This window comes from Tubulanus polymorphus, chromosome 8 (assembly GCF_964204645.1).
Source record: "Tubulanus polymorphus chromosome 8, tnTubPoly1.2, whole genome shotgun sequence".
Classification (NCBI taxonomy): Eukaryota; Metazoa; Nemertea; class Palaeonemertea; order Tubulaniformes; family Tubulanidae; genus Tubulanus; species Tubulanus polymorphus.
Genome location: NC_134032.1, coordinates 3,564,234 through 3,624,188, shown reverse-complemented (window position 1 = coordinate 3,624,188; position 59,955 = coordinate 3,564,234). Strand labels below are relative to the sequence as shown.

At 37.8% G+C, this 59,955-nt stretch overlaps 3 protein-coding genes across 8 annotated transcripts; all 3 read right to left on the bottom strand.

Moving 5' to 3' along the window:
• Positions 1-15,371: 15,371 nt before the first annotated feature.
• On the bottom strand, positions 15,372-16,277 carry LOC141910042 (uncharacterized). Its single transcript, XM_074800740.1, has one exon. It carries the CDS (start codon positions 16,275-16,277, stop codon positions 15,372-15,374), a length of 906 nt encoding a protein of 301 aa, XP_074656841.1.
• A 2,590-nt stretch (positions 16,278-18,867) lies between these two features.
• On the bottom strand, positions 18,868-35,726 carry LOC141909698 (uncharacterized). Of its 6 annotated transcripts, none has more exons than XR_012619770.1 (5): positions 35,405-35,579; positions 34,165-34,303; positions 28,140-28,331; positions 26,556-26,744; positions 18,868-19,164 (listed from the first exon to the last, which is right to left on the bottom strand). XR_012619770.1 is itself a non-coding variant. In XM_074800276.1 (5 exons), the coding sequence occupies exons 3-5, from the start codon at positions 34,283-34,285 to the stop codon at positions 26,689-26,691; spliced, it is 369 nt and encodes a 122-aa protein (XP_074656377.1). In that variant the 5' UTR covers positions 34,286-34,295; positions 34,357-34,441; positions 35,405-35,579; the 3' UTR covers positions 25,746-26,688. The 6 variants fall into 6 exon arrangements, 4 of the variants coding, with proteins under 4 accessions (XP_074656378.1, XP_074656377.1, XP_074656375.1 ...); XR_012619769.1 differs by lacking the exon at positions 18,868-19,164 and adding an exon at positions 25,745-26,440; XM_074800276.1 differs by lacking the exon at positions 18,868-19,164 and adding an exon at positions 34,357-34,441 and having other exon boundaries at positions 25,746-26,744; positions 34,165-34,295.
• A 10,969-nt stretch (positions 35,727-46,695) lies between these two features.
• Positions 46,696-50,595, bottom strand: LOC141910041 (uncharacterized). Its single transcript, XM_074800739.1, has 5 exons — positions 50,307-50,595; positions 48,035-50,046; positions 47,271-47,953; positions 46,999-47,054; positions 46,696-46,817 (listed from the first exon to the last, which is right to left on the bottom strand). The coding sequence occupies exons 1-5, from the start codon at positions 50,593-50,595 to the stop codon at positions 46,696-46,698; spliced, it is 3,162 nt and encodes a 1,053-aa protein (XP_074656840.1).
• Positions 50,596-59,955: the final 9,360 nt, after the last annotated feature.

Below are 59,955 nucleotides of genomic sequence, written 5' to 3'. Positions count from 1 at the left end.
TACATCTCCAACAATTCCGGCTCCAATGACTCCAGCTCCAACGACTCTCGTTCCAACATCAACAACGACTCATAATTCGAAGATAACTTCGACTCCAAGTACCAGGACTCCAGCTCCAAGTGCGCCACATCCAGACGAGTCAAACGGTAGATATATCTTTAGCAGCCAGTGAAGATAGTCACTGAAATTTGTCAAATGCCTCGTGAAAAAATGCGCTCAACACAACCATTCAGCCGGAGACAGGGTCTCTAGTCGACTTTCCTAAGTGAACATTCAATAAAAAATGTTTTTTCGATATGTTTTTAGGACGACAGAAATTTGTTATCTGCAAGATACGTTTTACGAAGAAAAATGGCCGCTCTCGGGCGCGTCGCCGCAAGAAGAGGAGATACATGTGTAGGCGGCCTACAAACTCCAGAATATTGAAACATGTATTCGGGCGATTGACAAATAACACCACACAGGTGAGTATAGCGCCATCTAGTGGACGACTCCGTGACTAAACAGACGAAATCATATGTCGTAGATTTATTGATGTAGGCGTATGTATATATATATATATAAATATATATATATATATATATATATATATATATATATATATATATATATATATATATATATATATATATATATATATATATATATATATATATATATATATATGTATGTAAAATATAGCAAAAAATACATGAACTGCAGCGTGCACAAACTATATTAGTTTGATTTCTTACAATGCGAGACTCGTAATCAGAGAGGGTTAAGGGCTGATAAGGTACTGCAGTAACCATAGAATGAGCGGACCATAGAAACGGCCAACAGTCACCATGCACCAAGTCACTTCACCTGACTGGTCACCAGTCACTTTAATCGCCAGACAAACTTACAAACTTCGTCAGTCAATCCTGGTCTATGGTCGAGTGATTAGCGTGCTCGTCTGGCGCGCTGGAGGTCGCAGGTTCGAGTTCAGCTAAAGGCGTATCTTAAGGTTATCAGCATTTTTTGTCGTTTATTTTATTCTCGTGTTCCAACCTAGTCACTCTGGGAGGTCTAGGATTTTTTTAGGAGAATACCCCTCATGAAATAAAGAACCGCCTTTAACCATTTCTGGCCGTTGATTTTACAACTTATGGCGTCATTCAATGAAAAAGTTACGCGCATTATTGCTCTGATTTTGTTCAGCTGCGATGTGTGCGCGGGACTCAATTATGCTATTTGCTAGTTGTATTCAATGAGGCACGTAACAGCACTCAACAACCTTAATCGATGCTATTGTCAAGGTCATGATTTCTGGACTCGACGATCTCATTCGACTCGATTATGTAATTAACGCGACCTTCGGCGGGAGGCAAACAAGCCCTGGCAAGCGAGGGAGCATGCGAAATATTAAAACCTTATTAAATCGCGTTTTGATTTTTATCGAGTAACGAAGACATTTTTAGTAAACAATACAATCGAATCGGAAACAATGTCGAGCACTTGCCGCGTTACTGTTACCGAATCGTTCAGGCTGTAATGGTCTGCCGATGAGGACAATACCGGTACCGGTTAATTGCTAATTTCACGCATCGATTCCGGCGCCCAATTAGCGACAACGGGACGGAAACAAAACAGAGAGTTGGAAACACAGGAATCAATTCTAATTCGATCGCAGCAGCAGCAGCAGTAACCTCTTGTCATCGTCGCTTTAGTTAGATCTTCGGCGCGACAACGCAATTTATTATCGGGAGCGTTTGATTGGCGGCAGCTCGTCCAGTTATATAAAATTGCTGCGAGGTGACATTAGTGCAGATAATTGAAAAGAAAAATTTGCAACTCGGTTTGTTTGTTGTCTAGCGATCTGGAGCAGGTTCTTCACTTGTACCACTGAAATACTATTCGTTCAGAATCGTCGGTGATTTCCTAGTCAAACTCTCTGAAGTCTTTATCGGATGAGTCACGTCGATTGAAATCGTTCGTCTCATTGCTCTTAACTAACTGTAAGTTGTATTTTCTATTCTCGATACACTCAAAATCACAACTTCTTCCAATTCAATTTACTAAGTGTACGTTATACGAATTTAGATTAGTAGTCACATTACTGAAGTCATCTCTATTTTGAATCCCAATTTGCATTTTAATTCAATTTATCAAGTGTTAGTCTTCATTTGAAGTCTGGATTTCTGATCCTAAATTCATATCCATAATTCTATTACTAATATCATTCATTATTTGGATATTTTGAGTCGTCACATTACTGAAGTCGTCTCGATATTTTTAGTCCCGATTTGTATAATACAATTTACTAAGTGTAACAATTTTATTATGAATGTAAGTCATATTAATTGGAATAGTCGTCACTTAACTGAAGTCGTCTTTATTTCTGAGTCTAGATTCATATTTCATAATTCAGTTTACTAATGTAAGCCATTATCTGGATATAAGACTTCACACCACTGAAATCATTTCTATTTTTAAGTCCTTCTAATCAGTATTTCCAATAGGGATGTTTCCAGTAACCAGGTGCCATTTTGAGGCGGTCCCAAAGGTCGGACAGATTTTAACATATTTTAAACTAAAACCTAATTGTCGTCCATCCCTCTTTTGGCACAAAGTTCAAACATACGAATCGTTAGAAAGGTGACAATTTCTATTTTCTGATGGTGTTTATTTCATTATTCTCGGCTGCAACAATCGAACACAGTTACATGTTAAAAAGATACGTCACTTTTAGGTAGGCGACTCAAATAAATTGGTGATTTTGTATCATTGGCAGTATCTCTTTTCATTTTTTGAGATACAATTTAGAATTTTTCACTGAAGATGAAGTTTTATCTGAGGATATTTTTGATACTGCGTAAAAATATCATCTTAGAAACGCGCGTGGACACCGGTTGAGACAACCGGTAACTGGAAACTTCCCTATTCCCGAAATATAACTAAATAACTAACTAAACAAACATTTCAATTTATTGGCTCTAAGAAATCATTTGGGAAAGTCATTTCATTTCAGAAGTCATCTCAATTCTTTGGTCTCAATCTATATTTCCAATTCAATTTACTCTAAAGTGTTAGTCGTCATTTTGACAAGTCGTCAACATGATCATCACAGCTACGATGACTTAAGCTAAGTGTATTCGAAACATAAATATATCCAATTTGTCAGTGAGAATATGGATATTAAGTGACCACCCATCCCATCCTCAGCACCGCAGCTAATTAAACAACAATGTTTGTTTATTGAATTAAAAGGACGACTGTGCAGGGGCCGCAGTTGTACAAAAGTTATTTAAAGTTAACTAGTGCGTAGTCGAAATAGTATGGCATGGAAATACTGTCAGAATTAAAATAGCATTTTTGACGCGTCAATCGACGCGTCAAATTCACTTTATTCACAATTTTATCACATTTTCAAATGAAAAAAAAATCATGCATTTAATCATAATGCATTTAATAAAGATCTATATGGTCCAGAGGGTTGAGTTAAGGTTAGATTGAGGGCTACGTGTAGGTAAAACATTCCAACTTTATTTGGCTGCCTCGGTCAAGCAGTGTCGCTGTGCTAGTGCTTGCAGGCCAGAGTTCGAATACTGTTCTTCTCTCTCTGTTGTATTTTCTCTACAGATTTTTTGAGTCGTGGGATTAGTGTGGGATTCTAATCCGAGCCAATTACTATGGGCAAAATAGCGCCCATATATAACAGGAATAATGCCCCGTCAGTGATCCTTTACCCAAAAACTGACCGGTTTGAATGAATATGGCTGACTGCCAAAATCAGCACTTTTTACACATTTTTACAAATTTTGACATGCTTTGATCAATCAGTCATTCTTATATGTGTATCTACCAAGTGCCTTTCAGCTTACGAAATGGGTCAGCCGAAAACTGAGTCCACTGTGTGTTACCTTTTTCGTTCCTAAAAAGGTCGACTGATTTTGGCTTCACCTTTTCGCTCTATGATCCTTATCAGAAACTAAGGTTAGCGGTGTAATTCATGCCTGAATTCAGAGACTTTCATCCTTTCCTTGCAAGGGTTCGATTCCCTACCGCCAACATAAACCCTTCAATGGTCTATTATTGCCCAAGGTTCCTTTGAACAGGTTGCTGCTACAAAGCGGCCACCAGTCTGTATTGTATGTTATGTAGCAACAATACATTGAATTCTAACTGCTGCCGCGAAACGAAGAGCTTTCGGAGCAGCGGCGGGTCTAGGGACGGTGCATCCTGCCTCTGCAGGGACTCGGACCTGATGGCATCGCTACACTCAGCCACGGCACGAACCCCTGCATCAGTAGACCGGGTGCGCAGGTACATGCGCAGCTTTCTGAACGAAAACTGGCGGCACCAATCAGATTGCTCGTTGTATAATCGTTGAGGCAAATTTCAAGGAAGAACTATAAATGGGAAAACCCGGGCTAAAATAAAACGGGATTTCTGATTGGCTAAAAAAACACATCAACTGAACTGCGCATGTATCTGCGCACACGGTCGATTATGGCAGGGCTTCGTGCCGTGGCAATCTCGATGCCATCAGGTTCGAATCCCTGCCGGGGGATGGGGACGGTGGATCCCGAGAGACCAGGGTCCCCCTCGAAGTTCCGAGCATGTATTTCTTATTTTCTTAAATATTGTCGAGCCGCGGCTTGAGAGTTGTGTTGCAATTATCTTCTCATGTGCTCTCGAATTAGTGCACACGGATGACCGTATTATGAGAAATGATTTGATTTTGAATCAAGTGAATTTGAAGCGTCGTTTGACGTTATCTTTAACCAAGTTTTGAGCAACTGACCCCTGATTTACTGTCTGAAGCGAGTCTGAAAGTAGGTCGCCTCTTTGTTGGTTTCTAGATTCATTTCCTACTCGGCGAAAGGATCTATTCTCCTATGATATCCTATATGGTGTAGTTTGAACTGTTTGTGATCTCAAGACGTGAGTGGAGCGTCTGCCCGCACTATATCCACGGTTGAAAATGCTCGACAGCGGTTTCATGTGGTTGAGATTGAAACATGTTCTGCTGGTTCTTCAACTGATTCTCGAAGGTTAGTTTCTATTGGTAAGATACAATACAACACTTGAAAAATAATGGTTTCTATGGCGCTATAACTTTCTTGTAGTTCATGTATACAACTCTTAAGACATATATAAACGACTTACCGAAACTCGCAATGACTCGTAGCAGTTATGCAGCAATAAAATGGGGAATAGGCGAGATATCTTTTAATTTCAATAATTTCAATGAAAGGGGCATACATGCAGTTTCTGAAATGTTTGTGAATTTTTTTCGAAAACTATTTCTTGAAAATAACGAACTTCGAAGTTGGGTACCCTGAATCTTATACAGGCAAAAACTGACCACAGTTTTTTGTTTGTTATATATCGCTCCCATTTCGCATTGTTGTAAATTTGAGAAATTAATTTAACAAACCTGGAAACTAGACATTCATACGGTTAAAATGTTGCCATAAACTGTCAAAATGCATTCATGGTCGAACGAAATGTAGTAAAAATGCATCACAAATAGCTTTAATCGTTGTTAAAATTGTTTGAATATTCACTTTACCAAGTGTCAGTTGTCATTTTTATAAGTCGTCACATTACTGAAGCCATCTCTATTTTTGAGTCCCAATTTGTATTTGTAATGCAATTCTCCAAGTGTAATTCGCTATAAATTGTCAAAAATGTTCATCTCAACTAAAACGACTTGGCCTAGGTAAATCGCCATTTGGATTAGTCACCTCACTGAAGTCATCTTTATTTTTTAGTCTCAATTTGCATTTGTATATGAATCAATTCACCAAGTTTATGTCGTCAAAAAACGATTCGAGTTTCATTAATGTAAACTAAAGCCGAGTTTCATTAGTGTAAACCTCTTATACCACTCTAGTTAAACTGCTTGCCTTCTATAATGAAATGTCTATTATTTACCTGCCTGCCACCTCCATCGTCAAAATCTATCGGGACATTTAACAATAAATGGTGATAATCAAGGACTCGAACCGCCAATTCCGCGCACGTGGGACTTGCTACCAGGCCAACAATTACATAAATATTTAGCGTATACATTGGATTTTCGCAGGTGGCTCAAGCGCGGTCGAAGTTGAGGAATCTGTGTTGAGAAAAGGTGGTCACTGCGGTGGTGATCTGAAAGGAACGATGTCATTAGAAAACTGCGCGCATAGATGCTAAGATGAAACGGCCGATAATTGTGGTCAATTTAGCTACAATACAATATATCGGAAGTGTTACCATCGCCAGCATCAGTGCGCCACATTGAAACATTCTGAGTCAGCCGCGAATACATACACCCGCATAACTACAGGCGGTAAGTAATACAATTCAATTCAATTCAATAACATTTTTATTGTGCCGTAACGTTTTATATACACTACTATACAATAAAGAAAAGAAAACAACATTATCAAAATATAATATGAAATGTATCATACAAAAACAGTTAATATTATATAAATTGTCAGGTGTTCTATATTTAGGTAGTTTCGTGAATAAACTTTCCTAGACTCTGAGCCATTTTTTCATGTCATAATCATGATGAATTTTATTTCGTTCGTTGCATATTTATATTCTGAAATGATCTAGGTTTTCCATTAATTGTTCCGATCGTACTGTGTTTGGTACAGTTGATAATGAGATGAAATTCATCGTCGATTGTTTGACATATAGTGCACAGACGTTCTTCCCTAGGCATTCCTGTATACCTGCCCGTTTCAACTTTTAAGCGGTGTGCACTAATTCGTAATTTTGAAATAGCTAATTTTTTACTGGGCATATATTTAATAAAAGGTATGCTCCATGCAGAAATTTATTTTGATTTTACGGTAACATTCCAATTTATTGAATTTGTTGATTTTCTCTTTCCAAAATACTTCAAATCTCTCTCTCAGGATATGCTTGACCGATGATGAGAGTTCATCCGGAACCTTATTTACATTTACACTGATATTTAATTGCGTAACTGTAAGGATAGCTTTGAGGAAAGCGTTCCAGTCACTTCTACCTGAATGAATATCTTTAAGAGTAATATTAAAGTGCTGGTTTCGCTACATTTACATGTGATTCCAAAAATGTATGATTATGACACAGGCATTTATATACAGTGGGTACCTGCCTAACACCCCAGCTACGGCCAAATTAGTGGCCCTCCTATTTACATGAAGTATAAATTTACAGAATTTGTTTATTTAAGTGATCAGCTGTTTCGCCTTTTCATTGATTTCTTTAAATATTCCTGTTCTAGTTATCTTTTTAGCCGCTGTGTGGTTTGTAGCCAGACTTCACATCCGTACAGTAAAATTGGTGTCACTAAATTATCAAATAGCCTGAGGGCCACATCCGGTGCACAATTTTGAGTTCCGGTCAATTTTAATAAAGCAGACATGGCTCTATTGGCAGAATTGAAAAATTTCTTCTTTTGCTCTTTGATATGAGCCTGATGCAGTAATAATTAAATCGAGATATTTAAATTTCCTAACGATCCCAACAGTCCGGCCATCTTTATAGAAGTCAACATTAAATGGTACCTGGCCTTTTTTGTTAAAGACGATTGCTTCGCTCTTTTTTTTTGTTGACACGCAGCTTCCATTTTTTACAGTAGTTACCGAACTTGTCTAAGCATTTCTGCAAACCTTCTTTGCTGTTTGACACAATGACTAGGTCATTGGCATACAGAAGATATTTAGGAAGGTATCCCCGAGTGAGACTGGATCACAACTTTCATCGGAATGATGTTATGTCATTGACATATATTTTAAATAGAAGAGGGCTCAAAATAGTCCCTTGTTGTACCCCTGTGGAGCATTTGAAGGCGGTGGATATCTGGGAATGATTTATCTTAACACAGGAAGATAGTTTCGAGTACATGTTATCGATTATCCCAGTCAACCTTTCTCCGAATTGTAGATCTTTTATCTTGTTCATTAGTCCTTCATGCCACACAGAATCAAATGCATACATACACATTTTTCAATGTTGACAATTTCATTTCTATTAGTCTTTTAAGAGTGAACAGGTGACCTTTCCTCCGACCTTTTGGCATAAATCTGATTGTTTGCAATTATGTTCCAATGTTGTAGGAATGCAAGTATCCTTGCATTGAGAACTGCAGAGAATAGTCTGCTTAAACATCTATTTAACGTTTTGCCACTGAAATTATCTGGGTTGTTTTTATCTCAATTTTTATGAATTGGGAAAATTATTCCTTTTGCCCACTTTTCCTGGAAATGGCCGCCTGAGGAGATAAGATTGAATAGCTTAGTTACAGGGCCGATTAGATATTTAATACCATACTACAGAATTTCAAGGCCCGGAGACTTGTTATTTTTTTTATTTCAGGGCTGCCTTAGTTATTTCATCCTCACTAATTCAGTAAACACGCTATAACGAAGGGCTATCGTCGTTTACTAGATCGTTTTGGATGGGGCAGTTTTTATCGGAATAGATATTCTTAAAATGATCAAAAAAGGCTCCGGGTCTAGTATGGGATATGTATATACTTTAAAATTGTTGGGTCTACAGATGGTTACTCCCGCGTCGTGAGATGCAATTGATTTAATGGTGGCATTGAAGAGATGACATTGCATATTCAGATGACGGTTATCAAAGCGGGGCGGTATGAGGGATAGCACCTATTTCGAGTTACTAAATTTACTCTTGATAATATTCACCAGTCTTATCATTGCGGCCACACATCGGTCGGCGTTGCCTGTATTCCTGATGCCATTGGTTCCGATATGTAGAATTATACATTCCGGGTATACACGTATGTTGTCTATTGTTCCGTTTGCTTCATTTATAGTGAAGGCAGTAACTTTATCCACGACGGCACTATCCCTTACGAATCGCTCCTCGTTAATGTATTTCAGATTTGAGTCGCCGACGATTATCACACGACTACGATGTTTTGCGTTCCCGCGATAGTTGTTTCGATTGTAGCGATCTGATTCGCAGTTGGTTTTCGGACGGCAATAATAATATCGATCGTAACTATCCAGGGAACATTCGCGTGTTAATTTCGAACTGGGATCGAAAAGCTACAAAATGTAGTTCGAGCAAGCGATACAAAACGAAAATGGACAAACGCCATCGAAACAATAATAGGAATAGTTCACGCAGGTCTTTCGTATTGCACTTACTGGGCGCCGCCATCTTGTTTTTTTTTGTTAGGAAGTTATATCCTTCCTTTGATCACAGATTGCAGATTCAATTCAGTAACATACAGCGATTTTTAACGTTCCGAGATGGTGTCGGCATTTGACGGTCAGCATATCATATTATTTACGTTGATATTTTGAGCGGTTCTTCTGCATTTCGACAATTTTGATGGATAGATTTTACTTCTGCCGCCGCTTATGTAGGTGGCGCCACATACCGTCATATATTAATCCACATACATAAATCATTTGGTCTGTTCTCCTCCGGCTCGGGGATGGGGGGATTGTAGAAAAATCGCGAAGCAAGGTTAGAGAAGAGAAAAGACGGAGATTTCTCGGCTGAAACAGCCGTGTCGAAGGCCTCTATCGGAGCTCCGCGTGGTTCAGCGCTCAGTGTAACGAACATAGTTTTGATGAAATACACCTGAAAGGTTGAAATATCCGAGAGGATACAGGTTTGAACGATCGCTTCCCGGACCTCCTAGACCACACCCCTTAAATCCATCATTCGTAATGTTCACAGTTTCGTCTGCTGGATGTTTCAGGCGACCCTGTTCGAAGGTCGTATTCACGTTGCTATATTGCTTACTCTAAAGCCTGGTGTCTGCACTCTGTACATTGTAGGTGACAGCCACATCCAGCATCGTACGAAAACCGTTTGTCCCGATGATCTGGACGCCTTATCAAAACAACCAGGAGGAAAGAAGGTACCTAAACAGTGTCTCCAAGAAGTGCGAAATCTCCATGACACGCATGTTATATGGGCTGACAATAAAGATCTGATGTGTTCAAGAGCTCTGCTCAGTACTGTTAGTGAAAGGCGTGATTGTGATGGTTCAGCTCAACCAGTGACTGTTCACTTCTTACAGTATAAAACTCACAGTAGCAGCTCTAAACCTGACGGTAGGTGTCTCCACCGGTCCAGTAGCACAAACGTTGGTGAAAGCGATCAAGCTCCACAGTTTGTCATTGGACGGAGTTCCACACTTTGTCAGTGGACTCAGTTTCGATGATTGTCAACGCATCTAGTTCCACAGTTTTCATTGGAAAGAGTTCCAAAGTTTGTCATCACGATCCAGTTCCACAGCGAGTCAGTTGAGTTTGAATCGAGCGTTAATCCATTTTCGATGTTTTTGACTCAATCTCAACCATATGTAGAACCGAACCCGGTGTGGTTAGGCGTGATTGGGAACAACATTAAATCAACTGACTATAAGCAACTGTCTTCAAAAATGACATCATCGAACCAAAGATTTTTCATGGGTAGTGTCGAAACTCCATTTTAGAAATATTGTCCGTCATGACATGATATCGACTATTATCATAAATATCTTTTTGTATTCACAAATCAAATGATATTTGAAAATTAGTAGAAAACAAGATTAGCATAAATTTAAGAATGGAATCCAGGCGATTTCGACGTTTTAATATTTATAAAAATGATAAGGTAGGTACTTTCACTTTTCTCCTTTCGATGCCGCCAAGTTATCGTGGTGCGTTTGGATATGTCTACGGTAAGTTAGATCCCCTTCCTCGAGTTTTGACTTCCTCGAAAGTATTTTGAATGTCGTCAACAGTACTGACAGAGATGATGAGCTAAACATTTGTTTGTTTGTTTGTTTTTTTGTTTTGAGTTTACGTCGCTTGGATCTTGGTTTCTTAAGACTAACCCTTTATTGGATTACTCATTTAACCTCACGATGCGACCATGACCTTTGAAGTGTTGTCCGCAAACTGTAAGCAACCAACAGGACTCGAACTCACTTGTCAATCAGCACTGATAATTGATACAACAGCATCACGCCTTATCTCACTGAACTACCGCGATATTGTGTTTCTGGGGCTCGCCATCTATCGGAATTTTTCTGAACTATAGGATTTCCTTATCGTCGACAAGGGAAAGGTTCTACAATAAATTACCCTTAGGATTACGATTACGATTACAGTTATGATTTTATCTACACTTCATACATATGGAGGAAAAAATATTACACATACATATTTACAAAAATGGTTTCCTTTCGATCAGTTTTGTGTGAGTTTTCATGCGTGTATTGGTTAAATTCCGATTACATGTAGAATTATCCGAACGTGGAAGAAGGGAAGGATTTTCTTTTCATGCGTCCTTATCTACGAAGTTTCTGCGCTGTAGGAGGCCCGAGATCGCAGTGTTGTCATATCTCGGAATGACGATATCGCGGAATTTTTTAAAAACATGGAATTTATTCACTTTCACTATAAATAGTAACTGGGTTTTCCAGTTGGGATACCCGGTTTCGGACAAGGCACCAGACCAATCGATGCACTGAGTTAGCTTCGAATCACACTATAAGTACGCGATTTTATCTGACATTATTTTATGTCACCGTTAACTGGCTGCCAGTTACCAGCAGCAACAGCAGTCAGAATGTATATATAGTCGGGCAAAGAGATCGGCACCAGGGCAAACATCGGTTATCGCAGTTAATCGACTTTTAGCGATCTTAGTACTAGATTTGAGCACAGTCGCTCTAGGTTGAGCCGTAGTATCAGATGGCTGAAAATCTGAAATGTGCTACGACCAAACATGTACCGCGGTTCCTTGAAAATTATATTGATAGATACCTTGTACCCATAATACGTTTTTTAGATCCGTCATTTAAACTGTGATCGTCCTGGTTTTTTTTATCGAAAATGAACTTATTTGAACTATCAAATTCCTAAAATATGCAAAAACGAGATCTATCAGACTTATCATTATCTGTTTTAATAGAATTGTTGTCCTACATTAGAAGAATAATAGTCTATTCAAAAACGGTTATCATAGTTATTGCCTGTTGAATATATTCGGGTTTATTGAAAATGGATTTCATTTGAAAGTATGACCTAAAGATAATAGACCTAAATAACTAGTTTGTCAAATATCTAATTTCAGCAATTGTCTGTGTAAATACAAGTAGATAGACCCTTCAAAAGAGCGTTGTACATGCACACATATAAAAGATGAAGATTTTAAACAAAATGATATATGTGATGTGTCATTTTGTATTCGCGTCAATGTCAAAATAAAATCAAGAGATTTGATCGTAGTTGAAATAAGCGTTTGTGCAGTTTGGTTTTGGTGTAAACATCGTGTCAAATACCGAGCACAAGTCTCTTTACCCAGCATCTTTAAACATGTTGTCGTAGGTTTTGTGATTTCTAGAGATCATATTTTGCCAAAGTCAGGCCTAGAATATCACAAACATAGCGTGGAAACAGCATGTACGCAGTCCCCTGCTTACTCGTACACATAATACCGGTTTTATAGACTGGTATCAGGTAACTCTAACCCGGGGGGTAACTCTATTTATTTTCAATTTCCCGGGTAAAAGAAAATGCTTATTTATAAAACCGGCCATTGAATTTTTAACATAAGAGAAGATTTGTGGGTCAACTAGTCTCAGTGCAATAACTGGCCTCGTCATAGGGGTTATATCAAGGTTCCTACGATTACGATTACGATTACGATTCTATTTACACTCCAACCATTTCCATGGTATTTTGAGTAAAAACTATTACACATGTGTATACGAATATTTACAAAACAACGCTGAAGTGATTAGAATTTAGAGAATGAAGGATAAGAAAATATATGTAGATCGACTATTTACAATACTATAAATACTATTGGAGGGATCTATATACATCTAAGCCGGTCTTAATGAATTTAGCTAATTTGTCCTATGGCCCCTCAGATAGCGCCATCTAGTGCATTGAAAATAGCTGCTGAAAAACGTATTGGTTACTAAAACTAAGTGTCCTAGATTTTCAGACTTGGCTGTTTTCGCCAAGACAGTGACTTACGGTTACCTGATTTGACGGTCATCCTATCATCTTTTAGGACAAATTTTAGAAATTGGATAGATTTTAGGTGAATCTGAGAAGAATTCCCGGAGATTTTGTCTGAATGCGCACTAGCGAACCTGGTGGGTCTTCGGTTGCCAAAAGTGGAATCCTTGCCACAGTTGAACGTAGAGTCCTCATTGAACTGGTAGCATGATACTGCCCCTCTATTACTGCAGCATCTCCCGATACTGCAGCCATCGTGCAGTCATGTTTAATTAAAGGTCATTGGCAAATTAATTTTTTAAATTTGTATTTCACAATTAAACACATTCCTAATAACCGAGCTAAACATGTCTAATCAACTTTTTACCAAATATACAAAGATAAAGAGCCTATATAAAGATTTAGAGCACATTGAACCTCCCTGTACGTAGCTAAAGGATTATAACATAGCTGTAGGATTATAACATTATATAATTGTTACAACACGTTTGCTCATTTTTGTGTTTTACCCATCGGCCATATAAGATTTGTAAATGAAATGAGGTAAGTGACGAGGTAAATGAAAGTTAAACCTTCACACAAACAAGAGGACTTCAAAGTCCTGGGGTTCGAAGAAGCAAAGTCCGATGTACAAATTATAAATCACATAAAAGAAAGGCAAAATATGAAAAGAAATTGATATTCCATTAGAGAAATTCAATTTGTTTTCCGTTGCATTGCGCACGTGGTAATGTTGCAATGTTATTGTTTACATCTGATGTCGACGATAAAATGAGGCGCGCAGCTGAGGCTGCCTGTCAATCAACATAATTGGTTTACACTAAAAATGCGCTTACTTGAAAAACTACGTAGTGTATCAATCTAGAATTTTCGGCACAATATCCGATGCTAAGTACCTTACTTTAAAGGTTTATTTGGTGTAAATCGGATCACAAATATTTCTAATATTTTTGTTCTTAACTTTTGAAGTGGAAGCCGGTGTCGGCATCAACGTGTGTATGGCTGAACGTACGGGTACTGGCGCTTTTTAACAGGCTCGCCATTGATGGTGTATTTATGCGCGAGTAGATGTAATGATGGCTGGGTGGCTGTATAACCAATATTCAGCCACCCTCTTTAGAAAATGATATTATTCAGAGTAAGTGTATTTGAATATATCAATCATGATAATTATAATATTCTTTAGACAAGCGAATTACATATGTGGACCTATTTCATTATGGCGTATCACTCAATCTGAAAAAAAATCTTGTCACGTGACTTCATGACAGAAACTTGACGATAGCTTAGGTTCTCATTCTTCGAACCAAAAACTAACAAATGAAAACTCTCAATACGAACCCATTTCCAACTAAATCATCACCGATTCAGCCTCCCGGGCGAAAAAGTAGACCACCCTGTTTTACACTTAGAAAATACACGAGCATAATAGAGAATTTCGTTATCTCTAACGCCATTTTTCTCGGGGTTGCCAATGACCACTAGATGGCGCTTAACAATCACCTAGTAAAAGACGATTGAATCTTCATCTACGACTTAATGATCATTTGAGGTAAGTATCGAGCAACTGATTTATAATCAGTGTGTTATTATCATTCTTAGGGTGCTATAGACTTACCTTATCGCATCCGTAGGCCTGAGAAATATCCTATTGTTTCGCGAAATGTGCGTATATTTCGAGCGGCTGCCAACCATTTTAGTTCAAAGTTCAAATGCAGTGGCGCTCCTAGGAGAGTGACTATGGGAAGCCGTAAAGGCCAAAATATATTCAATTCAATTTAACTTTAGTGTTATGAGTGATCTAAGTGCACCGCTGGCCCGAATGTCTATTTCATTTAGCTAAATCTAACGTCCCAGCGGGGTCAGTTTTAACTGCCGGGTACCGGTACCACAGTTCTATTTTACGATGCCGTCACTGGGTATTCAACCAGCCATTTCCAAGAGAGAGAATTAGGAACTTTTGAATCATGACTGATTTTAGATTAATCTGAACTTATAGTTGGAGCAAGGCAATACGAGCCGGATCCGGGATAGACATACGTGTACGGTACATGTATCAAACATGGGATTTTTTATGGCCATAAAACCAAACAAATGTGTTGAAAATAAAAATGTTTTATTATTTAATTAAGGTTAAGGAAACCAAATCCTTTGAAAACCAATTTCAACGCTAAAATTTATAATTCGATATACAATTCACAGCTAATAAATATTTACAGTAGGGCCTAACAGTTAATAGGCCAGGCCTAATTAATAAGCCTATTCGAAATAAAGTTATTATTTATTATTAAATAACTTTATTTTTAGGTAGAATTAAATTAACACAGTTTATCATAAAATTATTCATAGTAATTATTGAATTAGTACAAACAGATATTGTTTCAAAAATTAATTAATAACAACATGATCCTTAATTTAAGAGCAAAGTGCGCGCTTGAGATTTGATATTGCCGCGCAAACAATAACTACATCATCCATTAAAGGAACGGTTTTGACCTCCAGCGTATTCTTTAAAATTCTGAAATTCTTCATCCGCCCTATAGCTTGCTCAACATATATCCGGACGTTTGCAATTCGGGATGTAGTTTTCACTGAATCGTTGGTCATCTGTGCATTATGATAAACGCTCGGGGGGATTGCTAACGTTGCGTGTCTTGACATTAAAATTTCCTGAACTTTGAAACCTCGGTCGGCCATTATTTCGTTGTGTGGTTCAATGAAGTCGAGAATACCGCAATCAGTGAATATATATTTATCACTAGCACGACCTCCGTAGCAAGGCGAAACGTACGATATCAATCCATTTGGAGTAATGGCAATCAAAAACTGTATCGTATTAGAATGTTTGTAGTCGCTCCAAGTAGCTGCTTGTAGGTCGAGCGCTGTTGGCGTTTCAATAGAAATTTCAGTGCGGTCCACGATACACCTTGTATGCGGATAAAACTGAACAAATGCAGCTGGTAGAAGAGCTTTGGTTTGATTCTTTGAAGGCCAGATAATGATACATGATAATTCAAGCCTCATTAGACGTATCCACGTTGAAAATATCGAGCTAACGGCAGAAATTGATACGTTGAAGCGGTGCGATAAATCACGAACCAATAACCCCAGACGTAAACGCATCAAAACCATGAAATATTCATCTTCGAGGATTAGTTTTCTCCTTCTACCCATCTTATTGTTCGACAGAGTTTCTCTTGTTTGACCACCTTTCCAATAAACCATACAGGCAGCTTTTTCAGACAAGAAATTAAAAATAGTTTTCAAAGTTGCCCGATTATCGAAACCGGTAAAAAACTTTACGTCAACATCCCGCGTCATCTGCGTCAAATGCGACGCACGATGTCAGGCTCATCGTGTTCCCATCACCTGAACCGTCTACCGCAACACCCGTATATATCGGCTGCGTTGTCGTCGTCTTACTAATCACCGAACGTGAACAATCTCTATTTTTTCGCTTCTTTGGCATATTTTGTTCCTCGTTTGTAACGTATGGATAAGGGTTGATATCGGTCGGCCTCCCATCGATGAAATGATTTGAGCAGACCTTCGACGTCACTGTTAGCTGCTTACCCATTTTTTCTAGTGCGGTTTTACAGTGATTCACAAATGTTGGATCATTGCGTCGAACAATGTCGTAATATATCAATTTTCCATCTACATGAGGTTTTTTTATCTCTGAGAACGGATAATTTCTTGCGTTTTCACAAAAACAGCAATTGTCATATTTCCCCATCTGTAAATAAACGTAATACACATGTTAGTTATGAAAGCTTCTTAATTTGAAAAATTGATTTTATTTTCATTTCAGAATGGCTGAGATCCAGGGATACGATGATTTTGTCAAATTGACTGTAGACAAATTAAAATCGTATTTATGCGCTCGCGGTTTAAGGACGACGGGCACGAAAGCTGAATTGGTCGCAAGATGCTTTTGTGCATGGGAAAATAAAACTCCATTTAAAATAAGCGACGTCCAAATCGAGAAAAAACTAATCGATGATTACAACCTTACGCTAATATAATGTTCCGAAAGCGCATCTTCAATTAGATGGTTCGTTCTGGTTCTGTTATAGTAAGCAGCCAAAAGGTAAACGTACCCCACCTGGTTAGTGTGTATTGATTGGCATTTCGAGCAATGAAAATGACTTTCGATCTAACTGTACATGTTTTCTGAGTCGTCATCCCGAAATCCACCACAGGCTGCTCGTCACTGCGATTATCAATTCAAGTATAGATAAACAAATTTATTGCCGCATGACTTCACACTCAGCCGCGGTCTTCAAAGAATGATTTTAACAATTACCCATCTTCTTCATCTGTACACTTCATCATCCACGGGATATTTACTGCTCTAAATATTATAAGCACTGTCGAGCTGTAGCTGTAAAGATCGATGAATCTACGTGTGTCTTTACATCGTCGTTCCGCGGATCCGCTGTGCATTCTCCTCGCCATGAAAATCAAATCAAGTACAAATAAATGTATTACTCCCAGTGATTTGGCTACGGGCTTCAGGCAGTTAGTTTAACAATATTCTATTTTCCTTTACAAAATGGTTTCGGATATTTAGTACGATATATCATTTAAGTACCATTAAAGTACCGGCGAGTCGCAGGCCTAAACTAAACACGCCGGAAAGATGCAGCAGAGAAAAGCTGTAGTGTTGACGAGGTACCAAAATAAATGAATTTATTACTACCAGTGATTCGGCCACGGGCTTCAACCATGTATCGTTTTCAGTATACACCGATCTTTACCAAATCGACAGGATATTTGATAAATAACTGTATATAACACATGATTATCCGTAAGCTGAAATCACGCTTGTTATTCGGATTCAGTATTTCCGATACCGCTGGTGATCTGAGACCGTTTGGCCGCTTGAAGTGTTTATTGAGTTGTGCTACTTTGAGGCCTACGTGCTTTACTGTTTCAAACAAACACAATATAATTGTTGTGTTTATTTACGGACACATGGATTGAAATTCAAACAAAATTTGCAATAGAAAATCCGACAACATTGCTATGACACGTAGCGCAAGTGATTTGTTTCTTCGTCCGAAAATGAAATTGATATTACAAATGGAATACACCATGAAATCTAACCCTGTTAAATAGAGGTGTAGTAATACGATGTTTACGAGGGTTAAACCGCAATCGGTCTAAGCCTCATTTGTCTGGAAGCTAGACCTACGTGCATATACTTAGGCCTGCATCAGCTAATATGAAGATTTTTTTGATAAGCTGTTATCATTCGTCTGAGCAGGCAGCTTTATAAACATGGGTTTCATTTGAGTTTTTCATCATTAATGAAACTTGTATTTTATTAATTCCCGATGAGTTACGACGGAGCCCCGGATGATAAGATCTTTTTTTCGTCTGAGAATCTTTTCGTTCAAAATAATTTTTTTGTCAGAACAAAATGATTTTGTTCGAACCGAAAATGTTTTTTTCGATCGAACAAAATTGATTTCGTTCGAACAAAACTTTAAATAAAAATTCGAAAATGTTCGATCGAACAGAATTCTTTTTATTCAAACTATTATTCGAACAAAATTGTTTTCGTTCACCAATTTTTTTTTGTCGGGACAAACAATTTTTCGTCCAAACAATAACATAGCTTTTTATTCGAACAACTTTTCATTTGTATAGAAAGTATATTGTTCGATTGAGCAAAATTGTTTTCATTCGAACAAAATTTTCTTGTCGGAACATTAAGTTTTTCGTTTAAACAAGTATATTGATCCATTGAAAGTTTTTCATTCCAAAGAAAAAGATTTTCGTGGAACTAAATAGTCTTTTCATTACGGAGTAAACTTTTTTCGAACAAAGTAATCTTCACACCCGAACACAATAGGTATAATACGAACCTGGATTTTCTTTGTATCCGATATCCATATTATGCCTTTTCAGGATGATGCTTATCATACGTGTTTCTGACCATGTACGGGACACAACTTGATTAGGTCGTTTTGGAAATTTACTCGGTCCTGTACCTTTGCGATTACTCTGCCTCTCAGGACAGTGAAGAGAAGACGACTGAGGATACTACCTTGCGTGACTCCACTAGTTAGATCAACTTATTTCCAAGATGAGACAGTTCCGTTAATTTCGGCCACCTGTTTTCGATCGGAGAAAACTTCTTGATCTTGTCTGGATACTGTGTCGACCACGATCGCATGTATGCCGAAGCAGCTACACCATGCTTAAGAAAATGAAGGGAATTTAATAGAATCCTGTTCAACGGTCAACACGGTTTTATACAACGAAGCTCAACAAACAGTCAATTAGGCTTACTTGAAACCATGGATAACTGGAAAGGAAACAATAAATGTAAAATCCCACAATAGTTGAGAGTAAAAAGAGTAAAAAGTTAATATAAAATACTAGAAATATTTTTGGTGGTTCTGTCTAAAATGTTATATACGTCAAATAAATACACATATAATATAAATAAATATACATTGATATAAAATATAACACGAATCACTGCGCATAGTTAGGTTTTGGGTCCTAGCGTACTGACAAATTTTAGAAGGAGTTTATTATGAGGACTGAAACCTTTGTATGAGATCGACAGAGCGATCAGAATGAGTAATATTAGAAGTACCGTTGTATCTCCATAATTATCTACGGTGAGTTTGATGTCGAGCATTTCAACTGTAATTTCATATCGATTGTTGAGAAATGATAACAGTTGAGAGACGGGAGCATCGTGTGCGTTTCTGCGCAGTTCACCGAGTAGCATTCGGATTCTAAACGGCTGGTATCATCAATGAATAATGTTACTATCATCGCCGTTACTACAACCCAGCGACTGTCATACGCTTCCAGGACACCAGCTTTTATTACAGCCTTTAGAAGTTTCACTAGACGCGCTTATCTTCTCAACTTCTACACATTTACTTTGTTAGTGTTTCCACTCGGAAGTGTGTTCAACTTTCTGACAATAATTCTACTGATTAAATGTCGCAGATACCAGACTGTTCGTTACACGTTCCCCTATCTCATAACTCTCGCGTTTTCAGAACAAATCGTTTTATTTATCAAGCTGAGCAACTTTCCATATTATTTGAAATACATCCTGGTAAAAATCCAATTTTACCCGAAAATATGTGGAGATAACTATATGACATTGTCAAAACATGGCAAACTGTGTTCATCATCATTGTACCATTTCTATTATTATTTTCAGTACATTCCTAACAAATTAATTCCAAAATGTTTGTTGGTTAACATATCTTACAACCAAGCAATAGCAGTATCACACTACATAGTCTTAGCAATTGCTGTTGAAAGATTTGTTTCTATACGTTTACCATTCTTTCATATGAGATATTTCACCTACAAGCGGCGTGTCGTCATAGTATGTGGTGTCATAGTGTTTTCCTGCATCATAAACCTCGATTCTTTGAGTAAAAGTATCTACATTTATCGCAATGCGGTTCGTAGATATAACGAAACCTTCACTCAATTCAGTTGCAAGCAGTCTTATGGGATGAATCAATTTCTTTATGTTATTATAACAATGGCAAGAGTATTCTTTCAGGAGATATTTCCGGCCATTGCGATCATCATAGCATCAATTCTAACTGGTTTATCACGTTCTCAGAAATCTAGCATGTTGAATAGAACAGGAGCAGAACGCTTTCGGTCATCGACTAGTAAAACACTTCTAGTTGTCATTTTAGTCTATATAATTTGTGTTCTACCCAACACTGTCACTAAATTAATGCATAACTTCAACGAATTTCTCATGTATGTGATCTGGATAAACCATCGTATTAATCTTTACGGATCCCCTACTAGAACGTTTTACCTAATACTTTTGTGGCGTGAATTAGAAGGAATATTTTACGGATTTCGAAACGTCTTGTTCTGCGTAAACTTTTTCATATATTTCGGTACGTTACAAATTTTTAGAAGACAATTTATAAAACTGTTCTACTACAATACCGATAGGTAGTCCGTTGTCAAAATTAGTTCATTTACAATGAATTTTGAACTGGATTTTTTTTACTCCCCAATCCATATATTATCACAGCATCATCAAATACAATACTTTCGATCTTTTACTCGGATATTGGTATAATAGTTTTCTTACATAATTGAGCTCCAGTTACTAATAGATTGATTGAAAACTTACAGTTATGTATCGGTGACGATGGAATAATACATTCAAACGGCAGAATCGACGATGCTGACATTTCTGATTTGGCAAAGAGACCTATCCTATTTCGTTGCCAAAGTATCACACATTTGTGGATTTGGTGATTTCGAGTTTATGTTGCGACATCTTCAGTTTTCCGTGCGCCACGTGTTGAGATCTATCAAACTACGCGGCGAGACTAGTGACCTTGAGTCCCGGAACCACTATTGTCGGATGTCAGAAATAAACGGAACAAAAATGTACCTAAAATCCTACTCCCTCCACCATACACAAATACGCATTCTACGTTAACTACTCACCCACTCCCCTCAGCGTGTACGTACTAATTGAATGGTCTCTTATTGGATTCCTGATCTCAGACAGCGCGTTAAATTGCTATTAAAGTTTTAAATGCCAGTGTATTTAGGGTAAACCATGCTTTCTTCCACTACGTACATCTGCATTTGCCTAGCAGTCGAGTAGTATCGGTCAGTTCCTAGAAAATGCATATCCGACAATGCATCTACTTTTACATCGGCCAATGAAGTCTTGAATGAGATAATTTCGTCGAATAAGGTTGCTAGTTATTTGGCTGAAAATAGATCGAGTTCAACCGGAGTTTATAGCCAAACGTAGTTCCTGGCAAGGGGTTTTTATGAGCGGCTAGTGGGCTTGGTTAAAGGCATGATCAAAAAGATTTTATGTCGATCGAAACTCACATTTGAATTTAGTTACATTGTACTATTAATAGAAATTGAAAGTCAACTGAATGATAGGCCTTTGACATCAATCTTCAATGCGTCCGACATTCAGCCGCTCACGCCGTCCATGCTCAAGTATGGACGCCGTATTGCAGGGTTTCCTCAAGCCTACGTGTGCGAGACGGAATTTAGTGATCCTGAATTCCGTGTCCATCGAGATTTGATTACTCGTCGTATGAATTATATTTGGTTATTGTTCAGTTAATTTTGTCGTCGCTGCAAAATGTGAATATTTGTTGAGCTTACGCGAACGGCATCAGGAAAGATCAGGAAACGGAGAGATCAGGAAAATGTTAATTTAGGCTCCGTCTTTCAAATTCATGACGACCCAGAAACCTATGGCGTCTAGGGGACGACACCGCGTTGCGTCGTGAAAAAGACTGGAAAGTTCGAAACGCTACTTTGAGGACATCCATTGGATTCACCAATGGTACAACATGCGCAGATCCGGGATCGCTAGGCGAGGCGAATCCTACCGAAAACGTAGACGGATCTGTGGTTGGAAAACGTCCAATCCGCGCATCTGCCGTTGCTGCTGATCAAAGAATCACGGCTGTTCGTAACCGCCGAGCGAAACGACAAAATGTGTATGTGAATTCTGTTTTCTGAACACGAGACTCTCGTAATTTGCATTCATTAGTTATCAATCAGGTTCTTTACCAACGTTAATTTCACTTAGTGAAAATATATGTCAGATATAAATGTAAATGATATTGAAATATTAATATTATATAGGGGATAATTATATTCACGAAATTTTGGGGCGGGAGTACGTGGTTACGTTTTGTATTCTTTTTGTATGCATTCTAAGCATTGTAAGCAGGTTTATTCGTTCGGTATTGAGTTTTGAGTACACGTAGCGGTTAAAATCCCGTGACTAATCTCAGTCACAGTGCCTCAATAAATAGGTCCAATTTTCTGTGTACTTGGCTGACATGCAATATAAAGAGAGAGAAATAAACTACCGTTGTATGAACTGAAATATACAGCCCTAGTCAGTCTCTACAACTGCAGAATCTTTTACATGATCATACATCATTATTTCAAAGAAGATATGAACACTCAGTACTTTGATCAACAAAGCAGTCGAACACGAATCCTCTGGTCGTCAATTTTCGTTCTCCTTCGCCTGCAGCCATGGCGCACACTGACGCAAAAATCCCACAAAGTGGAAGAATAAGCTTTAATAACTCACCTAGAAATACATGTTCATTAATAAACCGTAAACCTAGTCTTATCTGTATGAAACGTATTGAGTCGCTACTTAATGAATTAGAAAACATTCGAATGAATATATGTTTAGAATGAATTGATTTATGATATTTGACTTACTGATCATCGTTGACAATGTATTAAAACCTGGAAAAGGTGTTTTAAATTATAGGGTTTAAAAGGGAGACGTCAGAGCACAAAACTAGGAACTGCCACTTTAGAATGATAACAAATCGTTTAACTCACGTATTTCGTGGAACTAACTGAATTCAGTTGTGATTCTATTTCCGCTGGGTGCTATTATATACGTGGACTAGCGAGACAAGTGTTTTCACAGCAGTAGTAACCGAATATTACAACGTAAATTAGACAGTCTGTTCAGTTCAAACAAATGAACGGAATTTGAATCCATTTTCATCGATTTAAATACTTCAACAATTTCAGCTGCGCTATTTTCAAATGAATATCTTCCATATTCTAAATACGTACACATTGCTTCTAACGTAGGCCCACCTAATACGTTGCCCTTGTTATAATGTTCAGTAGATCATTTCCCTGTGCATCCTTATCATTTCCCATATATATCCATCTTTTTATGATATGATACTCTACTAACTGAAATAGCCCATTAGAATGCCTACTTCGTTTTCTGTATTGAGTTTCTCTAAAAGTGGAATGAAATGATTAATTGTTTAAGCCATCGCTGCTTTGTTTTGTGTTGGTGGTTGGTAGATCAAACCAATTAACTATTTCTTTCTTTTTCAAAATCGATATATTTATATATAAAGAGGCATTTAAAAATATTTTTGTCTTCATATAGAACACGTTCCCAAATGATTTGGTCTAAATTTTACGTAAAAAATGTATCTAAAAATCCTACCCCCTGACAATTTTTTAAAATCTTAAAATTTTCTTAAAAACTTATAACGCTTTTCATGCCTTGGAATCTGTAAAACCTCTGATTATCATGCAGTTCGTTTGTCCAGGTTTTTGAAAGCCTCAAAATAGAAAAGTCTGCTTTCAAATTGTTCAAAAGATATGAAAATGGTTCAAAATTCACGTTACAACTACGAACGTTGAAAGCATAGATTGAGATATTATACTTATCAACCTCTACAGAAGAGTTTTCATCAAATCACTGAGTAATGATTTAAGATCTCGATGATGAATAAGACAGTATAGAGTACGCAATAATCATAAATACGTAGCATTTATTTAGACTGATGCTATTGGTAAATCATCCGGAACTGAAATGTTATCCTTTTTGGCCAAATGAGCAATTGGGCTGATACCGGATGGCGATGCCTTGGTTTTGTTCTTATGCGATGCCAATGCGCGAAGAAAGACTTGTGTGAGTTATTTGGCACTATCGATTCCAATTGGAATTCCTGTTCTATCAGTTGAAGCAAATAACGGTTGAGTTACAGAAAAATTCGGTTTAAGTACCAAGTCAATATCTACGTATATAATTCTAATGATGTTCACTGTCACAGAGTTTTCGAAGATAGTTCCTGATCTTGCTGAAGGAAGTGTCATTGATAGATACGTAGCTCAGTACTTTTTCCATTACGCGGAAGTATACATGATACATTGATTAGAGCGCTGGGAAATGTATGTCAATGGATATTTATCATTTTTGACATATCCTAGATTATGTCATAACGTTTTCCTGGAAATGAGTTGAAATGAGCTTATTCATAGGGAATTCTAATTGAAGAGTATTTGTTATATAGTAGGGGTGTCTGACAGTCGTTATCTAGTAAAGCGTTCTTATCATTCTTTATTAGGGTGTCTGCTGCCTTCGCATAAACCCTATTGTATTCCCGCTGATTATTATTGTAACATATTTTCCACTTTGTTTCGTCACCTTGTTTGTGAAATAAGCTTATTCATACTATTATGAAAAAGCAGTTCCTTTTAAACATTCTATAATAATATTTTTTTTTTGTTCGCGGATATCAGTACTACGAAAATTCATGCGGATCTTTGAGAAAATAAGCCCAGAAAACAAGCATAACTTTTACAATTAAGACAGTATTGAATTATAAATTACATTTCAGCACAAGTGGTGACATGCTGTAATGTAATTGATACGTTTAGATACATTGATCCAGCCTGCACAGCAAGGCGGGACCTGTTCCTTTTCCTAAACTGGAACTTCCGATTATCTCGATGAAGTCTCAAGGTCCGTGAACCTCTTGTTTTTCGTTGTTATCGCCGGTTTCTCCCTGTATATTGCTTTATCCATCGACGTCCTCACTTCCCAGTTCCAGTTGAGATTTTGGTTTAGGAAAACAAATGAAAGCATAAACACCTTATAGAGTTAATACTGTTTGACTATACAGTCACATGAATATTTCAAGTATGTGGAATTCGGTACAGAGTAGATATAAACTGTATTTGTGTTATCTCGTTAAATCCAGCGCCTCTATAGTGACAAGACTTTTTTTTCTTAATTTCAAATTTTTAAAATTTTAAAATCCTTGCTGCTGGAAATGACATGAAGAAAAAAGTGGAATCTGTTGAAAACAGTTCTAGGTGGAAGCATTTATTCTTAACTCGACACGTATAAAATATAATAGGATATTTGATATGGCCAATAAATATAAGGTCAAGTTGAAGGCTCCCATCTATCGAAGAGAAACAGGTTTATTTCTATTAAGATATATAGCGTTTATTGAAATTTTATGTGAGAAGCAGTCATCAATTTACAATACAATTCTTAGCCAGTGGAGCACAGAGTCCTGCTTTAATGATCTCATCATGTTACACGAAAACAGAGAAATAAACTAGGATAAAATATTGAAACATTATAAAAACATTGTAAATTGCATATTATCCTTCCTCGGCCAGTTTAACCTATTGCAAACATTCCTACAACCATGGTGAAAAATGAATATAGATTAAGAAAACCAAAATTTTACTAGATGTACCGGTACAATCAATACGACTCTTCAAATATTTCAGTGAAAATATTCTAACCCACGAACTATTTGACAAAATGGTCTGTTTTCTCCCTCACTTGATAATATCGTAGGTTACTGCAGTGTTTCCTCCACTTCATAAGTTTCGAACTTATTATTATATATAACTTATTATTTAATGATAATAAACATATGTCCTTCTTTCTAGAACACACTGATCCTATTTTCAAGAAATTGAATATCCTAAAATTGAAACATATTACGAAATTCCTACTATTCATGTTCAAATTTAATAACTTACAATTGCCAAATTATTTTATCCAGCATTACCAGAGGAATATAGATATACGCTCATATCCAACAAGAAACAGGAATTTCGCATTGCTGGATTAGAGGACCATCAAAACACAATATTCTGTTAGAATTTCTGGACGTCTTTTTTGTAGCGAGTTGCAAAAATGTCCAAAAAGATATAAAACATTTATAAAAATCATTGTCATAATACGCTTTATAGCACGCTAGTCATATGTGAAAAGCTTCTTGAAATTACCGGTTAAAATCACTCTTTGCTCCTCGCTTTCTTCATTTATCAACGGGTTTCGTTTTGGGGTCGAATTTCCGAGTGTTCATCGGTGAATAAGTTGTTGAAATCGAGTAATTCGTCGCTCCACCAAACCTTTTTGTTAGTCATTTTCAACGTCGATCATTTTGTTTATACGTTTCTTAACTTGAGTGACATCTGAAATAATGAAATCAGTTTCGGATGTTTTCTATGATGGCTGATTCGGTCACAGTTTTTCCTATTGTTTAAAAGAAAGGTTGTACAATAAAAAAATATTTGTTGAGGCATCGCTGAAAACAGCTTGATTTTAGCACCCACTTTATGTAGATTTAGATGCTCAATCAAAGGCTACCGGTGGAATTCTGGTAGAGGCGGGAATCGCCCGTGTCGATAGGCTGTGCCAAAAGTGTGATTTAGAGGCGGTAGGGAATGAATATCACGTTTTACCCGTCTGCCCGTCCTTCCCGGAATTCAGAGCTAGATACATCCCGGAACGCTATTGGAGATTCCCCAATAAGTTGCACAATTTTTTAAATTCAAATTTAATGTTAATTGAATGCTGCGAGGTATGTTGTAAAATAATTTTCTGCTTTGTGCAATTGCATAATTCTGGACTAGATTAACCAATTGTAATTGTAATTGAATTCAACTTTGGACGGAAAAACAACTTTTGTCCCAAGGGATATCCTGAACAAGACCCTCATATTCTGAATTTCCCTTTTCACTTTTCATCTGCTGAGCATTCCAGTAACGGGTGGAATTTCAGGGATATCAGTGAAATATGATACCGAATTAATGCTAATGCAACTGGAAAGTTGGAGCAATTTGAAAAAAGGCGGGGATAGGTATCGGTTCATTTGAAAAATGGAAAAAGTAACTACAAATTAGCCTAAACGTTGAAGAAGGTTCACGAGCACTGTAAATGGCTGCTCTTCATAGAATTCCGTTATGAAAATGAATTTGTAACAAAGGCTCTTTTATACTTTTCAAAATGTGCTACTCATCGCCAATGAAAGATACAGACGAGTTGTTTTTCTCCTAAGAATCTGTCAAGAAATTATTTCTGGGGATCAAAACTTTTTGCAGTTCAATGGTTTTGCAGTTCATTGGAGATTGTCTTAGTTAATTAAATGTAGTAAAATATCAACCCTTTGGAAGTACCTTTTCAATAAAGTGCTATTGTCCTTTGCCACAAGGCTCGCAACCTATAGCTCCTAGATTCATCCCCATTCACGATTTTAAATTACTTGTGATATGATTTGATTGAATCAACTAGGATGTTTCTCTCGAATATTTTACTCAGACCAATGTTTATAGGTATTAGTTGTTTTCAAGATCTGAAAGTTGATCTCAGCATGGACGTATAAACTAGTTTATACGTCCATGATCCAAGCACCCGCTTTTAGGGCCCGAAAACCGATGGTTAGACCCTACCTAGTCTCTCGTCAATTTACAACAAGGTAGCAACAGTCGATGGGCCAGATTTGCGACCATGCTCACAATAAGAATTACAAAAGAGTCCAAATACAATCAACCCCTGATAGCCCTGGTGGTTACAATCTATAATTCTACCTGAGTTCTCAGAGGTGCCGACGCCTCCGAAAGTTGAAGATATGTTCGTCTCATTATAGGAACCGCCTACACTCATTTCAGAATGGTCTACATTTATCCGTGGATTTCTCTCCGCCACATTGTCACCGATTTGAACATTTTCAGAATGTTCTACATTTATTTCTGGATTTCTCTGTGCCATGGTCCCATGTACTGAAAAGCCGAATTTAGAATGCAGTCATTTCATCGCAATAAGTCTTAATCATCTTATAGTAAGGTATTGCCCTGACCAGTTATGTCCAGAGTATTTTCACAATTAGCCTCTATTCATAATCACTCAGGTTTTCCATGTTGAAACAATTCGTGTGGTTTATCATTTACCTATTGGGCAGATTTCGGTTGAATGGATTGCGGTTTAGGAATAGAAGTTTCGGATAACAAATTATCTACCGACCGCTTGTATCAGGTTCACAGATTGCAAACTATCTACCGACCGATTCTATCAGGTTTACAGATTGCAAACTCTCTACCGACCGCTTCTATAGGGTTTACAGATTGCAAACTCTCTACCGACTGCTTCTATCTGGTTTACACATAACAAACTTTCTACCTACCGCTTCTATCAGGTTTACAGATTAAAAACTCTCTACTGACCTCTTCTATCAGGTTTACAGATAACAAACTCTCTCTGCCTGCCGCTTCTATCAGGTTTACAGATATGAAAACCTAAAAACTAATCAATAATTCCGTAAACCTAAACTAGCTCAAAACACAAATAATACAAATAGAGGGATGTTCCTTCGATTCATCCCGGGAAGATGCACTTATATTGTACAAACCAAATATCATATCCATCGAGGATTCCGTCCATGGAAGACGGACGATAAGTGAACACAATAGTCCGCTGAGATTACAGTCTTAAAAACAATGTGACTCAAGCTTACATATTAAATAACAAATCGATGTAAAGACTGTACGCACGTATCCTGGTAGTTTTAGTTATTTCATGTCACTCTCTCTCGGGTTCAATAAAAATTGCGAACATTTGTTGCATCTAAAATTCACATAAACAAACAAACATTTTTCTTCTATGAATTGTTGAGACAGCGTAGCAGATTTTTACCTAGCACAGTTTGGTGGGCCACTGGACCATTAGTCGTTTAATATTCATTCAAGAATTAAAAACAATCCGGTGAGGGGGTCCATTCTTTACTTCAGAATCTACAGAGACGACGTTCCTTTTTATTGCCTAGTTAATTATTTCAGATCACATTTGGACTCAAGTCACACCTGTACAACTGAACACTGGTTGATTTGAGACAGTTTGGTAAAGGAAAATTGTCTCATTTGGATGTTGTAGATGGTCTCAAGTCGAATGTCGATGTGAGTAAGATTCTTTCAGTTCAACTTACTAACTCTTATTGTATAGTGACTGCTACAGATAATGATACGAAATCTACACTGTCCGACGAGACCTTCCAGGTGCTGAAAACTAACGTTAGATTTACGGACGTTGATGTGAATGTGATTAATATTAAAGTCGTAGACGCTCCTATCGAAATGGATGATAGAACAATCGTAACTTGAATATCTCAGTTCGGAGACTATGTTAGCGGTTCTATAAAAAGGGTGTCATCAAAGGAACTTCTATATTCACTGGAACTAGATATTTGCAGTTAAATAATATTAAAACCGTGATGCCCAACTACACGAAAATTGGGGATTTTTCAGTGCGCTTGTTCTGTGATAGTTACTGCCGGCGTTGTATGTCTATGGGCATGAACAGTGATCATAAATCGTTTGACTGTCCAAACCGTTTTAATAACCGATTGTGCCATGAATGTAAATCAGCGGATCATATAAGGTGTGATTGTCCGCTAGTCATGCAGCGTGATATTGAACCTGGAAAAGCCGAAACCAATGATGCGAAGAAGCCCGAAGAGAGGCACCTACAACCAAAATTGTCGTAATCGGGGACTCAAACCTTCGGGAATGTGATATCCCAACAGGTGTTGTTATTTACCAACCAGGCGCAACCAGCGATAAAATATCGTCACTACTGACTAAAGCTGATTCCGCGGTTCCGGATACGGCGTCAATTAGTGACGTTATTTTACACTTGGGTTGCAACGATGTAAATAACAACAAGAATGACACTGACACAGTTAAAATGAATTTGTCTTTAGCTCTAGCTAAGACTACAGAACATTACCCAAATGTTTATTTATCCAGTATAATACCAAAAAGGGAGGCGACAACAGCTGTAAAGGCATTCAATAACGCTGCAAAGGGGGTTAACAGTTATATGGAAAAACTATGCACAAAACGAAACATTTGTTTCATTAACAATTTCACCTTGCTTCGGCAAAAGGCGCAGGAGCGTTTTTACTCGCCACCAGATAAAAGTGGTGTTCATCTGAACGAGACTGGAAAACTGGCGCTGATTAAAAACTTTTGCGAAGCGATTGACGGCACTGGAGATCACGATCATGATCTTGATGTTTTTCAAACTCCAGGTTCTGGAAATAAACTCAAACGCAAAGAGCGATCTTTAACATCAACGCCTCCTTCGGCTGAAAAAACGTTAAAAAAAACCAAACGTAAACGTAGAGTAGGATGAGTGACTTGAATATACCGGACATAGTCAATACTTGTGTTTATGTCATTTCGATCGTTTTGCTCCTCGACGTGGTGAATTTCTCTTTTCTTTCTCACACTGTGAGAAATATAAAAAATAATTATGATTGTCTCAATGTCTATGGAAGTCAGTCTTCAATTATAGGTTTAACTAAAACCTGTACACAATTTAAAAACTATAGCGTAGTATTATATATGTCTACTACATTTGGGTCTTTATTCATTGAAATTTCAATGCGCAAACATCCAAATGAAATAATACGTGACTTAGATATTTGTGTTCTTTATATTCATTCACACTTTTGTGAAAATGGATGGCGTTATACTTAACTGTGAATACAAATGCTCCTATGATTTGATGTGAATTTACTAAATCATGATGGCAAAGATTCACCTCTCAGTTTTTTTCATGCGAAGTGCAAATAAAAATTTTGATTCATTTTCCGATTATCTCCAAACTTTGAATTATAATTTTTCAATTGTCAGTCTGTCAGAAACATGGACTGATGACAATTGTCAAAACGATTCATTATCATTTGCCGAATTATTCAAGTTTATTCCGCAGTAGATACGATAAAGGAGGTGGCAGAATCTTTGTTTATAGAAGTCCCTCTTAAACCGATAAGCATTATCGTCGGAGTTATTCATCGTGCTCCTGATAGTGATATAGCTAATTTCATCAAAGAATTTCAGTCATTTACTGAACGCGTTAATAGAGAGAAATTAGATGTCTTAATTTTGGGTGACTATAACATTGATTTTGGAAATTACGGTGCGAATGGTCAGTGTGACGCTTTTTTTATGGATGAGGCTATTTCTAATTCATTTATGCCATTAATTAATATCCCTACTCGTGTCACTGACCACTCGTCAACCGTAATTGACAATATTTTAGTAAACTTTTTTGATAATTACAGTTTTACTAGCGGTGTATTTTTGGCGGAAATAACTGACCATTATCCTATTTATACTTTTGTTCACGGTTTGTACGAGTCTCATGATACTAAACCACCGCGGATCAAAATCCGAGATATTAATCCTCGGACCACGGAACGCTTCACGCGCTGTTTATTATCATGCGACTGGCAAAAGATGTACAATAGCAATGACCCAGAAGTCTCATGTAAGGAGTACTATAACATTGTTGATAATTATTTTGAAATCTGTTTCCCTTTTAAGTATGTAACTCCTGGCGTGGAGAAAAATAGTAAACCGTGGTTAACCTGTGGTATTCGACGTTCTATCAAACAGAAAGAAAAACTGTATAAAGAATATTTACGTAAAAAATCCCAGGAATGTAAGGATAAATATTGTACTTATCGAAATAAGCTCAATTCGATTTTAAAGAAATGTAGGCAAGTGTATTATCAGAATGTATTCGCTTCCTGTAAATCAGATACTAAAGAAACGTGGAAACAGGTTAATAACTTACTCAATAAACAGAAACCCCATTCTCAATTTGTACATAAAGACAAAGTAATTTCAACAGATTATGATATAGCCAGTGGTTTTAACGACTATTTTGTTAATATTGCCGACTCCTTAGAATCAAAAATACCGCCCTCCGATAAACATTTTAAAGATTATTTAGAGGAACGAAATCATATAAACTTTTTTCTGTCACCGACGACAGCCAATGAAATTGAATTGATTGTGCATGGCTTTAAAAATAAACTATCCAGTGGTTGTAATCAAATCAGCACTAAACTATTGAAATCAATAATTCAAGTTATTTCACAACCCCTTTGTCATATTTTTAAATAATAGCTTTCTTACGGGTATTGTTCCTAGCATATTTAAGATCGCTCACGTAACACCTATTTTTAAAAGTGGCGATAAATCACAGTTCACTAACTATCGACCTATTTCTGTCCTTCCCGCTATATCTAAGATAATAGAGAAACTCGTATATAATAGACTCCAGGCATTCCTTGAAAATTTCAATATTTTATCAGATCGTCAATTTGGTTTCAGGAAAAATAGATCCACTGCCTCAGCCTTAGCATTTATCATTGATAAGATAACTGATTATCTTGAAAATGGCAAAGTCACAATTGGTGTCTTCGTTGATTTGTCAAAGGCTTTTGACACAATCAATCAAAATATTTTAATTTCAAAATTGGAAAATTATGGAATTCGTGAACCACCTCTACAATAATTTCGAAATTACCTAGAAGACCGTAAACAATGTGTTAAATATAATAACTCCTTATCTCCAACTAGAAATATAACTTTCGGAGTTCCTCGAGGCTCAATCCTAGGTCCTCTGCTTTTTCTATTATACATCAATGATTGCCCCTCTTCTTGTAAACTCCTAGAGTCAATTCTTTTCGCTGATGATAGTAATTTTTTCATCAGCGATAAGGACCCCAAGAAACTAGAGCAAGTTTTAGATTCTCAGCTGAAGAAACTTATTCAGTGGTTTCGAGCAAATAGGCTCTCTGTGAACACTATTAAAACTCATTTTATTGTCTTTGGTTATAAGTGTCTAGGTCAAATTAATCTTTTCTTCGATGGACAAAGAGTTTCGCGTGTAGATAGTATAAAATTTTTAGGTGTAATTTTTGACCAGAGACTGACATGGCGGGACCATATTCAATACATCTCTCGAAAGGTTTCCCGGGGAATTGGAATCATTAATAGGCTTAAACATGTTCTTCCTTTTGGTGTTCTTAAAAATTTATATTATTGTTTTGTCAATCCACATCTTGCATATGCAACTTTAATCTGGGGTTATTCATGTAATATTTACTTGGAACCCTTATTTCGTCTCCAAAAGAAAGCAATTCGGATAATAACACATTCTTTTTGGCTAGCGCATACATCTCCAATTTTCAAGAAATTAGAAATCTTAAAGCTATACGACATATACCAATTTCAGTTGTGCAATTTTCTCTTTAGTCAAATTAATCAAAACTTACCATCAATTTTCAATGAATTTTACTGTTTTCAAAACTCCATGACAGGGCGACCTTCTCGTCGCCCACTAAATTTAAAATGGAATATGCGAAATCTAACTTTAGAATGAAATCATTAAAAATTCAAGGTACAAGATCCTGGAACTCCCTTCCCAGAAAACTCAAATCTTCGATATCACGCCCTAACTTTAAGAAATGCTTTACCAATTACTTGGTCGCAAAATACTGATGCCCGCAACATGGCCGCCATTTTATCTGTTTAGATATGTAAAGGGTGATCCTTGTAACGAATGTGCGTGTGTGTGTAAGTGATGAGTGTTTGCGAGTGTGATTGTTGACCGAGGGGTAAGGACTCGTATAAGTCAACTTTTGACTTCTCCTTACTCCTCGCACTATATATTGTTACTCTGAATATAATGTATATTGTGTCGATATTTTTTGTAACAATTTATTTTGCAAATAAATTCATTCATTCATAAATCTATAATTACCTAGATTCTCAGCAGGTCTGCTGATGCCTTCGAAACTTGACGATATTGTCGTCTTATTATTTTCACCGTCTATCCTTATTTTGGAATTGTCTACATTTATTTCTGGATTTCTCTCCGCCATCGTACTTGCACTGAAAAACTGAATTTAGAATTACGTCATTCTATCTCTAACAGTGCAGACATTCTACTGACCTATCAATTGTTTTGTCCAGTATTTTCACAATTAACCTCTACTCATATTCAGACTCAAGTTTCCCATGTTGCTGATCATTAAATACTGAAACAATTCGTGTGTATTATTCACACGTGAGGCAGATTTCGATTGAACGTTTTGCGGTTTAGGAATAGAAATTCCGGATTGCAAACTCTCTACCGGCCTCTTCTATATCAGGTTTGCAGATTGCAAACTGTCTACCGGCCGCTTCTATTCGGTTTACAGAATACAAACTCTCTACCGACCGCTTCAATCAGGTTTGCAGATTACAAACTCTCTACCGACAGCTTCTATCAGGTTTACAGATTACAAATTCTCTACCGGCCGCTTCTATCAGGTATACAGATTACAAACCCTCTACCGGTCGCTTCTATCAGGTTTACTGATAGAACTTCTCTATCGGTCGCTTCTGTCGGCGTTACAGAATTCGAATCAAAACCTGAGTTAATATCTACTCAACATCTAGTATCTAGCTACTAGTTGTCAGACAGTTGACTAGCAATGAGACAGCACACTAGTTATCGGACAGCTAACAGCTGTCGAACAGCTCACTAGCTATCAGACAGGACACAACCCGTCAGACAGTTCACTAGCTGTCAGACAGGTCACCAGCTATCTGACAGCCCATTAGCTGCCATACAGCTCGCTAGCTATCAGACAGGACACAACCCGTCAGACAGTTCACTAGCTGTCAGACAGGCCACCAGCTGTCTGACAGCCTATTAGCTACCATACAGCTCGCTAGCTATCACACAGTTCGCGCGATATCATACAGTACATGTTAGCTATCAAAGAGCTCACTAGCTATCGGACAGTTCCCTAATTATCAGACAACTCCCTGGCTGCCAGACAGCTGTCAAACATTTTACTAGCTACCAGACAGTTGACTAACTATCAGACAGTCCACTAGCTGTCAGACAGCTGATAGCTGTCAAACAGCCCGCAAGCCGTCAGCCGTTATCGGGCAGTTCACCCACTATTGGACAGTTCACAGCTCTCGACATTGAAAATATCTAAACAACATACCTCTTGATATGACAAAACTGTGTGAAAAATGTACGGACACTACTGCTCCGTGTCTTCTACTAAGACACTGAAATGTGGTAAAATTGAATTTTCACGGACCAATATTCAACCACGCGTCTGTCACGTGATATATTGATATAACCACGTCGGCTGTTGTTTCGGTCCACGCGATTGAAGTAACATCAAAAAGTTTTTGTTTAAAAAAGTTATCTTCAACACGCGTTCTAGTAACACACTTACCTCAAACGAAATTGTTCCAAAAGTAAGATAAGCGAGAGCACAGCCCAAAATGACGCTCAATCACGTTATATTCCAAAGTCACGAATCGGAGGTGGACCCCCCTGAACAAGGCATTTCTTTCAAAGGCGGTGATGTTTATTTTCAGATGGCCACATTTTATAGGTCGACTTTTGAAAAATGAAGTTTTAAAAATGTTTAATTCAATAAACCCAAAATAATATCGAGGTTTTAAATGTAGCTAGATTCAGATCGCGCTGTATAAAAAACTAGAAATTGAAAATGAATAGGATCACGGGTTTTCTGTTTATTTGATTTCCTCGTGATTTTGAAGCAGATTTGTTCTCATTGTTTGAGATTTGAACCTGTGTTTTATGTTTGCACGGTTGTTCTTGTAAGTAAATAAGCTGATATGATTGAAAAGTTCTCCTGGTTACACAACTCTTGATTATATTCTATAGAGATCTGTTTCAATATGCAGTTACATATATATTTCAAGAACGTGGAATTCGGTCCAGATTAGATATAAATTGTTATAGTGACATGGTTTTTATTAGATCTCACAGTTCAATCACATTGAAAGTATGTAGAACGATAGATTTCAGTAAACAATTGAATTGCAAATCAATTTTGTGCACAAAACGCTGTATACGTATTGCATATACGCTCATTCTACGGAATATCAGTTAATACTATAAATTCAGTTAATACTATAAATTCAGCTAATTACCATCTGTATTGTAAATAATATGATACCTGGACTCAAAGAGGGCGAGCACCTAATGTAGGTTCGGACCTACACATTTTTGGTTGGGTTACCATTTCCAAAATTCGTATTCCAATCCATAAACATGTTTAACGGGTTTAAAATCAACTGCCATCAAAATAGAATATTGTGGAAAAGTTATTTTCAAATGTAAAATATATCAAATATGCGACTTTTGAGTTTTAGTCAAGCTATTACCGAAAAATTAGACTTTTAAATCGGCAATTTTTCAGCACGTGGTCACTGTCATTGCTTTTGTTTAGTAGGTGCGCGTTCTGACGTCATCTCTGCCAAACGCTAACGGCTTCCAGTCATTTCACTAGGCATTTCATAGGGGCATTACATCGTTTTCGAACTCCTGATATTGTTGCTACTCTTATATATGACACGATAAACGTATATTAGTGAGTGGTGCTGTCGGTCAGTGACAAACGATGTTTATTTCATAGGCTACGCACATAGGCTACGCGAACTAGCGCGCGCATGTGCTTGTGTTGATCGTCAAAGATAACATCATAAATAGAGCCACCGCGGGTGGTATGTGAACTATACGCACAATGTGAAGGATAAATGAATGACTGACTAATTTACGGCTAATAAGAGATACCTTTTTTCTATCAGACAGATCATAGGTCGTAACTTATATACTAAATTTTTTTTTCAATGTTTTTCAAGAATTTGTCAAGTGAAAAAAGATATATACCTGCTTATGCGTATAGTTTGACGCGCGACCATCGCAAATATAATGATATAGTTCTGATATAAATCGCAATAATTTGTCTCGCCATTTTATGGTGGCTGATTCGGGCCATACTAAAAAATTTTTCTTTACGGCTAGAGCAAACAATAAAAACATTTCCACAATGGCCCGTTTTTTGGTTTTCTCGCGCGAGAATTCAAAACTTTTGGTTTTCTCGCACGAGAAAACTAAACATTTCTGTTTGGAAATTTTTTCTGACTGGCTAGAAGCTGGATAAAAACCAAAGTTCCCGAATTCTCGCGCGAGAAAACCAAAAAACGGGCCAATGTGAAAATTTTTTTATCGTTGCTTTAGCCGTACAGAAATCTTTTTTTTGTATGGCCCGAATCAGCCACCATACCATTTAGATAACCGCGTGCTATACATTTGTGGTACGGACCGGGGAGCGCTGAAATGATCTTATTTATTTGGTGGTTACCTCTCTATTTTCTATTTTGTAGTTTCGATATCATCCGCAAGTCATATCATAAATGTAGTAGTGTAGTCATCCCCTTTGATTGATCAGTCTTATTACGCATCTCTTCGCATATACGTTTTTTGTTGTTTTCTGGAATTTTTTTTTCTTGTCGCATTGGCACAGTACCATATCACATCTGTTATTTCTTGATTCTAGTAGAAAAAATGAGAATCTTCAAAAGAATCTTCGTAAAAAACAAAATGCACTAAATATGGAATTAATCATAAGATCTCGTGAGCTTAATTACAAACGCCGAATAATCTATTAGCTCAACGATACAATGCACTTTTTGACGTGTCGAATTTCATATCATCTGCTTCGCCCTTTCACTGGCGATATCATTTGGGTTGTGACGATGTAATCCGATAGATAACGGCGATGTCCCCTGACACGTGACACTTGACCTATTAACCTAATTTCGACTAGATGACAAACTAGCCACCTGGCTGCTAAAACGTCATCAGTATGCTTTACGGATGTCTTACAGTCGTTGAAATGCTCTATCTCATAGAAAGTGCTTAGAATGTTTTCTATTATAATAAAACTAATTTATGTAAACAAAGACGTGAACTAAAATTAACATCGAGATCTAAGTCACTGGTTACCTTGATGTTCAAACTTTGTGTACCAAACATTTTATCGTCGTTTAAAGCTCTTACAACTAGCATCATAACCGATACTAGTTTGATGAGTCTTTCTTCATTAAAAAACCGTATGAATTCATTTTGAAATCAAAATCAACATAAACACAGATTTATTGCTCGTAGATTATTCAAATAGTACCCAGCGAAAGGGTTCAGGCTGCTTTTATTTTCAATGTTGGATTTTGTACCATCTTTGCAACACGGACGCAGATTGTAGTGTCAATGTTCTCCTCAAATGTACCGAGTAAACGTCGTCACTTATCTTACATTGAATTTGAGTAAAGTACGTAATTTCAAAACGCTAAGTGCAACATTCGGGTTTAAGTGATCGGCACTATCGACGTTAAGATATCTCTGGTTGGATATACGTACCGCAAATGATCGCGCCATTTTGCATTTTCCACGCGTATCTATTCAGATAAACTGAAGTAAACAGAATGTCCCAAAAACTCTTGCTTTTACATTCGTTGTTGCTAATACGACCGTAACAATCATCGTGCACTTTACAGCACCTTTAGAAAAATAGTACGGGATTTTAAGCTTGAATTTCATGTGACAATTTACCTGTGAATAAAATGATATATATATGTATTGAATAAAACAAACCGACAATTAATGAGATGCGTTGGTACTTTTACCAGTTAATAACTTAAAACCCAATAAAGGAAATGTTGGCTCCATAACCAAACCTAACAACTTGAGACCAGTCTTAATTCATTCAGGTTCTACAGCATTCCAACAGCATTAGGCCAGCGGAATTATGCTTTGGTTCTATAACCGTTTACAATATAGGACCTGTAAAATCTAAGTTGGTACTTTAACTGATCTAAGGATATTGAATTTAATTTCCAGTTAAGTAAAAAGGTCAAAAAAAGTAATTAACTCCGGTTAAACATTGAAGATTGTCTTTTGAAGTTATAGATCGAAATATACGTATTTGTCTCTTACATTGCAATGGCTTTAAATGCATTTGAATGAAATTTGGTGTAGGTTTGTTGCAAGGTATTATCATCGCATAGAACGTAATTTCATCGTCACTGTTGGGTGCTATATACCTGTCAATCTGATCAAGGACGCGCCCACTACCTCCCTTCCCGCAATAGTTGCCGTATTCGTTGAAATCTGATACCGGTCGTTTTGTCAATTCTTTCATCATATGGCCAAACTGGTCTAAGCTTCTTTCCTCAACGCTGATAGAAATTACGGTATCTGTAATAAAAGTTCAATCTGTAATTGCATCACTGTATTATAACCTGTGCAATGTAATTCAGTTTTCGATCGTATTTAAATAAACGAACATTCGATAAAACTCGTGAGTGGCAAACGGGATGGAGTCCTGCTTGCGGCTAACAGTGCACGGACAACACTTCAGAGACTGCGGTCCCGTTAGGTTAAAACAACAACGATCAGATAGGTTGAAAATCTGCGTGAACGAAGCTCCAAAAGACGTACAGTAAAGCAAAACCTGAGAAGACTTACCAAATTTCCACAATGAGCACAACAAACAAATGTAAAACAAACGATAGAATATGAAATTCCTGTAAAACAAAAAGTAGTATTCAACTATAGTTACTTCCTGAAAGTAAAGAAGAAATCTACAAGAACATTGCACGAACGTTTTTAGTATTATCATTGTAAATGAAATTTTGGTGTTTTTTTCAATATATCCAATTATCTGTTGAAACTATGCAAAAAGACTTCCTGTAAAACTCACATTTTTCTACGTCAGTCTTGGAGCACACGATAACTGCAACTGCCAGAACTAAACTACTGATAAAACTACAATCAAAAATCTAATATAATCTAAACCTATTTAAATGCGGATTCGAATATAAATTTTATTCAAAATACGTGCAGTAATCTGTCGATTGATGCTGTTCAGAGGTCATTGTTCTGACAGAATGATCAATCGAGGGATTTTGCAATTTCATTTGCGCTGGAAATATATCCATCATATCTTTGAATAATGAACTTATCATACAAATAAATTGTTTGCCATACACTGTGCAAGCAACATACAGACCTGGTGACCTAGATACATATATGATTAGAAATTAGGATTTTATCTCAAGCAAATAACGCAAAAATTGTTTCTAAATCTTTTTATAGACTGATTCTAAAGAAGTGGAGAACAATAATGACGGTGCCCAGGGGTCACTCAGATCAAACATAACCCCATCAATACGATATTGTTCACCGTTGAGTTCCATATTTCCGTACCATATTTCTATGAAATATTTTGTTAAAATAGATTTCTTTTATCATCGTATCAAAGAAAAGAAGTGTAGTTATCTATATCTGTGTGGAAATTTGCTCTATTTTGAGGATTACTATTTTTCCAGGCTTCTATTCCAGAAATTGTGCATGGTAATTTCGAATCCAAGATTGCTGACTTAGGTCACATGACCTCAACGCACCAATCTGAACCCAGGAACTCTGAAATTAATCCCCATTTCGTATCTCAAATTTGGTGTATAGTTTGTTTATATAGGTTCAGTAGCTCCTAAGTAATGCTTAAGTTAACTGGAGACACTAGTTTCACCCAAAATCACCTTCGTATTATACCATGTAAAATGGCCAGTGAAAGCTCGGGGACACGTGTGTATATTCAGATCAGGATTTACGAATATATGATAGAATATGATTTGTTATGGTTTTCATATGCAAATAGTTTATAACGTTTTAAATCGCGTTGCAGCTGTTCGTTTATTTATCATATCGGTATAACTTAATGATACATTCATATTATGTTATGGTATGTTGTTGCTGTAGCTTTATTCAGGTCTGAACCTGTTAATCCCCTGATCAACCTCAATGAAGTATTGGGACCAATCGAAATCAATTCTGGGATTTGCATCCCTGTTATTTATGAATTCAGCGTCAGCATCAAGTCCGAACCTAGGCTGTTCCTCGTCATCGTGTGCACTGTGTTGGTTTAATATGACACTATGTTCAGTTCCAAAAACCGAAACACCATTCACCAGGAACCGTCCACCATCATCTTGCAAAGTTCTTTTCTTTGCTTGGGTATTACTAACGTAGTCTTCAAACGGCGTTTGCACACTATGTTAATAACCTCGCCCAACGAGAAAATGCTTGGAAGTAATCGATGGCTCATCTAGAGGCGAAGGCGATACAGTGGCGATTTGGCGACTATTCAGTAGCCCGGCAATAATCGAGAAGACTTCTCCCATTCAAATGTTAGGTTGTCGGCTTTGACGATATGTCTCACGGATTTCTTCACTTCTTGCACCATGCGTTTAACCAGACCCTGATGACGTGGTCCTGTGGGTGGACCAAGCTTCCACTGGACATCGTACTTCCGCGTGTAAGTTTGAAGTTTTTCCCGATCTAGGCTAAACTGCAACTAACGGAATTCGTTATCTGCTCCTCCTAAACAAGTTGCGCCGTCACGAACGATAATAGCGGGGGCACCACGTGTGCTAGCGAATCGTTCGAAAGCTGGCATAAATGCTGACGTCGACAAGTCTCGGACAGAGATTAAATGTACAGCTCGTAGCAAGCCCAAACGAATACCGCACAATTGTCCTTGGTTGTCGTATTACGGTTCAACGTCACGAGGACTGGTCCAAGGTTATTAACAATCGTTGTCTTGAACGGTCGGCTGAATGGCGTCAGCCGAAAGTTTGATAGGTCGGCCATTCGTTGCTGTAGTGGCTTCACTCGTTAACGTCGACAGGTGACGCACTCATGGATAACACGTCTGGCTAATATTGGTGTCAACAACAATCCAGTACTCACACCAAAATGGAATTATTAAATTAAGTGGAATCAGTTGTAAAGCTGAAAAAAGAAATACAGTTATGCTTGGGTCAGGATAAAGACATAGCAATAAGGGAGCATCTCAAAATTTCGATAGCTATTTAAATCAGAATAACCCTCGGAAGGGGATTGGGTGAAAGCCTCCCGCGGGTTATTCCTCGCGTTGCGGGGGGGGAGGCATACTGTATTAAATTCGTCGTCCGCCTGTACGCAGTGGTTTCCGTGTCATAGCAGCTAAACGACAAAATTTCTTCAAATTCAACAGTTGTGTTGTACTATATGTGGTTAGTAACTGATTAGATTTTGGGTCCTGTTACATCCAAGGTCAACGTCACAGGAAGCCATTTTGCGAATTTCATTTACGGGCTCTAACTCATAAACGGTATAGGATAACTAACTGAAATTCTATGGATGGGTTGTCCTAGGGACCGTGGGTAACTGATAAGATTCCTGGTCGTATTGGTCAAAGTCAAGGTTACTATGAGGTTACTAGAAGCTGTTATGTATTTTTCATTTCCGGGCTCTATCTCATGGATTGAAGATAATTTGGTGCCATTTTTTGGATGGGTTATCCTAAAGACTAAGAGTAGGGTCACTAACTTATTACATTTCGGGTCCTGTAGGTCGAAGGTCAAGGTCCCAGAACCTGTTTTGTATCATTCACGCTTGTCAGTGTAAACGCTATCTTAATTTTGGCATTGATTGCGATTAAATGTTCACGAATTGGTAAAGGTCGTTAATCAAAAAGAATCAAACACGTTAGAGTCAAACACGCTGCCAACACGTTAGAGTTACCGCACGCGCATTGAGGATGTCGTTCGGCCTTGTAGCTCCATTTGTCACATCCGAATCATTCATATTTTTCGAAAGCCTGCAGTGGGCTGGGTTTGGAATAATCTATCTCTCGCGAACTCTGAAAATATCGGATATTGACTTATCGCTATCGAGCTGCCCTGGTTAGAAAGATGGAAGGAGAATGCGATTTCAATGTTTCATTTTCAATTGTTATGTCTCCACCATTCATCTGTGTATGCAAATTAGGCTCGCACTACACCATCGTCCCATCGAAAATTGATCATCTTTTAATCAATTGGTTTACGATTATAGACGTCGTCGTCATGATGGTATAAACACTTCTGCGAGAAGTCTGGAATGTAATTGCCATTTTATAAGATTGGTAACAAGCACATATACTGTTCGCAAACAAGTAATTTACACGACGGACAATCGAAGTTTTTAAAGCCCCCGTTACATTTTGTTGTGTTGTACTGCGTGTCTCCAACACCGACGGGCAGACGAATTCAGATGTGTGGACGGCCTCTATCACAGCATGTTACACTATCTCAGAAAATGTATTACCGAAGCCTAAAAATCAATCATTCATTAAATAAAGTTGAAATATTTTTTGTGGGCATCTGTTCCTAATGCAAACTAGCGACACGGTGCATCCTCACTTGCCACAAATGGAATTATAATATCACAAAACATGTGTAACCGGTTGGATCCCGGCTTGCCACAATCGGAAGCCTCGATTTCTACAATAGAACGTGGTGTCACTTCGGTTCTCAGTGATAGTACGGCCTGGGTCAAACTCGAGCGAGTTAAGATAAGATAAGATATTTATTTCACTCCAACCATAAGATGGTACGTGGAGGCAAGATTGAATACAAAATATGGAATATAAAAATTTACAAAACATGAACAGAATTATATACATATATACAAAACAAAATAGGAATTAACAAAATTTAATATCAAACTTTCAGTAATAAAACTATTTACAAACTAAGCAAGTACAGAGATTGAATTATATACAGCAAGATATATCACACGTATATACACAATTCACTGGAGGGATCTGTATAAACTTAAACCTAACTGGATAAATCTAGCTAATTGTGGGGTAGGATTCCTTAATATTTCCAAGTTTCTGGACATACTTAAATGGATGGAATTATCACGCAGATCACTTAGCAAAGTGCAGTCATAAATGAAGTGAAGCTCATCTCCTACGGTGTTACAGGCAGGGCACAGTCTTTCACTTCGGTCTATATGAGCGTTCGATCGATTATTTACCGGTAATAAATAGGAACCAATTCTGAATTCGAATAAGCTATGCACAAGACTTCCATCAAGTTGAGTTATATATTTTTCAAGCCTAACATCGTTCTTATATAGTTTGAAATTAACATACTGCTGATCGTCATTCACTTTTTGAAGCATTTCTTGTACGTGTTGGTCACGGAGGACTTGTTTCACGTACTTGGAGAGCGTTTTATAATTTTCCATGTATTGCTGTAACCATATGTAAGATAAGCCAATGTCGTCAAATATTTTCTTTATATACAATAACCAAGGGGACTTGTGTTTTTCGCGTACATACAGATTGAGGGATATACGGTACAGGATTGCATTAAGTTTTGATTCTTTGCCGGTAACAGTTTTAAGCCAAAAGTTTACCATCCTCCGTTTTACCTCGATACTCATGGGGTACCGCCCAAGTTCAGCTAATACCTGCAGGTTGTGCGAATATTTTGACACTTTCATAATAATTTTGCAAAACGTACAGTGCAGACTCTCTAATAAATCGAGGCTTTCAAAGCCCCATATCTCACAACCATATAACGCAACGGGTGCGACGCACATATCGAATAGTTTCAGCATAACATCTATCGGGAGCTTCAAGCGTCTGCCTTTTTGTATTACCGAGAACATTGCTCTCATTGCCTTGTCATATAGTTATTTTTTTGCTTTGGCGAAGCTGCCATTCCAATTGAACTTAACTCCCAGGTATAGATAGTCCTCAACGATCTCAATCTCATTGTAGAAAACTCTGCGACAGTCGGGCCCTTAAACGGGCGCACCAAAGACCAACAACACACACACGTATATCGCAGATACAAAAATGACATAGAATTTATTCCCAATACTGTATTTATATAAGGTACAAATAATGTGAGTAATAAACCGTGAACTAACTCGACCATAAACCGTAACAACAGGATATACAGATAAGCTTGCTTACAATATTCAACATTTCTCCCGCCGCAAAATATAAATCTCAAATTTGATATTACAATTTCATTTTCTTACACCATTCTAGTTTACCTCAAATAAAAAATACAGATATACATACAATAATTAAATTCGATTTTAACAGCAAGTATTATAAATATTTCAAGAGCGCAATTAATCATCATCCGACTCCTCCGCCCGGCGCGAAAGTTGACGAATTTTTGCTTCTGCTGCAACTGCCGCTGCTCTCTTCGGACGTGTTGATACTGGAGCATCACTCACTGAAGAACTTATTACGGGTTCCTTAGCGCAAACCTCTAACGGATACAAACAACTTATAGCTCTATTCGTAAATCCGGTTGATGTTTTAAGAGATGCGGATCTCACGTGGCCATCGTTTCCTCGATGTAATTCAGTAACTACACCTAGACGCCACCTTAAACGAGGACCGCTATCGTGAATTTGAACTACTGAACCGACCTTCATATCACAACAATTATGGCCCGTAGTACGGTGAAACTCACGTAAACTTAACACATATTCACCCTTCCATCTATTCCAAAATTGTGTAATCAATGAATCCAAATAATTATATCTTTTCACAAATTTCTCATTATCAACACGAAAGTCTGGATCAGTATTATCAAAATCTGCAACCGGAACAGAAGTAAGACGGTGTCCACAAAGGAGCATGGACGGAGTCAGAGGTTCCGGGTCGCGTACATCATCAGATATATACGTAATTGATTTAATCGACTTTCAATCTGCGTAACTAAAGTATGCAACTCATCAAATGTCACGGAGGTTCTACCTAGCACCTTATAAATTGATGATTTCACCAAAGATACTAATCGTTCATAAAATCCGCCGTGCCACGGCGCACGTTTTGGAATGAATTTCCAAATAATCCCTTGTTGGGATGAATATGTCGAAAATTCTACTGCAGAAAAAATGCGGATCAGAATATCATTAGCACAAGTGAACGTAGATGCATTATCAGAAATGAGCTGTCTAGGTACGGACCTACGTGACACAAATCTCTTAAATGCTAATATGAATTGTTCTGTAGTAAGATCTGACACAAGCTCCAAATGAACTGCACGGCTCACCGCGCATGTAAACAAACAAATGTGTGTTTTCACATAATCTCCACTTTTCGATCTTACGAACAAAGGCCCCAGATAATCCACGCCTGTAAAATGAAAGCATGGTACTTCTGTGATTCGAGATATAGGCAAGGGTTGAGGATCTGGGAGCCTGTAAGGTTTACATGATAATTTGCGACATACAACACATTTTCAAGTATATTCTTTACAAGTTGTCGAATCTGCGGAATCCAATAGACCTCTCTGAGTTGTGCGATAGTAGAATTAACTCCAGAATGGAAGTTGTAACAATGCTCTCTGTACACTATCAAACGAGTAAGGTAATGATATTTTGGGAGTAATATTGGAGTCTTAGCAGAATCGATGATAGGAGCATTTTGCAATCTCCCTCTACATCTTATCAAATTATCGTTACCTATATATAATTGTAATTGATTGACAATGGCCAAGCAAGAACCTTTGTTACCCTGAACCTTCGTCAATGGTTCGCGTACCTTTGGAAACTCAGAATCTTGAATGAATTTTATCCACCAATATTCTGCGGAATGCATTTCTTCCGCTGTAATTCTACCGTGAAGCCTCGGGGTAACTCCGGCTCTGCAGTTGTTGATGAATCGAAACACCAGTGAAGACAGTCGTAACAAACTAACAATAGAAGAAAAACAATTTTAATCAACAAACGGTAACGGTGCATCGAAAACATCGGCATCAGAATCAGTGGACATAACATGGATTTCAGAATCATCAATGGCCATCGAAAGGTACTCCGGCCTAATATTACTAATAAGCCAGTCTGGACCATGGAACCAGAATTGATACAACTCACGTAGTTTAGAACAATCAACACCTCGAGTGAGCAAATCAGCAGGATTTTCATCAGACCTACAATAATACCAGCGTGTACTCTCAACCAAAGATCTTATTCCATACACTCTATTCCTAATGAATTCACTTAATTTCTTTTTAGACTTAAGCCATGATAACACGATCTGGCTGTCTGTGTACATATATACATCGATATTTGGAGCATTTGCCTTTAAAGCGGTACAAATATAATCAGTCAACCTTGACGCTATCAATGCTGCAATTAATTCTAACCTTGGAATAGTAGTTTCTTTGTTAGGAGCTACCCGTGATTTAGAAGAAATCAAGATACATTCATCACCACACTTCAAATATGAAACAGCCCCATACGCAGATTTACTGGCATCAGCAAACGTATGTAATTCTAGCTGTGCATTTTGATCACGACCGGCAAAGTAACATCGAGGTAACGAGATTTCTGGAAGATTGCTTAGGTCACCAGCTATTTCTCTCCACCGAGAACACAAAACGTCTGGCAGGGGATCGTCCCAGTCGTAAGAATCCTTCCAAAGACTCTGAACAAAGACCTTTATTTTAACAGTTACTGGGGTGAAAAACCCTAATGGATCATAGATCTTACTCATGTCTCTCGTTACTGTGCGTTTCGTGATAGGTGTACCGGGTTCTAGAGTATTTATGGATCTAGATTTCAATGATAGACAATCGGATTCTGTATCCCAAGTAACACCTAAAATGTCTACAGTTAATGACTTCTCTAAGACGCCATCACTTCGAGCGTGTTCCCTCAATAGAGAACAGTTCGAAGACCAGGAACGTAAATTGAAATGACCTTCAGCGAGCACATCTCGCGATCGTGAATAATATTCCAAGGCCTGTTCCTCATAATCTACGGAGGAAACTACATTATCCATGTAAATGTTGTGTATCAAATCGTTGGTAACAGAATTCAAATTATTCTGTAAATGGAACAAAACTGTACTGTTTAAAATGAAAGGCGAGCATGTCGCACCAAACAAAACCCGTTTAAAACGGTATACCTCCAAGGGTGAATTCGGATCGGTTGGATCTTTAGGCCAAAAAAATCTAGTCACGTCACGATCCCGAGGGTGTAACCCAATCTGTAGAAAAGCTTTTTCTATATCAGCAGCTAGACCTATTTTACCGAAGCGAAATCTCATGAGTATTTGAATTATTTCATTGAACAACGAAGGGCCACTATTCAAACAGTCATTTAAACTAGGATTATCGCCTACACTAAAACTACAGTCGAATACGATACGCACAGGCGTCGTCACTGACTGTTTGAATACTGGGTGATGAGCTAAGTAGTGTTTAACATTAGAATTATCTAATTCAGATTCGGAAACCTTTTCGATGAAATTCTTTGAAATCTGATCAACAATGATGTCCGAATACTTTCCCAACATCTCAGGAGATTTCCTTAATCTATCAATAGTTGAATGCGTTCTATTCACTATCACGTCAAAATTTGACGGCAGAACTGGATGATTTTCACGCCATGGCAATTTAGCGTAGTATGTATTGTCATGCTTTTCAATATAATCCGTGCAATAATATGTAACAAATTCTTTATCATTATCAAACGATGAATTTGGCATAATTCCAATGTTCTCCAATGACCAAAAATCACCAACTGATTCCGGCGTTTTTCCTGCGCTTGTTAATACACTCATTACAGCTACAGGACGATCAGCAAAAATACCAACCGGACCACAAACCAAATAGCCCAATTTCGAACTAATTGCTACAGGACCAACAGACGACTTAACAATATGACCGGTCACAAAATCATAATAAAAATCCGACCCGATTAACACCTGAACATTAATCTTGTCAGAATTTACAGTGTCCGCAAACTGCAGCGATTTAAATTCTGGAATATCTCTGAATGCAGTATTCACCGATATAGGCTGAGTAATTTCGGGTACTACCAATGCTTTTACAACTACACAGCTGTCATTGCAACGGACATTCAATGTAACCAAATCCAAATGATGTACACTACGTTTATCAGAACCAAAAACAGATATGCTTACTGTCTCTTTCCTAGTGATTGGAAGCCCTAAATCTTTGGCTAATTGAGACGTAATAAACGTCCGTTGCGCCCCATCGTCAAAAAGCAAATTAGCAATGATTGTTTTATCAGTACCGGAAACTTCCGTCACCGCAGTTTTTAACATAACAGTATCTAATAACTTAGCATTAGTCGTTACAGCTGTGGTTTCAAATTCTATCAAGGATATATTTTGGTTTGATTGGCAGGTTCCACCTTCAACCACTGAATTAGTTTGAGTTGCTGAATTAGATACGATTAATCTTCTTTGCTTAACTCTACCCGGTTCACTAAAGCTCATGTCAGCCTGATTTCCGGTACCAGGCCACATGCGGGATACGGCAAAATACAAACTACTGTGGTGTCGTTTTTTGCAAAACTTACATAAAACTTCCGACCGACAATTACTCACTCTATGCTTTCCAAGGCAATTAAAACATAAGCCTGCCTTTTGAACGATGTCCTTTCTCTTCCTAACGTCGGTAACATAAAAACAATCTGATGGCAAATGAGATTTACAACAGTACACGCAGTTTCGAGTAACATTCCTGACGGGTTTCGAATTAACAGATTGTTTTGAATTGATATTTAAATGCAACGATTGAATAGGCGCGTTCGTTTCTGGTGACATGCATGATTCCTTTAATTGAATTTGAACAAGTAAAGCTTCTCTGAGCTCAGATAAACACCAATCACTATCAGGTTTATTATACATAATTGCCATAGACATTTTAACATCGTAAGGTAACTTGTCCAACATAGCTGGAACAAGCATCACGCCGTAGGATTCAGTAGAAATACCAATTGAACCGAGATGTCGAATATACGTTTCAGAACTATCATAAAAACGCCTTAATGACGAAACTTCAGTTGTTGGCGGATTCAATTCAGTTAAAGCCTGCAAATATGCTTTTGACAAACGGTGCGTCTGACCAAAACGATTTTGTAATAATTCAACGGCACTATCATAGTTTTCTGAAGTCATAGGAAGACCATCAATACAGCGTCACCACTAATTTGACCGAGCAAATAACTATATTTCTCAATGTTAGAAAACGCTGAATTATTATGCACTGTTGATTCAAACAACCCCCAAAAGGTAGACCATTCAAGCAGATTCCCAGTAAACGTGGGCAATTTAAGCGTCGGAAGTGTGGATTTCCGAAATCCTTCAGTTCTAACTTTAGTAGCGGTTAACGTCGTATTCTTCAAATATTGTTCATAAAACAACTTACGATCAGTGGCATTCGAAATGGCCTCTTCTGCTTCATTCGAAACTTGCATGTAGACGCTGTCATCTTTCATCATCACCAACATTTCTTCATTTATGTCAGTCAGAAGCGTGATCTTGCTCTCGAGTCGCTGCACTAATCGTTCGAGTTTCGCGATGTCCGGCGCCTGAGTTGTTCTTGAATTGACCACCGAATCTGCGTCATTCAAAATCATCGTGACTTGTCCCCGCTGGGCTGTCCTCTTCCGCACAAGGCCTTTGTAGCCTTCGCTTTGTCGTCTGTCTTCCGCCATCACGTACTGCCAGGCTCGAGGGCTCGAGGGACCAAAAATGTAGAAAACTCTGCGACAGTCGGGCCCTTAAACGGGCGCACCAAAGACCAACAACACACCACGTATATCGCAGATACAAAAATGACATAGAATTTATTCCCAATACTGTATTTATATAAGGTACAAATAATGTGAGTAATAAACCGTGAACTAACTCGACCATAAACCGTAACAACAGGATATACAGATAAGCTTGCTTACAATATTCAACACTCATCTGTGCCAAACATAAACTTTGTATCTATCTTGATCCTACATTTACTTCTTGCAAAAATTAAAACTTTAGTTTTATCGATATTAACCGTTAAATCGTTTTCTAAACAATATGCATACAAAGTATCCAGCTGCGACTGCAGTGAATTTTCATCCTCAGCTAAGATAACTGTGTCATCTGCATACAAAATAATAAATAGATTTAACAGGGTGTCAAGATCATGATCGCAGTCCGAATTCAGCTTTTCTATAAATGAGAGAGTTGGATTACCATTACCCACGAAAAATGCCTCTATATCATTTAAATAGAGTGAACATAGGATTGGTGATAGATTTTCGCCCTGTCTCAAACCTCTGCCGGCAGTGAAATATTGTGAGGTATTGCCATTATATTTTACGCACGATTTTACAGAGTCGTACATGCTTTTAATAACGTTCAGGAAGTTTCCTGTAATACAATTACTAATTAGTTTCTTCCAAAGAGTTACTCTACAGATTGAATCAAATGCCTTTTTAAAATCTACGAACGCACAGAACAGTCTTCTCCCCTGGCCAAGGTACAGTTCAACAATGGTTTTAAGAGTGTAGATATGATCAACTGTCGAGTATTTAGATCTGAAACCACCCTTGGCTTCACTTATAATATTGTTTGCATCTAAAAATAGAGATAGTCTCTGATTCAATATGCTCGTAAACAGTTTTCCTAGGCAGCTCACTAGAGTGATGCCTCTGTAATTATCGGGATCGTCGGGATCACCTTTGTTCTTGTAGATCGGTTTGATCACCCCAATCGACCAAGTATCCGGTACATGGCCAGTCCTTAGAACAAGATTGAATAGGTTTTGCAAAATATCAACTAAATAGGGATATCGGTTGACTTTTAGCAATTCATTTGTTATCCCGTCGATGCCAGATGCCTTTTTATTCTTAAGTAGCGAGATCGCTTTTATTACTTCATCAGTATCTATCTCGCGGTTCAGAATATGATTATCATAGATAGGCAGCTGATTGTCAACAATATCGTGCTTGTCCTGTGTCTCGCCTAAATCATTTAATTTCATGAAATGCTCGAAAAACGAAGATTATTTCACACGCAAGCGCCACCTAGCGGCGATCGTGGTCAACACACCGTATTAGCAGAGTACGGTTAATTAAACGCCGTCTGCTCGGTTGGATTTTCGTAGTTAAAATATCACGTGATAATAATCACGATCACGATCACGTGATAATCATTCGAAAAAGAAATTTAGAAAAAGAATCGTTATCAACCGTATTATGGTATGTAAGATAAAACACATGACCTCGAAAGCGAAATAAGTTGTAGGCACCGCGGCCGTAGACTGAGAGTGGCAGAAATTGCGGATTCGAACACGATCGACCACTGCGATTTATACCCTTGAACATCCCTTTTTTCAGTAACCATTATTATCATTATTATAGACAAATCCTATTTACAATAAATTCTAAAACCAAATAAAATAGAAAAATACATGGATAAATAGTTTATCACTGGGTACCACAGAACACAAGTTGTTTAATTGTCACTGGGTACCACAGAACACAAGTTGTTTAATTGTCACTGGGTACCACAGAACACAAGTTGTTTAATTGTCACTGGGTACCACAGAACACTTGTCACTGGGTACCAAAGAACACAAGTTGTTTAATTATCACTGGGTACCACAGAACACAAGTTGTTTAATTGTCACTGGGTACCACAGAACACAAGTTGTTTAATTGTCACTGGGTACCACGGAACACAAGTTGTTTAATTGTCACTGGGTACCACGGAACACAAGTTGTTTAATTGTCACTGGGTACCACGGAACACAAGTTGTTTAATTGTCACTGGGTACCACGGAACACAAGTTGTTTAATTGTCACTGGGTACCACAGAACACAAGTTGTTTAATTGTCACTGGGTACCACAGAACACAAGTTGTTTAATTGTCACTGGGTACCACAGAACACAAGTTGTTTAATTGTCACTGGGTACCACAGAACACAAGTTGTTTAATTATCACTGGGTACCACGGAACACAAGTTGTTTAATTGTCACTGGGTACCACGGAACACAAGTTGTTTAATTGTCACTGAGTACCACGAAACACAAGTTGTTTAATTATCACTGGGTACCACGGAACACAAGTTGTTTAATTGTCACTGAGTACCACGGAACACAAGTTGTTTAATTGTCACTGGGTACCACGGAACACAAGTAACTAGTAATTTGTAATTCGTAAAACGTAAAACGTATTTGGTAAAACGTAATTCGTAATGTCGTTTCAGGGCTTCCATGCTTTTGGCTATTTCTCCATGAGTTTTCAGAAAAACACAGGCTTTGCAATGAAGTCGAATCATGACGAATGATAGAATAAATCTGACTGAATTTATTTTGCATTTCGAAATAACACTATATCAATAGTAAAATTGACGGAGTTTCGAATGCATTCTTTTAGTATCAGAGTAATAATGAGGAATTAGGAAGTCAAAAAGTGACTTGATGATAATTTCAAATGATTTTAAGTATAGAGATTCAGCCTGCATACAAAGTCCCGGATTCATTAATTAATAAATTACAAGCACTGACACTGTCCTGTTTGGCAAGGAAGGGCACACGATGATGCAAAACTGGAAATTATTCGGGGTTCATGGAGATAAAAAAAAGCTTAATTGGACTCCATATCGGTGTGGATACAATTGTGCGATTGTAACAAATGACCAGAACAAGTCTTAGCTTTTAATAATTATATCTAAATTTGAAAGCACATTGTTTGGACTGCAAAGTCATCCATCATCGTTATCAGTTAAGGAAGCATTCGGCAAAAAATTACAACCGATCACACTACAGCGCTGCCTCCTGCCTGTAAGCTACCCAAGTGGCAATTTTTAATTGTTATTCACGGAGAGTGCACTACAACCTTGACCTCTTGTCATAAATTGAACCGAAATGTAGTGGTAAATCGTTGCCCAAAACGTAATTCGTAAAACATAATTCGTAAAACGTAAAACGTAATTCGTAATGTCGTTTCAGGGCTTCCATACAGTAAGTTTTGTATCTAGCACTAAAAGCAACCAATCGTATTCGAGTTTGATTATACATTGATTGTTAATCAAACTCGACTGCCAATGCGTCCCAAACGCATTGGCAGTCGTGGTCAAAAATATAACAGTTTGTATTTGTATCTGCGAGTTTTTTTTCGTACGGACTGGGCCCTCCTCAATTTAACTCGCGAAGAGTATCTACCTCAATGTATACCTCGCGAAAATACCGATTTAGTAATAGTACTTCATAGTAATTTATGAAAATTTAATTTCGATTGCGCCCTTTTCACTGCGATGCAATGTTCAATGGCGCTCGCTATTAAATCAGTATTATTACCCCCAGCCTTTAACTCTAACCATTTATGAGTAAAAAAAGACATTAAAGACATAAATACTCTGGGGAAAAAACATAACATCCAAGCAGTTACTAGACGCTCAAACGTCATGTCAGGCCAGGTACCCACATACCCCTGGGTGGAGAGAGGCGATGCGGATAAGTGTTAAGCGCCCGCGGACACTACGGTTATGTACGGGGTTCGACCCCACGACCTGGCCTACCACAGTCGAACGCTATAACCACTTTTCCAAGACGTCGATAAGATTTAAGTAAGTTTGCTAGTTTCGTAGTTGTCAGGCGTGAATATAGTCAGATTGGTGTGCTCGATATACACGCAGTACAACGACGAAAGGTTCAAAATAAATAATTGGACATCGATACGTATCTACGATGCGTAAAACCACGAGCTGAAATTGTTGCACATATATTTACTGATGGTAATTACTGGGAAATAGATACCCTCGAGTATCTACAACGACGAAAGGTTCAAAATATAATTGGACATGGATATCTACGATGCGCAAATCCACGAGCTAAAATTGTTGCACATTACTGGTAATTACTGAGAAATAGATACCATCGAGTCAGGGAAAACGTGAAATAATGACTACACGAGTAAATGATACCAAAATCGCCTTTGGCAAAATATAATGGACTGAAAAGTTTATTCGTATCCTTAAATTGCTGAGTGGTTCAAACATTTTATTTCTGCAGTCATGTAAAGTTCTAAACAGGTGATCTAAAGTTCAGTTATAAACAGAACTTCAAAATCTGTGGACAGCCGAGCATAATTCGTATCGTGTCGATGTTGTTCGGTATGGAGCGGCGACTGAGAGCGCTGTTTATAGCGTCGCTGATCGTCTGTCAAGTTCGCATCGCGCGCGCTGATCGCACAGCAGACTCTATCGAGGAATCGTCTGTGACGGTAAGTTCGTCTTGTAACAATACGTGGTACCCGTTAGATTCTACGTCCGGTTACATCGTTTCGCCGAATTACCCTTCGTTATCGCGCGGTGTTGAATGTCGGTGGTTCATCAACAGCTCTTTACCGGGGACTTTTCACGTCCAAGTTTACCATGATATCGAGCCGTCGATATTCTGTAGTGATAACTACCTTCTCGTCAGTGAGTCCGATAACAGATTGTGCGGTGATGGAAAACATGAAATCCGCCGTGACGATTCGATCTCGTTGATGTTTAGGAGTAAAGTCGCTGGAGCGCGAGGTAGTCGCGTTTATGTCATTTATCGTTATGGGCGAAGTCAAATAAATATTTTCCACGACGGTTCAAGATTCGATTTAAAATTGGAGCGGCTAAAAGCTGAGCGGGGTTATAAATTCGCGATTCATAAATTACGTAATTGCAAGTTGTTTGTTGAGTGGAGCGGGATGCCGCGAGGTTATGCGATGAATCTTACGTTAATTGATATCGATTTCACATTCTACCGATTTGGGGAATCATCATCGGTGTCCATTAAACTCCACGACGGATGGAACACCAGCAGTGATCCTGTCGCTTTAATACCACAACAATCTGGACATCCACCTTCATCATTTTATTCTAAAACAAACAAAGCTGTATTCGTTTTACGGAAGACAACTGTGCAATCACTGCTTTTAGTCCAATTGTATAAAATATCAGATTGGAACGTCGCTAATCGGTTGATTCAAATCTCTAACAACGAGTCGGGGGTGCTCATTCCCGATGACAACAGTTTACACGTAACAACTCGATCAAAACACTTACACTGCTGGTCTATCACAGGACAGGTGTTACAGTACGTCGTCTTTAACTGGACACGTGATCTCGTCACATCCGGTGACGTCATTGGTGTATATAAACTAGAAGGGTTACGCGTTGTAGGAACTGATGTTTTACTCGGTCACAACTACCTGCAATCACTGAGTGTCAAATCTGACGGCTTTCTCGTCATACTGTGCGTTTTAAAAACAACAGTTCACGATGATGTAAGATTTGAAATAAGCTATAAAATGGAATCTGTTTCGATAGACGATATCAAGGTCAACAACCGTCGGGTGAGTATAACCTCTGTAATTATGTTACCCCGTACCGAAATAACATATATTATCAAAAATCTGTCTGATATACTTATTATTGACGAACTCTAGGTGAACCAGTTGCCGTTTTTGACGCCAAACTCACTGTTTCCGAAACAAAAAAAAGTATCGGTAAATTATCGCATCACTAGATACGAGTTTAAATGGAAAGTTGACATTTATGAAGAGAATATGGGACTAACAGTTTTATCAGAGAACTGCGAGCGAGCTGGATTTTACATATTCGACGGTGGTAATTTCACGGCTAGACGATACGGTCCGTATTGTCCTCGTTTATACGCCCCGTACGACCGTAACGTCGTCAGTCTGATTACATCCGGTCGGTCGGTAACTGTAGCAGCATACGCGTATAAGTGGAATGACCAGTTGACCGTTGAAAAAGAATCATATCTCAGATTTCGTCCTACCGACTGTGACGGGTACATCCTCCGGGAGGGAGAACAGCAGGTCGATATGACGTCACACTGTCTCGTGATAACACCCGAAAACCGACGCCTACCTTTGAGAAACATTTACATATTATCAGAACACGAATATCAAATCGACCGATGTTTTCAGGGTGCTATACCATTCGGTTCATGTGGTACGTACGTTAGCTTGAGTAGTCAGTCGCTCAATAACAGCCTGGTATTAAACACTGTGAAAATGCGAACCGCGAGTTTATTCTGGAATTATTATTTGATGGTTGAACTTCGGAGTAAATGTCAAAAATTGAAATCTGCCGTTATAGAAGCGTATGTGCATGGGAGCGTATTCGAAGATGAATGCGGGTTGTTGCAGTCACCAAATTATCCGGGATCATCTGAGTATCAACATCAACCGCTATATTATAACTATCCTGTAGTGGTCAGGCGGGGCAAATTTTCCTACCACCGGTTTCTAATCAAATACATAGGCAGGGTACTGTGCACGAAATCGGGTGCAAGAGACAATGATCCGATAATCTACAAACAATCGATATATGAATCGGATACTAGAAGAATCACACATGAGCATAAAATATGTGACAATAACGCGATAACGGGACTTGTGTTTTATAGTTTAAGAGATGACAACCTGTGGTTTGAGGTGAAACATTTCATCCCTACATTTCAAATACAATACACATTAGAACAGTCGTTACCGGTTAAACAGTTTGAAAATGTCTGTAAATCGGGATTTCTAGATTCGGGAATTTCATGCGTAAAATACATAAGAGATGAACGTCTGAATTGGGAGAACGCTGAAATATACTGTAGACAGAAGTATGCGGGACATCTACTCAGTATCAACTCAGAACAGGAAATGATTTCCATCAAAAGATTATTCGCAACAGAACTTCTAAATGCCTATTCACAGAAAGCGCTCATAATGATGATTGGATTAAAAATGCAGGTAAAATTCTTAATTTCTAAAATCCATCTCGTTAAAAGAATTTTATATACCATTTTGATGTTTTAATCATGTATTTGCAACTTAAACTTTTAGCCTACTTTTGGTTACTACACGTGGACTGATGGGAAACCATTGAGCTACACAGAGTGGTATGAACCTACAAATAACGACACGATACCAGAAGTTGTTCAAGGATTGATATCTCCTCTCAAAAAACAACCGATAAATGACGTCAATATGCCGTGCACGGCGATGATACTGAATAATCCACGAGGATCAGCGAACTGGGTTCGATTCCCCTGCAAAATTGAAGAGGTTCATACGAGTTTCATTTGCGAATCGGAAAGGATTGATAACGAAAATAGAACAGCAACAATGTTAAATATAACCAAAAACGACACATTTCTAATACTGGAAAATACATTTCAAGATATTGATTTCAATGAATCGAGCTGTACGATTGGTTTGGTAAGCATAGGCAGACAATGCTATCAAATACTGACGCAATGGAACAAACATCGAGGTCTTGATATAAAAACTGCGACAGAGATGTGTAATGGCGTCCGGGCCGAAGTAGGTAGTATTAACAGTAATACTGAAAAAGATATCTTAAATTTGATAACAGCATTTCAATATCAACATCAATATGGCTCTGTACTAACGATAACGTCTAATGACAGACTGCAAGTTATAAACCCAATAATCACTAGAGATGAAATAACTTATATTCAATCAGTTAAATGGATGATGAAATATTTTGATAATGCGACAGATACAGCGCATTCTGTTTTGTGTTCATTCAATGTAACTGATGACGAGTCAGCTTCTATAAGCGGTTGTAAATCGCGGCAGTTTAAATGTAACGATCAAAGATGTATCAGCAACCATCGCGTATGTGATACCAGACACGACTGTCAACACGGTGAAGATGAAATCGATTGTACGGATATAAATCTACACAGTCAGTTTCAATGCGATGATGGTCTGGTGATATCAATAAGTGGTTTTTGTGATTTCGTACAAGATTGTGTGGATGGTTCGGATGAGGAATCTTTTTTTCATCCCCCGTGTTTGTCTGAACGATTTCGCTGTAAAAGTGGTCAATGTATCAGTATGGCTAACAGATGTGATGGAGTCACTGATTGTAAAGACGGATCAGATGAAATGGGATGCACTACTGAATTGTGTCAGGGGTTCCAGTGTAACAGTGGAGACTGTATCAGTTCTCAGTTGTACCAGGATGGTGTCGTGGATTGTAGTGGAAGCCTCGAAGAAGATGAATTAGTAACAACAACTAGTATTACAGTGAATCCTACTGTTCAGTGCAATAATGAAAACTACTGCACGACTAACTTCACAAATCTCTGTACGGAATCAGATGAACAAAGATGTTCTTTCAATTCTCCTCACTGCTATTCAAGACGTCACAGATGTATTCTAGAAAGAATGACGAATGGTTTCCCAGTTTGTAGAAATCTTGAGCACGTATTGAGATGTGAAGAATTTGAATGCCCAGCTGATACTGTAAAATGTCCAGCATCGTACTGTATACCGATCAGACAGGTGTGCGATGGTCAATCAGATTGTCCTAATTCAGAAGATGAACAAAACTGTGAGACATTTTCGTGTCCAGGAATGTTTAAATGTGGCCACGAAAATCGATGTATTCCACAATCTGAAGTTTGTGATGGTGTCGTAAATTGTAAATTCACAATTGATGACGAGGCTTTCTGTAACGTCACGTGTCAGATGGGCTGTAGATGCCAAGGTCATTTGATTGATTGCGCGAATGCCGGTTTAACAAATATTACTGGTCTTTTCTCGGAATCAACTCGAGTTTTAATTCTGTCAAAAAACGAATTTCGATTCAATGAATCGACGTTTTCTTCATTCGTTTATCTTCGAATGCTCAACATCTCTTCCAACGAATTGTCTCATATTTTACCGAACTCGTTCACAAACCTGCATAATTTACATACATTAGATCTTACATACAACAACATAACGTCATTATCCACAAACACATTCATCGGTTTGTATAATTTAAAAGAGTTATTGATAACTGCAAATCCACTACGCCATTTAGACGACAATACCTTTCGAGATTTAATGTCATTACAAATTCTGAACCTTCAAGGGCTTTCGTTATTGCTGCTTGGTAGAAATGTGTTTAGAGGTTTATCTACATTACAGTCGTTGAATATCAGCAGCAACAGAATCCATCATATTTCACGATATGCTTTTTCAGGATTAAATAAACTTAGAATTCTCGATT

Bases quoted from the DNA above. Each gene is read 5' to 3' on its own strand.
- LOC141910042 (XM_074800740.1), bottom strand. From the start codon at position 16,277: ATGACGCGGGATGTTGACGTAAAGTTTTTTACCGGTTTCGATAATCGG.
- LOC141909698 (XM_074800274.1), bottom strand. From the start codon at position 34,285: ATGGCGGAGAGAAATCCAGAAATAAATGTAGACAATTCCAAAATAAGG. The intron at 28,332-34,164 runs GTAATTATAGAT...TCGGCTTTTCAG, and splicing joins CAGACCTGCTGAGAATCTAG to TACATGGGACCATGGCACAG. The intron at 26,745-28,139 runs GTAGAATTATAG...TCATTATTTCAG, and splicing joins CGGCACCTCTGAGAACTCAG to ATGTCACTCAAGTTAAGAAA.
- LOC141910041 (XM_074800739.1), bottom strand. From the start codon at position 50,595: ATGGCGGAAGACAGACGACAAAGCGAAGGCTACAAAGGCCTTGTGCGG. The intron at 50,047-50,306 runs GTAAGTTGTTTT...CTATGACTTCAG, and splicing joins CATTTCGAATGCCACTGATC to AAAACTATGATAGTGCCGTT. The intron at 46,818-46,998 runs GTGAGTTGTATC...TTCTATTGTTAG, and splicing joins TGTTGATTGTTCTAAACTAC to TTTGTTACGACTGTCTTCAC.